The sequence below is a fragment of the Papio anubis genome, chromosome 10 (genome assembly GCF_008728515.1).
Source record: "Papio anubis isolate 15944 chromosome 10, Panubis1.0, whole genome shotgun sequence".
NCBI lineage: Eukaryota > Metazoa > Chordata > Mammalia > Primates > Cercopithecidae > Papio > Papio anubis.
Window position 1 is genome coordinate 116,280,068 of NC_044985.1, and position 61,600 is coordinate 116,341,667.

General features: G+C 57.6%; 3 protein-coding genes and 1 long non-coding RNA gene across 4 annotated transcripts; 3 read left to right on the forward strand and 1 right to left on the reverse strand.

The window, feature by feature from the left end:
- Nucleotides 1-2,432: 2,432 nt before the first annotated feature.
- LOC116269202 (endothelin-converting enzyme-like 1) lies at nucleotides 2,433-9,870 on the reverse strand. Its single transcript, XM_031651607.1, has 17 exons — nucleotides 8,361-9,870; nucleotides 7,684-7,752; nucleotides 7,466-7,576; nucleotides 7,286-7,378; nucleotides 6,956-7,080; nucleotides 6,485-6,707; nucleotides 6,015-6,113; nucleotides 5,709-5,783; nucleotides 5,455-5,558; nucleotides 5,154-5,212; nucleotides 5,022-5,073; nucleotides 4,385-4,452; nucleotides 4,108-4,232; nucleotides 3,694-3,759; nucleotides 3,321-3,416; nucleotides 3,002-3,078; nucleotides 2,433-2,858 (listed from the first exon to the last, which is right to left on the reverse strand). The coding sequence occupies exons 1-17, from the start codon at nucleotides 9,144-9,146 to the stop codon at nucleotides 2,759-2,761; spliced, it is 2,328 nt and encodes a 775-aa protein (XP_031507467.1). The 5' UTR covers nucleotides 9,147-9,870; the 3' UTR covers nucleotides 2,433-2,758.
- Nucleotides 9,871-29,022: 19,152 nt separating this feature from the next.
- On the forward strand, nucleotides 29,023-31,758 carry LOC103876601. The gene is made up of 2 exons (XR_002516467.2): nucleotides 29,023-29,594; nucleotides 29,832-31,758. It is a non-coding gene; the product is annotated as an uncharacterized LOC103876601 (long non-coding RNA).
- An 11,382-nt stretch (nucleotides 31,759-43,140) lies between these two features.
- On the forward strand, nucleotides 43,141-48,466 carry PRSS56 (serine protease 56). Its single transcript, XM_031651608.1, has 13 exons — nucleotides 43,141-43,473; nucleotides 44,095-44,202; nucleotides 44,578-44,628; nucleotides 44,733-44,922; nucleotides 45,276-45,375; nucleotides 45,463-45,622; nucleotides 45,821-45,963; nucleotides 46,177-46,339; nucleotides 46,530-46,706; nucleotides 46,800-46,964; nucleotides 47,074-47,136; nucleotides 47,502-47,608; nucleotides 47,972-48,466. Exons 1-13 carry the CDS (start codon nucleotides 43,377-43,379, stop codon nucleotides 48,260-48,262), a joined length of 1,815 nt encoding a protein of 604 aa, XP_031507468.1. The 5' UTR covers nucleotides 43,141-43,376; the 3' UTR covers nucleotides 48,263-48,466.
- Nucleotides 48,467-48,984: 518 nt separating this feature from the next.
- CHRND (cholinergic receptor nicotinic delta subunit) lies at nucleotides 48,985-59,407 on the forward strand. Its single transcript, XM_031651609.1, has 12 exons — nucleotides 48,985-49,036; nucleotides 49,300-49,445; nucleotides 50,164-50,208; nucleotides 51,030-51,139; nucleotides 51,269-51,424; nucleotides 51,630-51,739; nucleotides 52,684-52,884; nucleotides 54,073-54,184; nucleotides 54,263-54,377; nucleotides 56,660-56,864; nucleotides 56,949-57,067; nucleotides 57,855-59,407. Exons 1-12 carry the CDS (start codon nucleotides 48,985-48,987, stop codon nucleotides 58,035-58,037), a joined length of 1,554 nt encoding a protein of 517 aa, XP_031507469.1. The 3' UTR covers nucleotides 58,038-59,407.
- Nucleotides 59,408-61,600: the final 2,193 nt, after the last annotated feature.

Consider the following 61,600-nt stretch of genomic DNA (forward strand, 5'->3'; position numbering starts at 1 on the left):
GGATCAAGTGATCCTCCCACCTCAGCCTCCCAAGTAGGTGGGACTTCAGGGGCATGCCACCATGCCCAGCTAATTTTTGTATTTTTTGCAGAGATGCGGTTTTGCCCATATTGCCCAGGCTGGTATCTAACTCCTGGACTCAAGCGATCCACCTGCCTCAGCCTCCCAAACTCCTGAGATTACAGGCCTGAGCCACCTCGCTTGGCTAGACGCCTGGAAGTTTAAGCACAGCTGTAAACCATCCCAGCTCCTTTATTTCCCTGCTCTTAAGTGCTTGGCCGAAGGCTGCTTTCTGTCATCCCAGTGAGCTGTGCCCGCTGTGTGGGAGAACCCGCCCTTGGGGATGGATGGAGCCAGCCCAGCAACAACCCGCCCCTCAGCCACTTCTAGAATCACCCAGGAAGGGCCTTCACAGCCGGGCTGATGTCCCCTCACTGAACACAGGGGAAACGGAGGCCAGGCAGGTAGCTATGCTGAGCTCATTCTCATTCCTCGACCCCAGTAGAATCACAGTCTTCGACAGCCCAATGCGGATCCTAGGATGGGGCCTGGTAGACAAATAAATGGCTGGGACTAGGCCACGTGCCTGGTCTCCCAGCGGAACACGTGATGCACCCATGCTGACACCTGCTGACATCCGAGCTCCACAAGACCCTGACATGAGCAGTGTGGCCTTGGGGAACATGTGGCCCATCTGTTAAAGGGGCTCCCTGCCGCTCTGTCCATCTCATTGGGGTGCAGTGGGGATGCTCCTAGGGCCTGTCTGAAAAAGCAGTTTGGGAACTAGCAGGTGATGCACAGTGCTGCCGGGCATCAGGCCACTTGCTCTGGACCAGCCTGGAAGCCAGGAACTTCATGTCTTTTCCCAGGCACTTCGCTGCACCCATCCTCACTGCATCCTCAGCAGGGCACAGAGGGAAGGGGCCTGGCCCCAGGAGTGTCCCAGCCTCATTGCATTTCCTGAGCTGGGCAGAAGGGACCCCTGTCTGCTGGTTTTGCTGGCTGCTCACCCTACAGGCTCCCCTGATGCTGAGGCCTCCCCTAAGCTGGTGTGGACACAGGAGGGATTGATCATGGGTAAAGTTGGGAAACTGGAGGAGTCTGGGGTGAGGGCAAGAGGGCTGGGCCTGCAGATTCCAGTTCCAACCAGGATCCCAGGTCAGAGGGACGGGGTGGGTCTCGGGGTATAGAGGGTCCCAGACACCAGGCCCCACCCAGGAGGGTGGCAGGAAGAGGACTGTTTTTCTGCTCCAGCTGCCCAAGGGACACGTGTGTGCCCAGCTCAAGAGGAAAGGTCTGGAAACAGCACCTGCATGGGGCCTGGGGTCCTCCAAGGAGCACACGGTGAAGGAGCCCTTGACAGGCAGCTCTGAGCCCGGCTTGGTGCCCAGGACTGAGCCTCTGCAGTCTTCCCTGACACATCGGAACCCAGTGTCAGCCTCCTGCAGACTGGGAGGAAGGGCCCTGCCCCATCCCGGATTGGCCACTCCTGTGGGTATCCTTCTCAGTTCCAGCCTCCTCCACAGGACCACGCATGGCTGTCCTGCCCAAGGCTCAGATGACAAGGACTTCTTAAAGGTGTCTGAAGGCTGGGGACAGGGTGCAGGCAGGCGTTGTCTGAGCAGAACGACAAGAGCTGGGCTGGCAAGAAATTCACCACTTCCATTCAAGAGATGGGGATGGCCACACTGGGTGGTGCCCAGGGACGGGTTAACCCCGCTAGGCCACCCCCGAAGGAAGAAAAGCAGACCTGGGAGGAAGGGCAGGCGCCTGCTGGTCCCCCTCAGTGCAGACTCGGGATCCCTGAGTGGGGCCGCCCGATAGGAGAATTCCCCCTCCCCCTGCCACCCCTCCACGATCGGGCAGGGCCAGTCGGCAGCCTCCAGCCTGGGCAGCACTCCCTGCCTCTGTCCACCCTCCTCATGCCAGGAGCCTATCATTCCTACCAGTCCTCTGCTTTCTGCACCCCAGGAGCCTGCCTCCACACTGGAGGAGAGGCTGAGCTGTCCTGTGGGCCGGCCCCACCTCCATGTAAGTGTGGGTCACTATCCCCTTTCTAGAGAGGCTGAGGCCAAGGGCCAGGCTGAGACAAGGCAGAAGCTTCTCCTACTTCAGACTTGCAGGGGACATAAGTCCCAGCATCACCCTGGAATGTGGGTCACCAGGCCATGAGACTGAATTAGGGGTGCCCCAGAACTGGGCAGGAAGTCCCAGGCAAGGCTTTGGGGGAGGGCGGCTGGGCCAGGGAAGTATTGCCGGTTGGTGGAAAAGATAGAAGAGTCCAGGAGGGCTAGACACAGGCGGCTGAGCCAGGGCAACCAGTAGACAAGAAGGTCCTCTCCAGGGTCCCGGTTGTGCTAAGCGCCCTAGCCTCCCTGCAGACGGCTGTCTCCAGCTCCGCCTGCCCTGGGGACTCGTGAAGAGGCCAAGGCAACCATACAGTGATTTATTGACCAGACTTTGCAGCAAGAACACAGCGAAGGTGGGTCCATACAATCCAGCCTGGCAGAGGGTCTGGCCCCCTTAGAGCAGAGTCTGGGGACCCCAGCATATTTCCCCCACAGCCCCCGGAAGTCCAGCCTCATCCCTGCTCCAGGCCCCTCCTGAAGTGAGGGGCAGCAGGGAGTCTGGGTCCTGGAGGGGCTGGAAGGCAGGTGGTGCCCAGAGCGGGGCTGGCACCGGGTGCATGCCTGCCCCGGTAGCCGGCAGGAGGTGATTCGTGCGGGAGCGGTGGGGGCGTGCAGGCGGGCAGCCAGGCTCACCACACGGAACACTTGTGGGCAGGGTTCATGGGCGTGTCCTTGGGACAGTGGAAAGCCCGGCCAAACTCCTCAAACTGGGACACGCTGCCCAGAACCCTGGGGTGGGGAGAGACCCACACAGTGAGGGGCCCTGCAACCACCCCAATCCCAGCAAACGAGTGAGTTTTATTCCTTCCCGTGCTCCCGATCCCACCCCAAACACAAGCAGCTGACGAGGCCAGGCGGGCAGCTGGGCATACCTGTAGTGCTCAGGGGCATGCTTGTCGGTCAGCACCTGAAGGTAGATGGACTGAGACCGCCGCTTGATGCACCAGTTCTGGGTCCAGGAGCCAGGTGGAGGGGGGGAGGGGGAGATGAAGCCAGGCATCCACCCCCTAGCCCCCCACCCAGGACGCAAGGCCATAGGCCCCCTCAGCACCACAGGGCCATCACCTCTGAGGGGACAGGTAATGAGAGACAGGCTGGCCATGCGAGGCCTGGGCAAGGCAGAGCTGGGACTGACCCCGGATGCTGTGTCCCCACCCCAAGGCTCCCAGTCCAATCCCCCACCCCGTCCACCTGGGCAAAGGCAATGAAGAAGAGCTGGTCGTGTGTGTACTTGAGCCGGGGCAGTGGGTGCTCTGGGCCGTGCTCCCGCACCCACTTCTGATAGGCCTGGGGACAGAGAGAGCATGGACCTGCTATGTCCACCCACCCTGGGCACTGCTTCCTCTCTGTCCTCCATCCAGGTAGCCCTCCCTGCTCTCCCTGTGAAGGCAGGCCTGTGAATCCTTCCTCTTCCAGTGGACCATGTCCCCAGCACATGCCCTGCCCCACCCCAGGCCAGAGCTCAGCAGGGTGGGCAGGGAGAGGCAGCTCTGTCCCTCATCTGGAGTCCTCATCAGCCCCCGCCCCTCCCGCAGCTGGGGTGGAGCGCAGGCAGGCGGCTCACGTGGTAGGCCAGCTTGAGGCCACCCATATCTGCGATGTTCTCCCCAAGCGTGTGTTTCCCGTTCACCTGCCGGGAAGGGAAGAGGACAGGGGGCTGCTTGGGGCCCAGCTGGCCTCCCTTGGGCATTGATACCTTGGGCCCCAGCCCCTAATTCCCACCACCCCTCTCCTTCCCTTGCCCAGAGAGTTTGAGGGGGGGCTCCAACTCTACTCCTTCCCCCTAAACCCCTTGTCCTCCGTAAGTCTACAGACACTCATTATGTGTCCACATGAGTGTGCGGGAACCAAGTGTGTGTGCAGGGACCTGGGCACAGGTTTTGTTTAGACATGTGCATGTGCACAAGGGTATGCGTGATGCTCCCAGCCCGTGCCCCACCAGGCCTGAGGGGCACAAGGGGCAGGTGGGGGGTCTCACCCGCTGGTTGTAGACAGTGAAATTGTCATAGAGACGGACGATGCACTCGGCCTTTCGCAGGAAGTGGGTGTAGGAGGCCTCAGTCCACCAGTGCAGCAGGTTCCCTGAGCGGTCATACTGGCCCCCTGTGGGCAGTGCAGCAGGATGAGACCCACTCTCACTCTGAGCGCCCTCCCCTTCCCACCCACCAGCCCCAGTTAGCCCATCCCCTACCCTGCCTCTCCACTGCCTGTCCTGCCCCCTCCCAGCCATCCCCTCGGGCCCCAGCAGGCCTCACCCCAGTCGTCGTAGCCGTGGGTCAGCTCATGTCCAATGATGGTACCGATGCCCCCGTAGTTGAGAGACCTGGGCCCACAGCAGCAGCATCAGGCCCTAGCCCTCAGCACCCTCTGAGAGCCCCATGCTGCTGCCCAGGCCCCGGATGTCCCCTGGCCAGGCCAGGAGGTAGCCCAGGGAGGCCACAGAGGCATCCGTGTGGTCCAGGGGCACTTGTGTCTCAGCTTCCTCATGGGCTGTGTGAATGCCAGTGGAACCTATCCAGCCGCTTTTAGGAAATCCCATCTAACAGAGCTGGCTGGGCGGTGAAACAGGGCTGGAGGAGACAGGAGGGAAACGGAGGCACCCACGAGGGGGTTTGGCCTCCGACCTCATCGTTAGTGTTGCGCCACCTTTGAAACATCGAAATGAGCCTCAAACAAGTAAGGAAGACCCCAGGAAGTTACAAATAACAAACCTACACATTTTTCTAAATAACCAAGGATGCAGTAGGGAGCCAGGGTCCACAGCTGTCCTGACTCCTGAACCCAGCTGGGTCTGGGGCGATTGGAGCCACAGTACACCGACACACACCTGGTAGACAAGGTCTGCATGCCAGCCCTGCCCTCAGCCACAAACAGGGCAAGCTATGTACTCACTGTGGGAAGTCAGGGTCATACAGGGTGGGCTGCAGGATGCCCGCGGGGAACACTACAAGAAGGGGGTGCTCAGTGGGAGACACACCCACTTTTAGACCCTGCCCCGCCCAGTGTAGGGACACATCCCCTTACCCATTTGGTTCTTGTTGGGTAGATAGTAGGCATTGAGCGCCTGTGGCGGGAGTAGCCACCTGTGGAGGGAGGCTGGGGTGAATGGGGGGCACACACTCCCTCCCCCACTACCCTCACATCACAGCTTCCTCATCAGCCATCTCCTGACGGTCTGGGGGTCACCCTGCCGGCCTCCACCCCATGCCCTGTGCTGGCCTGTGTGCCCCCCCATATCTGCATGGCTGTGAGATGATTTGCCCCACCAGCTCCTGCCCTTTCCCCACAACCTTCTCTGACCCCCAGCTCTGGACCAGGTACCCACGTGGACTTGTCCACCTCCTGCCGAATCTTCTTAACTGAGAGCTGGATGCTGAACCGGATGCTGTTCAAGATGTTCTTGAAGTAGGTCTTCTCGTGGACCTCAAACTGCAGGAGGCATGGGCGGCACTCAGCCACAGACAAGGGCAGGGCTACCTGCAGACTGGGCGACATCCTGGCCATGCAGGCCACCTGCCCTCCTGAGTGCCGTTAGTACAGGGGCTGTGGATGGGCAGGGCAGGCAGGGTCAGGGCCCACCTCATATTCCTTGTCCACAGCATCAGGTTTCAGCAGGAAGTCTGGGTAGCCGACCATCACCATCATGTACTGGAGCTGCAGGCCGAGGGCAGGTGAGGGTGGCACGGGGCTTCAGGAGACAGCCTCCACCCCATCCTACTCACCAAGGAAGGGAACACTAGGCCAGCCTGGGAGTGGGCTTCACAGTTGGGGAGGCAGGCCTAGTCAACTCTAGGAAGCCCTTTTTGCCCCTTTTGTTCTCTTTCACTGGCACACAGTAGGTGCTCAATGTATATAGGACCAACCAATGGCACAGGGTCCCCTCACCTTGGCCCGAGCGGCAGCCCTGGTCTCAGCATCCATCCAGTCCAGCTCCTCCAGCCGCTGGCCCAGGATGTACTTGATGTCTTCTACCAGCTGCTGCACCTGCAGGGTCAGAGGTCAGGGAGCAAGGGTCAACCCAGCAGCCTTTCACTCTGGTCCATCACTCCTGGCAGGAGGGGTACCCCTGTCTTTAAGCACCACTTTCTAAGCCCAAACCTCAGTTCTGAACACCAAGAGGATACTTTGGAGGTGGGGATCCAGGCCCTGCACCCCCGAGGGCTCACAAGACAGAAGAGGAAACTGCCCCCGCAATGACCACGGACATCCCTAAGGCCACGCCTCCCGAGCGTGCCTGAGAAGGAGGGCTGGGGCCTGGCCTAACATGTGGGGCTCCCCATGTTAGGACCATGGCCTCGGGAGGGCTTCACCCTCAGTTCAGCACCATCCTCCCCACCCAAACAAGGGCAGCCCACCTTGGCTTTGCTGGCAGCTGAGAAGTGCTCGTGTACAAAGAGGGCACCAAGCGCCATGCCAAAGTGGCGGTTGGCCTGGCCCAGGCAGACCCGGGCCAGCTCCTGTGGCTTGTCGCTGCCCTCCATCTCCCGTGCCAGCTCATGCAGCGCCTCACGGAATGGCGGGGACAGATGCTCACTCAGGACCACCACCACGCGCCACACCAGGTAGTTGTGCAGGACCCTGGGGGCCAGGTGAAGCCAGTGGGTGTCCAGACGGACATGCATGTGGGCCACCAAGGGCACCACCCCCACCTGTGCCCCCCAACCTGCGGCTGGACCCAGGACCCAGACAACCCCACAAAGAAGGGACAGGGGGTCATCCCAGATATGCAGAGCAGAAAATGTAAAGCCCACCCAGCAGATAGGTCCAGCATGCAGGGGAAGGATCTAGTGGCCGCTGGGCAGAAAATGCCAGATCTGCAGCCATACCGGCGGGGTGTGGAGCGGATGAGCTGGGACACCTGCTGCATGTAGTCTGTCGCCAGCAGCACCACCTCCTCTTCCTCTGAGAAGTCCTCCTGGAAGATCTGGCCTAGCAGCCACTTCCACCGCAACTGTGAGGCCAAGGACAAGGACAGTGAGGCTGGGGGTGGCAGGGGCCACAGAAGACAGGGAGAGGGGCAGAGAGAGGCAGCAAGGGGACATAAGAGTCCATGGCCAAGGAAGGGTTTGCCCATCTCTGGGGAGAGATGACCCTGTAGTCCCAGCAGCAGCATTGCCCCCAACCCTGCCTGCCCACGAGGACTGGGCCACACTCACATGGGGGGTGATCTTCTGCAGCTGCCCCAGCGTCACCTTGTTGTACATGGAGCTGACATCTCGCCGTAGGTCATCATACTCTGACACAGTGATCTGTTGGGAGAGATCACAGCTGACCCAGCCGTGCTCCATGATGCCTTCTCTCAAGTCCAGGGCAGCCGCCAGCCCCGGTCTGCTCACGTTGGCCAGTCGCTGCTCCACCTGCAGGATCTCCTGGGCCTTCTGTTCCACAGCATCTGCACCCAGGAGGCTGAGCACTCGCTCCATGAACACCCTGTATGCTGCCAGAATCTGCACCAGGGGAGGGGGCTCATCCAGGGACAGAGACAGGCCTAGCCTGGATCCACCCCTCCTGGGGCCCCAGGCCTTCCCTGCCTCCCCATCCCATGCCCCAGCACCTTCTCACTCTCCTCATCCTGAGCTAGGTACAGGGTCCTCTCTGGCAGGGTGAGCCCATCCTGGTCAATCTGGGGAGGGAGACAGGGTCCAGAGGTCAGAGGTCCACACCTCAGGTTCCCTAAACAAAGGGAATTCCCACTCCAATGCCCAGAGAGCAACCAGACATCCATGAGTACAGTCCCAGAAGCACGCAGACCCCAGCCCCTCTTTCCACCAGGACGAGATGGCCAAAGCCCCATCCCTGACTGTCCCAGCCTACGGGCGCCCAGTCTTACCCCTGTACGTCTGCACTTTCCTTATCTGTCAGGGGCATTCCTAGTTCCCCCACTGACAGTTGGGACCCCTAGTTTCGGGGCCAGCTCAAGCCCTTGCGGAGATGTCAACCCAGCCCACCGGCGCGCCCCTCCCTCCTGGCCCTCACAGCCTGCCAGAGGGCTGGGAAATTGCGGCTCCCGCGGCTCCTCTAAACACCGCAATTACTCCCAGGGAAATTACTTGCGCCCTCCTCCCGCGCTCTGCCGCGGTGCGCTCCCCTCCCCTCCCCTCTCCTGCTCGCCTCTCCCCTCCTCTCCTCTCACGCACCCGCCTCCCGCGCACAGGGACCCCTGGGCAAAGCCACTGCGCCCCGGATCCGCGGCCGCCGGCAGGGCGCTCGGGTGGTGGGGAGGGCACTCACGCGGATGACGTAGCGCGAGGAGTTCCTGTCGTCCAGGCTGACCGTGAGCGAGAAGAGCGCGGCGGCGCTGTACACGCCCTGCGCCTTGTACAGCAGCCGGTTGAGGTCCCATGGCGCAGCGACCCCCGGACGCTCCTCTGCGCCGCCCAAGTCCCAGCCCCCGCAGTCCTCGATTACCTCCAGCATGGGCCGCGGGCCCAGTCGCTCGATCTCGTGCATGTCTAGGCAGGAGCGGAAGAAGGCGCGCACCTTGCGCTGGGCCGCGCCGCCGGGCCCACCCCCGGGCCGCGCCAGCAGGCGCCGCAGGCGCTCCTCGTTCTGCTCGCCGATGGCCGCGATGGTGCCATAGGTGAGCTTGTCGTCGGGGATGGCATGGCGCCGCAGCCAGCCACCGCAGGCGAACGAGTAGAAGTCTTGGCATGGGTCGATGCTGGCGTCCAGGTTGGCGGCTAGGAAGCGAGCGGCACGCGCGAAGGCCTTGCGCTCAGGGCAGCCCTCGGGACAGGCGCCGCCGCCGGCAGCGACCGGGCCCAGGTACTTGAGAGCCAGCATAGCCGCCAGGATGGCACAGAGGCCGGCGGCGAACACCAGCCCCGACAGCAGGCACACCTCGCGCCGGTTCCAGCGCGGCAATCCGGACCGGGCCCCGGTGGCGCTGCGCGCAGCACCCAACGGGAAGCCCGGGGGCAGGGAGGCCCCGCGCGCGCCCCCCGCACCGCAGCGGCTCACGTACTTGACCTCTTGGAACTCATCGTAGTGCGCTGTCAGCGAATACGGGGGCTCCATGGCGCCGAGGCCGCTGGGGTGCAGCCCTGGGCCACCTGGGCTACGGGATGCGCGTGGCCGCCGGCCTCCTCGTGGGCCTCCGCATGGCCCCGGGGCCGCAGCTGCGGGAAGGGCAGAAGCTGGCTCTGGAGGCGCCGCAGCCGGATGGGGCTCAGGGGCACCGCGAGGAGGCACACAGGCCTGGGTGCAGAGGCCCCAGCCTTGGGCCTCATTCACTGCGGAAACCAGGGATTAGGGGGGCTCGGCGGGGCCACCACCCCCGCGTGCACAGTGTAGTCTTCTCCCCTGTCCCCTCCCTGCGCAGGCTTGAGAGCCGCAGGGTTGGGAGGGCTCTTATTGGAAGCAAGAGGCGCCAGGCAAGGGGCCTGGCACGTAGTGGGCCTTCATTGAAAGGTCGTCCCTCTTCCCTTCGCCTTTCTTTCCCACGACCTGCCCCAGCCAAGGCCGGGTGGGGTGGGGGAAGGAGCGGAGGCTGGAGTGAGGAGGTGCAGTCAGGGGCGCGTCTATGCGGCACTTTCAGCTCTCCGCTCTGGACCCAGACGCTCGGCAAAGCGGCCAAAGAACCAAACTTTGTCCTCGTGGAAGTCCGCGGGGTTGACCACGCCAATCCCGCTCGCTGGCTCCTTCTGCTCGGTGGCCCGACGGCCCACTCGCCCCTTCCCTGGAGGCGCGCGCCAACGCCCCAGGGTGGCGAACACACAACCCACCCCTGGACGGCCCTGATGGAGAAGCCGAGACGGGTGCCCTCCCCCGACTCCCACCATCTCTGTCCCCGCCCCGAGCCACTCCCGGCTTCAACAGGTTCTCCCCAGAACCCAAACTTGGGCGAAGTTTCACCCCCGGCGGGGAGCGAGCTGGCCGGCGAGCCCCGAGCCCTGGCGCTGTGCCGCGCAGTCCGCGGAGCCCGAGAGCCGAGCCCGGGAGCCGCAGCCGCAGCCGCAGCCGGAGCCGCAGCCGAGAGGACGCAGACAAAGCCGGGAGGCTCCGCGCAGTGGCGGCGGCGGCGACGGAGGTGGCCGCGATGGTGGCCTCAGCGACAGGGACTCGGGCGCCACTTACCCGGCAGGTGCGCGCCCGAGCCGGCGGTGACAGAGCGGGTCGGGCCCGAGCAGGGGCCTGAGCCGGAGCGGAGTGGAGCTGAGCCGGCGTCCGGTGTCTCCCAGCGCCCGCCGCCTCCTCTGCCGCCGCGCCGAGCCCGCCGCGCCGCCCGCCTGCCGGCCCGAGGGAGGGGGCGCGCGGGCGGCTCCACCCTCCTCCGCCCGCCCCGCGCGCCCCTCCTTCCTCCTGCGTCTCTCGGGCCACCTGGCAGCGGGGCCGCAGCGCGGACGTGGGTCGGCGGCCCGCGGAGACGGGTTCCCGGGGGTCGTGCGCGGGCTGCGGTCTGGGACTCCGGGTCCAGCCGCATTCCAAGACGAGTGAGGGCAGCGAGTACTGCCGTGAGGGGTTCCCTCCGATCTAGTGTCCCCACTCCCAGCCGCCCACTAGCCCCTGGTGAAGGGAGCTCAGTGGGGACCCCTGCAAGAAGAGGGCTTGCAGCCCCCTGGCACCACGGCTCAGGAAGTCCCTGGCCCAGGTAGGAAGAAAAGGAGCTGGAGCTGGAGATGACGGGCCAAGTACTCCTCTGAAGGGCTGGGGACGGTGTCAGTAGTGCCTGTGTCTGCCGGCACAGTCCCTGGCGCAGAGCGCACCTTCACTACCGGCTTCTTTGTCTTCCCTGGAACCCCTGTCCTGGATCGGCTCTCCACCAGGGCTTCTGGTTGGCCTCGCTCCCTTCGCCTAGCCCCTGGTGAAGGGAGCTCAGTGGGGACTCCTGCAAGAAGAGGGCTTGCAGCCCCCTTCCCCATCCTCCCCAGCCGTGGCTGGCCCTGGCACCACGGCTCAGGAAGTCCCTGGCCCAGGTAGGAAGAAAAGGCCAAGAGAAGAATGAGCGAAGTCTCCCTGCTGGAGCCAGGGAGGGCTGGAGCCTGCCTCCTCTGGCCAGCAGCCTCCGGCCTCAGACAAGCCCTGAGCCTCAAGACCCTGGTATGTGGACTGATGGGAGGGCAGGCTGGGTGCCGGGACTCTGAATTTACCCACCCCCTGCCTTCTTCCAGGTGAACTGGCTTTTTCAATGTGGGATCTCCCCGCTGCCTGGAGGCAGAGCCCTCTTCTACCTGCCTCCCTGCCTTGGTCAGACAGCCTGGCCCTCATGGGACACAGAGAACTTGGGGCTCCTTGGAAGACTGATACTGTTTCTGGAATCTCTGCTTTCTCTACCCTACCGACCTCTGGTGTCTCTAGCAGGGGACCCCACAAAGCATCAGCCCTCCCAGGTCTGCCGACTCCAGCCTGTAGGATTGGCCTAAACAATGTGTGAGAGCCATGGAGAGCCATCTGATAAAAATCACGACAAGGTAGGGACTCTGATAAACTATCCATCATCCTGTTCCCCTCCTTGGGGGCTGTGCATCTGCCCAGCTCCTGAGCCCTGGCCCTGAGTGCCGGCCTCTGTCCCTGTCTTGCCTCTCCCCTGCCTGTTCATCTCTCCATCTCTAAGCCCCCACTCTGGATACCCTGCCTCCGTCTCTGGCCACCCCAGGGTCATCCTCTTCCCCAGGCATCCTTCTTGGGTCCTATTAATTCTAAGGAGGAAACATGGAATTACTTATAATGTGGTGGTTCCATGAAGGGGGGAGGGGAGGGCAGGGAGGTGGCAAAGTGGCTCTTTGTGCTTTTAATCTGCATTTTTCCCTCAATGTTCCCGTCTCCAGGAGGATAATTTTCCAGCCTTTTCAGGCCCTGATTGGTATCATTTCTCCAGCAATGACAGCTTTTATTTTCCCCGAAATGAATGCCGTGAAATTTCCAAGAAATATAAAAATGGATATTGTCTCAGAGAGCCGACTCTTCCGACAGAAAGGCACAGAGGCAAACATGCTTCCCTAGGGACTCTTCTGCTCCAGTCACGGTGGTGGGGTGGGGGCAGTCCCAGGCCCTCAGTCTCTCCTCCCTCCTTTTTCCCTCCGTTGTCCCTTCCTCCTCCCTCCCAGGTCAGTCAGCTCTGGGACCCCCCTTCCAGCCACCCTCTCCCAGACTCAGCTGCTATTGATCTGTTCATGGGCCTCCCGACTCCCAGGGGACCTGCCTGGCTCCACCTCACCTTTTCTGTTCTCATCTCATCCCCCAGCCCCGGGCTGAGAGCGGCAACCAGGACCTACAGGAGTTGACTTGGAATTGGGCCCTCTGACCCCTCAGTCCTGGCCACCCCGCACAGACTGCCAATAAAGAGAGGTCGGAGGCCCACCTCCTTGACTTTCCGGCGCCTTCTCTGTAAGGGAATCTGGTGCTCTAGGGGAGTAGGGCACCAGTGATCTGACCTGTAGCTTGCTCACTCTCTTGGGAGATCTCTTCCTATCCCTATATTACCAAGGTGACCCCATGACTCATGAGCAAGAGAATGACAGGTCACAGCAGTGCCCAGCTAAACCCAGCCAAGCCATGAGTGAGGCATCTGGGTGCCCAGCTTCAGGGAGCAGTGGAATGCCGCCAGAGCTGCCTTGAAGAGAAAAGGCCTGAGGGGATGCAAGGGGCAGAGATGAGGGGTTCAGAACCTGACTGTGTCTCCTCCCTGACCAAGGGTAGATCTCAGCCACGCTGCCGAACAGGGCATCACTTGGTTTAGGTTCTGGGCATGGAGCTCTCCCTGGGGACAGCGTGCTGTCACCAACAGCTTGCATCTGTTGCACATTCACCAAGTGGGCTGGTAAGTGCCTTAATCTGAGGTAGGGCTGCCCACCTAAACGCCAGGCCTGGCCCTGCCTGGAGCGCACTTGTGGTCAGACCCGCTTCTCTCCTGCGGCCTGCATGTGGGTGGGGATGAACCCCTTTCCCTGCCTCAGTGTGCTGCAGCGGGGTGTCAGCTCCAGAACGTGCCCTGCCAGCCTCCACCCTGTGCAACCAGGCCCCACTCCTCCCCTGCAGACCTGTGGTATCTTCTGAGCCCTAAAAACACGCCCCCAACCAGTTTCCTGTCCTCCACCCGGCCCCTCGGGGCTCATTCCATCTATTATTCACAACACGAAATGGATTTTTAATTTGAGAAATGAAATGACTCTCCCAAGTGACCGGGGTGGGAGGGAGGGGGCGAAGGAAGGCCGGAGCCGCCGCGGCCGCCACAGTGCTGACTCAGGTTCGTCTTGGAAATCTCGGGGCCCACAGCCTAACTGAGAGACCCCCAAAAGCCCAGTACCCCACCACTCTGCCCTGGGCCTCCACTTCTCCCCACTGCTGTGACCAGGGGGGGTGACTGGCTGCCCGTTGGTTCTACCTGAGCCTCCAGTGAGGCCTGCCTCTGGCAGGGCGGTGCAGGGGACAGCTGAACTCTGTTCTCCACTGGCTTTCCTGTGCCTCAAAGGCAGCCCTTGGGCTCCCTGGCCTGGCCTATCACCTCCCCACACTCCCCGGCCCTCCTGGCCTGGCTTCCTCCCTGCTGTCCAGACCTCTGGCTGAGCTCCTTTGCTAGGTCCTGACCCCACACTAGGCCCACTCCAGCCTGGACTGCTGCCCTGGCCTCCACGCTGGCCTCCACGCTGGAACCCCTCCTCACCCCTCACGGTGGAGCTCAGGCACCTAGTGTGGCAGGGCCTCTTCCTGGCTCTTCTCTGTCTTTGTCCCTCTCTGCCTCCCTGCCCCCATACCTCCCCCTATACCTCCCTTTTTCACTCTGTTTCCATTTCCCAGAACATGGCTGGCTCTCTCATCCCTCAGGCCTTAGCACTTGCTGTTCCAGCTGCCTGGAACACCCTTCCTCCATCCGCTCTTACAGTGGCCAATTGCCAACCATCCTTCAGGGCCACCTGGGAGTGGCCTCTCCCATCTGGTCAGGTGCTGCCTCCACAGGCCCCTACTCCACTGAATGCAAAGTCTGTCCTATGGCAGCCCCTGTGCTTCACCTCCAGGTAGCCCAAGGTGCCTTCGGGAGCCCAGGACAGGGGATGCATAGGATAAACTCAGGTGACGACTGTGATCAGCTCATGGAGATACCCTGCGTGAAGTATCTCTCAGCGCCAGGCCATACACCAGGCACAGCACCCAGGCAAACCTGCCCAGACTCTCGGATCCCGAACACCTTTCCTTTGCTCGGAACCCACCAGATGACAAGAGGGGGCCATTTTTCCACCCTCCTGCACGCCTCACCTCCACTCTGAACCCCGTGGTGGGCTTTGTCCCCGCCAGGCACAGACTCCTCTCGGGGTCACCTCCCAACCTCTAGAGCAATGTTGTTTTTATACAAGAAACATGTAAATATTCTCTCGTTTTAAAATATTGAAGCCACACAAGACTGTAGAGGACAAACATGAGAGCCCTCCTTCACGCAGCCCCAGCCCTCCCAAGGTAAGGCCAGGTAGGCTCTGCGACCAGTGCAGGGTGAACATCGAGGCCCACCTGGGTATCTCTTTGTTTTACTGTGTTTTTGTTGTTTTAGAGATGAGGTCTCGTTGTGTTGCCCAGTGAGAGTGCAATGGTACAATCATACCTCACTGCGGCCTGGATCTCCTAGGCTTAAGTGATCCTCCCACGTTGACCTCCAAAGTAACTGGGACTACAGGTGTTCCCACCATGCCCAGCTAATTTTTTTTATTGTGTAGAGACTGGAGTCTCGCTATGTTGCCCAGACTGGTCTTGAACTCCCGGTGATCCACCTGCCTCCGCCTCTCAAAGTGCTGGGATTACAGGTGTGGGCCACTGTGCCCAGCCCTTATTGATTTATTTTTAATAAATAGGACACAATAGGATGGATGGTTGAGTGCCTCTTCTCCCCCTGTGGTCTGTGCTAGTGTTTCCCAGCCAGAGGTCCTTGGGGTCATCCTCCCTGACTGAGGGACACTTAGATTGTCTCACTCACCCCGTCTGGTCTCCAAATCCTAAGGCCTTGGCACAGAGTTTTTCCTCCCACTTTCCCTCTCTGCCCGCCCTGTCCCACCTTCCCTGCCTCCTGCCCTTCCTCCACCCCCCGATGCTGTGTCCAGGTGTTTGGCTCTGGTCCCAGGTCCTACCCACACCTGCTGGCACTGGAAACTCACTGCATTTCAAACCCAGCCTTGGAAAGACTTCTCACCTCCTCCTCTCATTCCCATCCCTTTCCTGTCTCCAGCTCTGGCCCCTCCTTCTCCCTTTCTTAGTGGAGAAGGGGGTCTCTCTCTCCTTGCCCACCCCAGTGCTGCTGCAGTTCTGCCCGTTCCCGGCCACAGCCTCTGTGTAGCCATGGCCACTGTGGCTTCTGAGGCCGCCTGGGTGTGGTCCCCTCACACTCCCCTGAGTGTCCCTCCTCTACCAGCATGGCATACTCACAGCGCAGCCTTTGTTCGAGCTGTCCCCTCTGCCTGAGTGCTGTGTCCCCAGACTTGTGTCCCTCCTTTAGGTCCATCTCAGGCTTCCAGGATCCCCCTGACAGGCCCCCACCTGAGGAAGCTGCCCAAGGGCCCCTGGCAGGGAGAGATGCACGCCCCCCAGTGCCCAGCCTGGAGCCTGACACGTGACCTCAGAGCAGGGGTGCCCAGAGCCTGGGCTAGGCTGAATGGAGAAGGCCCCAGCTCCAACCTGGAAAGGCTGTCGCAACTGTGGGCGGGACACCCACTGTCACATGCGGAGCGGCTCCTAAGCGCCATGCTCTGTGCCAAGCCCTCTATCTCCTCCACACTGAGCCTCACGCTGAGTTATCCCACGAGGGAGCCCTGTCGTTGGCCCCTGTTTATGGAGGAAGAAACGGATGCATAGAAGGAAAGGAAGATGCCCAGGTTCTCACGGAGACTCAGTACTGAAACGGAGACTTGACCCTGTGTCTGCTGCATTCAGTCTCGGGGCCATGCACACTGCGAGCTGGGAGATGGAAGAACAGCTCTGCAGGGGGCAGTAGGGCACTCAGGAACCCAAGCGATGGCAGCCAGGAGCCAGGGGCCCAGCCTGAGACCTCAGGCCCAGAAACTGTGTCAGAGATGCCAAGTGTGGCTTTGCTCAGCGACCTCAGGAGGCATCTCAGGGCCTGCAGCCGGGACTTTGACCTCCTTTCCAGATGTCACCACCTCCACGGGACCTTCCTGGATTTCCCTAGTTGAAGAGGCCAAGCCGTTTTCTGTCTGTGGCACTGGGTGCATCCCATACTACATTTGTCACTACCTGACGTTATCTTGTGACTCGGTATTTTCACGACAGCCTCTCTTCCTCAGCTCTGCTGGAACCCTAGATTTTCCTATTGCCTTGTCCTTCCTACCCAACCTTTAAGTGGCAAGGCCTTGGCCACAGGCAGGGGGTCAGGAGTGGAGGTCAGATTTGCAGAGCCAGAGCCTGTGGCTATGGGGGACAAGAAGGAGGGGGCAGTGGAGAGTCTCCGGCCAGTGGCCTCTAGCGCTGACAAGCAGGTCCCTTGGGCTCCCCATCTGATGGGCAGGCCACGACAGGAGCTCAGCTCCTGCTGCAAGAGGGATGCAAACGAGGCTGTGGGGGCTGGGGACACCCCTTCCTGGCAGGATCTCCTTGGCACATTGCCTGGGACTGCAAGGAAGGGCGAGCCTGGGACAGGCAGAGAAGCCTGAATGGCCTGAAGGGCCTCTTCCTTGGCTCCCAGGGTCCCTGGGCCTGCAGTCCCCTCCCCCAGCACTCCATCATCATTTCAAGTGATTGGAGCTGAAGGGGATCGTTAGCTAATTAAAGCTGAGGCCACTAATTGTCCCTTTTGGAGAGACAGCAGGGCTGTGCAGGGAAGGAGATAGAGGGTCTGGGGAGGGGGATATTGGCAGGTGGGGGGCTGGGCACAGGGCCCTGGCCCCTAGTGGGGCCTCCTTCCAGACCGTATGTTTGGGGGTTCAGACATTGTCAGAGGCTCCTTAAAGTGGGTAAAGGACTAGAGAAGCAGATTTGGTGCTCCTGTGATTCACCCTGCATCACTGTGACTATCAGTGCCCACCTCTGCCCACTGCCACCCACCCCGGGGCTGTGGGCTGGACAGCACATGGCAGGGCCTCCCACAGGCCTCCTCCTCTGTTGTGATGATAGATCAGATTAGAGGATGGGCAACCGGGTACAAGGTTCCCCCAACTCCAGGACAGCCAGAGCAGGAAGCTGGGTATCAAGTTTCTGCCTTCCCTTCCACCTGTGACAGCCTCTTGGGCAGGTGCTCAGGCCTGCCAGGAGTAGCCAGCAGCAAGGTGCCTATCCACATATCACTGGAGAGTGCCAGCTATGCCTGGGGCTGCCCTCAGCCTGGCACCAAGATCCCCTCTTGGCAAGAGGTCCCAGAGCCTGTGACAGAACTACCAAAGAGGGTTATTAGTTTTCTATTGCTGCAAAACAAAGTAGCACAAACATAGCTACTTACAACAGCACACTTTTATGACCTCACAGTTTCTGTAGTCAGCGGCCCAGGCACGGCATGCGATTCTCTGCCCGTGGCCTCACTGGGCCAAATCGAGATGTTGGCTGGGGATGTGGCGCTCATCTGGGGTTCAGGGGCCTTCGCTAAGCTCAGGGTTTGTGGCAGAATTCAGTTCCTTGAAGTGCCAGAATCAAGGTGTCCACTTTGGGGTTCTGCTGTCAGCTCCCAGAGGCCCCCTCCACTTCCAGAGCCAGCAATGGAGAATCCCTCCCACCAGTGAAATCTTCCACGTGCTTCAAGTTTCTGGTTTCCTTACATTGACCAGCCCAGGAAACGCTCTGCTTTTATTTACTTATTTTTTAAGAGATGGGGTCTCGCTGTATTGTTCAGGCTGGTCTCCAACTCCTGGGCTTAAGCAATCCTCCCACCTTGGCCTCCCAAAGTGCTAGGATTACAGGCGTAAGCCACTGCACTTGGCAAAATTCTCTGATTTTGAAGGGCTCATGTGCTTATGTCGGGCCCACCCCAATAATCTCATGTTAAGGTCAAGTCATTTGGGACCTTAATCACATCTGCAAAATCCCTTCAGACCGGTCCCCGGATTTGTGTTCAGTTGAACAGTGGTGGGATGTGCGTGTGCACACCAGGGGCCAGGAATCTTGGGGGCATCTTAGGATTCTGTCTACCACAAGGATGTGGGTCAGAGAACAAAGACAGTGCTGAGAACAGAAGCAGCTGACTTCCAGGCCAGGCCCTGGGCATTAGTGCTGATTTATTTCATTCACTCCTCAGGACAATCCTAGGAGTGACTGCTACTATTATCCCATTTTACAGAGGAAGCAGCTGAGGCCCTGAGAGATTAAGTGACTTTCACAGTCACACAGCTGGTAAGTGACCATGCTGAGAGATTAGGGGTATGTGGGGTCTGATCCAGCCCTGGCTGTGTGTTCTTAGGGAAGTCATCTACCCACTCTGGGCCTCTGGGAAATGGATGCTGAGGTCTGTTCCCCATGGACAAGTGGGTGAGACTTGGGGCCATGTTACAGGGACTCACCAGACTAATCTGTGCCCCCACCACAGGTAGTTGGCATCTGTGACACCCAATGGGCTGGGGTCCCTGCTGTCAGCTGTTCATTCACTGCCAGTCTGACTTTTTTTTTTTTTTTTTTTTTTTTTGAGACAGAGTCTCACTCTTGTTGCCCAGGCTGGAGTGCAGTGGTGTGATCTAGGCTCACTGCAACCTCTGCCTCCCGGTTTCAAGAGATTCTTCTGCATTGGCCTCCCGAGTAGCTGGGATTACAGGCACCCACCACCATGCCCGGCTAATTTTTGTGCTTTCAGTAGAGATGGGGTTTCACCATGTTAGCCAGGCTAGTCTCAAACTCCTGACCTCAGGTGATCCACCCTCTTCGGCCTCCCAAAGTGCTGGGATTTCAGGGGTGAGCCACCTCACCTGGCCCAGTGTGACTTCTACAACCCAGCGATGATATTCCCTGACATTGAGGCTGGGAGGCTTCACAGTACAGGAACCTCAAGATGAATGGCCAGGAAACTGCTGCTCCTCCATGGGGGCTGGGCCCCTAGACAACTGAAGTGGAGGCTTGCAGACCTTTGCCCAGGGCTGGTCATGTGTGTCTGTGGGACAGCTCCCTCCTACCCCTGGGGCCTGGCTCTCCCTGCTCCTCTGTCTGCAGCTCTGGAAGGTAGGAGACTGCAGAGGTGTCAGTGGCTGCCCACTCCCCCTCCCATGAGAAAGGCTGTCAGCCCCCCGTAGGCATCCTCCCCCCCAGCCCCACCTCCATGCTCCAGCAGCCTCCCTCAGTAATGGGGCTTTATCATAGCATGCATTAGCTAAGGCCTGCTGCCTGCAATTATCCCTTCAGTCAGCCACCCGCCACCCGCCGCCCCCAGCCTCAGGCCACCCATGGGGACACCTCACCCGCCCTCCCTGCCCCATCCCCAAGTACAGCACAGGTGCCCAAGTCTCTGCAGATGGACAGAGCAGTGACCCCTGGCAGCAGGGGCCTGGGGCAGGGGCAGCCAGTAGACAGAGAGCTACTGCTCAGGGTCACAGGCAATTATTTTAAAAGCCTGTTGCAGGAGAATGCGCTGCCTGTCCAGCGCAGCCTGCTCATCCTGAGGGTTGCACCACCCCAGGTTGCTGCCAGGCTCACATGAACACACGGGTGTTCACACGTGCCAGCCATGCACACAGGGACAGGCACTGCCAGGGCACACGTGGTGTGGAGGCAGAGCCCGGTGGTCTGCACACAGACCCCAGAGAGATGGGGTTGTGGCCATCCTCGAGGTGTGCGCAGAAGGAGGCCCCACTTGCCTAAGCAGCCCTCGTCATTTGGGGGCTTTCCCTACGGCCCCTGGCACCCTCCCACCCCCATCCCCAGCACAGACCACCTCCTGACCTTTGGCTCGCCCACCCCACGCCTGGGGTACAGGGACGGGGCCCTGAGCTAAATGGGAGGACTTCCTGTCACATCCAGCCTCACGCTGGGGTTGCGGGGAGAAAAGGCGAGGAGGCGGACCTGGCTGGGGGAGTGGAGGAGGGGACCGCTGTTGTGCTGTGATTCTCTCTAATTGCTGTTTTGCTGAGAGGTAATTAAAATCTCTTTTTATTTCACACGTCAGAGCCTTCGCCAGCCTGTGGAGAGGGCGCAGGGGGAGGCTGGGGGGTGGGGGCAGTGGAGAGCTGGCGCATGGAGGGGTCAGGGAGGTGAAGCATCTGAGCCCAGCCTGCCTGCCAGGAGCCCCCAGCCCGGCCTGGGCCTGGCCCATGACTGTCCCGGGTGCAGCCCAGGCCAGGGTCTATGCAGCCCATCAGAGCCAATGAAGGTCATGATAACGAAGTCAGCAATGTCTCTGGGGTTCCTCCCAGGTGCAGGTGTTCTGCTGACCACCCAACCTGTGAAAAATGCAATCATGACCCCATGTGTCGGGACAGAGATAAAGCTGAGACTCGGGGAGATTACAAAACAGCCAGGGTTTCTTAATCTCTGGCTTGTCAGTGGTGGAACTGGATGTGAACAGGTCTGACTCCAAACTCGGAAGCACTGCAGCCGCCTGCCCATCTAACCCACATAACTGCCTCCTCCTGTGGACCCCACCTGAGGTCCACAGCCCTACCCCGACCCTCCTCAGAGCCCATGGGACGGGCCACAGCCTTGGGACTCCTGCTCAAGACCCACGCACCAGTCCATGCCTGCCACTCTGGACCCCATGACCACCTGCTGACAGGTCCTTTGGGTCCGGAGAACCGGGACTCACACTGGCCACCAGGACTCGTGGATGCTTCCCAAAGACCTAGGTGGGGCCAGGGGCCCATGGTGAGACCAGAGCCCGGACTAATGCGCAGCCAGGTTCAGGCAGGAAAGAAGAGAGACCTCTGCCTTCTCCTGGGCTGGCTGGAGGCAAGGGGGTTAACAGCAGGTGGAGTAGGCACAGGATCCACAGAGAAGCACCCTTCAGCTTCATATCCCTGCATCACCAAGCTTCCTATCTGTCTTGCTGTCTTTCTTCACTGGGCCTGACTTGCAGCACCCCATCCTTGTCATCCTCCCCTTTTCTACCACCATCAGCACCATCACCTTATCTAGATCATCCTTTTCACTGAATTCCCCATCATCATCACCACCACCATCATCCCTTTCAACAAAATCATCACCACCATCATTGCCATCAGGACTCACATTGTACCAGCACTGTTGCATCTCACTGAATCCTTGCAACACCTCCCAAGGGGCAGGTACCATTATTATTCTCCCACTTTGCAGGATGAGGAGACCACAGCTTACAATGAAGGGGCTTTTCCAAAGTTATGACCAGGAAGTGTCAGAGGTAGGACTTCAACCTAAACTGCTTGACATCAGAGCCCAAAGTCATAACCACTGTACTTTACCACAGTCCATTAAGGGGTTCTAAGGAATCAAGCTGGGGGATGGGGGCAAGGAGGAAGAAAAGTGGGAGAGAGCAACTTGCCACTTGCCACCTGGACTACTCAGGAGCAGCAGCATCAGAGGCAGGCCCTGCCCGCAGCCAGCCTGTGCTCCATCGCTGCCGGTGCGTGGCAGTTGTGCCCGAGCCTCCCTGGCTGAGTTTTCCACCCTGCAGAGTTGCAGAGAGGCGATGTTAAAAGGGACTATGTTGACTTGAGAAGCTGAATCCTAGTTTTGTCTCCAGCCAGATGGAGGCCAGCTTGCCCCATCTCCCTCAACATCCCCTCACTTTCAGCCATGGCTGGCTCTGGGGGCGCTCATTCACCTCTCGTGGGTGGCAGCCAGGCTGAGGATGGACGGTGCATTCATTCGGGCTGCTATAGCAACATGATGGGCTGGGTGGCTTCGAGAGGGCGTGTGTGTCCTCACAGTCCTGGCGGCTGGGCAGGGTGAGACCAGGGTGCCAGCATGGCCGGCTTCTGCCTGGGCCCTACTGGTTTGCAGGTGCTGTCCCCTGGTTGTTTCCTCCCACGGCAGAGAGAAGAGGGAGGAAGCAAGTTCTCTCCCATCTCTTCTCAGAAGGGCACACATCCCATCATGAAGGATCCACCCTCAAGGTCTAATGACCTCCCAGAGGTTCCACCTCCAGATGCCATCCCACTGGGAATTAGGGCTTCAACATGGGAATTTGGGGGACACTAATATGCAGTCCATGATAGACAGTGAGGCCGGGGCCACGCGGTAGCCCAGCCAGACCCTTGGTGGTGTCTCAGGACAGGTTATGGCCAAAAGAAGACTTTCCCCAGCCTGCCAGCCTCCCTCTCTTCAGCCTTCCCTGTCCCCAACCACAGCCCAGAGCATTGGCCTTGAAGTACTGTTCCATTAGGGTGGCTGGAGTGGGCAGCTACATCCCCAGACATGAGCCATGTCCCTACTACCCATCTGATGGGGGTGCTGGGGTGGGAAACGGGGGGCCCGGGGGACTGCAGAGTAAGAATTGGGGGTCCTGAGGCCCACTAACAGGTGCTCACCTCTTACAGGCAGGGATGGGGACCCGTGTGTGCAGGCAGCTGGGTGGACTGACTCAGAATTAAGCAGATCCGGGAAGCAAGGGACAGAGGGAGAGGGGAAGAGGCGAGGATTGCCGAGCTGCCCCGAGAGGAGACGCAGGGGATTCCTAGGGCTGCAGGAGTCAGGTAGGGGCTGTCTCAGCTGTGTGCAGCAGCCTGGGCCTGGGGATAGCGAAGGAGCTGGTGCATCTCTGTGTCCCCAGTGCACAGTGCTGGCAGTAGGAGGTACTTCATATGTATGGAAGGAAAGAATGAATAAACACATTCTCAGGATTCAAACAGTCCTGATAGGACACGACACCCACGGAGGTGCTCCCCATCACTGAAGTGAAAGGATTGAAACCCCAGGCTCTGGAGTCAGAGTCATCTGGATTCAATCCCAGCGCCACCCTCCACTAGCTGTGGACATGTTACTTTGCCTCTTTAGGCCTCAATTTCTTTGCCCCAAAACAGGGACAGTAATATCTACCTGGGCTAGACTTAAGTGAGATGACTTCCAAAGAGGGCAGAGAAGAGCCTTGTCCCCGTGATGGGCAGCCAGGGAGTCGTGGGCAGCCCTTGTCCAAGCCCATCCCTCCCTCCAGGAAGGAAGTCTGGGATAGCCAGAAGGCCTGAGCTTCCCTCCCCATCCTCCTCCAGGCACTGATCACTTCCCACACCCATCATGTCTCCCCACAAGGAGAAACTGGGCATGGCTGACCCCAACGAGATGAAGTTCCCCAGCCAGCTGCTCCAGGGCAGTGAGAAGCCCCCAGGGCAGGGCCAGGAGGCAGACAGTGTACACGCATGTACATGAGGGCAGAGACTGCAGGATCAAGGATCATGGGGTGTTTGGGGCCCCTGGGACATCTGGGAAGGGGCCCCACAGAGGCCAGTGGAGTCCCAGAGCAGAGGGTGAAGTCTCTCCCTGACACCTGCTGAGTGACCCTGCTTGAGCCCTTCTGGTCTCTGAGCCTCCATTTCCTCATCTGTAATATGGGAGTAATAACAGGACCAACCTCTCAGGGCTGTCATGGGGTTTATGAGATGATGCCGTGAACGTCCCGAGTGGTAGCATGTCTAGCACACAGCAGGGCCTCAGCCACACAAACACACACACACACATGCATGCATACACACATGTGCATACACATATATGCACAGAAACACACACAGGGCTGGCTCTGGAGCCCCTTCCCCCTGCCCCTGGCACATCTGTGGTGGTGATGCTCTCCGCTCTCCCCTCCTGTCAATGTTCCCTGCCAGCTAATGGACCAATTTTTTAGCATTACGGAGATTTGGCCAATTTTGCGGCCTTGACAGAAAGGCGCATGGAGTGAACTGATGCCTGGGGGCGGGGCGGGTGTGGAAGCCAGGGTGGAAGAGGAGGAGGAAGATGGGAAGGAGAGGGGCTGTGGGCTCCACCACCTTCGGCCTGCTGCCAGCCCAGCCCCTCCTAGTCCAGGCAAGGCGGGGTGGAGCCACTGCGGAGATTACAAAGATAATTAGCCCTACTTATGGGCCCCTCCTGTGCACTGGGCCCTGTGCTAAGCACTTTGCATATATTTTCTCTTTTAATCCTCCAATAACCCTATGAAGCTGGTTCTATTATTTGCTCTATCCTTCCTGGTGTGGAAACTTAGACACAGGAGGCTCGGAGCTTGCCCAAGGTCACAGAGCCAGGAAGTGAGGGAGCTGGAATAGAAGCTGAGGCTTGAAGCCAGGCCTCTTAACCATTACTGAGCTCAGTTTTTAACTAAAGGCTGAAAATTAGGGCAGGACACCCTCCACCTATCCACTCAACCCCCGCCCCCCACCCACCTATCCATTCCTCCGCCCCAACACACGCAGTCTCCAGGAGCCTCGGCTGTGTCACCAGCCTCTCAGAGCTCCAAGGGCAGGGGATCACAATCAATGACACATGGGCCTCATTTCCTTCTTGGGCTGAGGATGCTGTCACACCTCAAAGACCCCCAGAGCCAGCTCTTTCTCTGCAGGGGGAGAGCCCTGGGCACCACAATTGCTGGGCATGGGCAGGGTTCCCATCTCCTTGCTGGACTGTCCCCTCCTGCGAAGGCTGTGGACTGGGGTGTCCTGGCCAGCTGTGGCTTTCAGGACCCCTCCTGGGGTCAGTGCCAGGGTGGACGTGGGCATCAGCTGTGCCCTCCATTAAACATTCAGGGCCCTTCTGGGAGCAAGGAGGCAGATCGGCCAGGGAAAGGGGGAGGGGGCGAGAGGAGGGGGAGGGGAGGGTCTCTCACGGGCAGGGGGAGGGGCTGCGGAGCTCTGTGCATTAAGCGATCAGAGAGCACAATATTTCATTGCCGGCAATCGCAGCCAAGACATCAACTACTTGGGGAGAGCAGCCTTAAAAGCCTTTTGATTTTATTTCTTCCACTTTTTTTTTTTTTTCCTTTCCCTTGCTGGTGTCCTTGACAAGGCTACCCTTCCCCCATCCTGCCCCTTCTCCAACCCCAGCTGTAATGCTCCTCAAGGGCCCAGAAACCTGGCTGGGGAGGGGCTGAGGCTATGGGCTCGGCTTCTCTAAGGCTGAGAGGGCCCCCCGGGGCCTGCATCACCCCCAGCCAGACCCAGGGCTGTGTGTGCGCACGCGTGTGTGCAGGTGTTGCTTGGAGACTCCTGTGCCCTTGCGTGCATGCATGTGTCCCTGGGCACCACGGTGTCCATGTCTGAAGTATGCTCCGGCTGACACACACCTGTGTGCGCACAGGCCCCCGTGTGTATACGCGTGTGCATGCTTGGGTGACAATGTACACGCATGTATGCGTGCGTCCTCACTGTGCAAGCGCCCACAGAAAGTACCACTGAAGTAAGAGACGGAAGAGACGGGAGGTGGTGGGGAGTGGAGGGCGGTGGTGTTGGGGGCGGAGAGGGAGCGGGGAGGCAAGCTCAGACCACAAAGGGAAGGCAGAGGCGGGGGCGGGAGGGAGGTTTATCCGTAGGAGTCAGCCCAGTTGGGTCAAACTAAGGACCCAGTGCAGACCCCGAGGCCCAGAGACACAGGTGTGCGCACAAACACGCACTCTGCGGAAGGACCGGGCGGGCCGGGCCGCTGCGGGACTCCTGGCCCGGCGCCCTTGACGTCAGCGGCTGGGCCGTGACGTCACCTCACCGCCCCCACCGCGCTCCCGCCCCCGCCCGCGGGCACTCAGTCTCCGCTAATGGCAGGCGACGGGGAATGGCACATCTGTCTTGCCGGGAATTAGTTCATTGAATCAGGCGGCCCGAGCTGCGGCAGCGACCTCGGCCCTGGCCCCAGGGAGGGGTCTGGGCGGGCGGCTGGGGGAGGTTCAGGCTGGAGGGCTGCGTGCGGGGACGGGAGGAGGGGACTCACCTGGACTCGGGAGGGGGACTGAGCGCTCTCCAAATATAGATCAATGTCCCGCTCAGCCTCCCTCCCCAGCACCGTGAGGACCGAGGCCTGGGGCCTGGCGCCCGCCTGGTGGACCTTGGGGACTGGCTGCGGACCGGGCCCCTGCGGACGCAGCGCGGCAGGACACTTCCTGCGCCCTTCTTTCTGCACCTGCCCCTCGGGGTGGGTCCCCCTCTTCTACCCTCGCTTCCCTCCGCGGGTGTCGAGAAAGGCGGCTAATTCCCGAGCCCGGGGAGGGAGGGGGCGACTGTTCACGTCAACACTTCCCCGCGCTCTTCCCCGACCCTCCCAGAGCGTTCCCCCTGCTCAGGGCGAGGAGCCCCGCGGGCAGTTTGTCCTAGCGGTTTATGAGACAGGGAGGTTTCCTCTAGCCTGGAGCTCTGGATGGGGCTGTCGGGCCCCAACACCTTCCCGCTGAGACCGCGGGATCTGTCCCTGGGTCTCTCTGCCTCCCTTTCCCCCACCTCCATTCTGGTTACCCCTTCTCCCGCACTCTTTCCTTCCTAACTTGAGAGCACTGGAAAGATGCTAGGAAGTTGGGCTCCCAGAGCCCCAGCCCCACCTCTTGTTCCTGCGAGACTGTGGGCAGGTAATTTAGCTTCTCAGCCCCTTTCATCTGACACTGGGAAGTAATGAGGAGACCCCACTTCTCTGGGAAGTTCAATGATATGTGCGAGGGGCTTAAAATTCGCAGATTCTGGTAGCCAGTACATTGAGGTTTTACACGGGGGAGGCAGAGCTGCCGCAGGAGTGTGGCTTCTCTAGAAAGATCCCTGGACACTTAAGTGATGGAAGTACCACAGTGAGGACTGTGGTGATGCAAAGGGCGAAAGAGTCTGTGGGGCTGCCAGGTGGGCCAGGCTGGGGTCCCTGGAGATAGGGTCCCTTGAAATGGGGAGGCCCACCCACACCAGGGATCCCACCCCAAACCCAGGCTTTGCCTCCCTCTGCTCCTACCAGGTCGCGACAGTGACCCACTGGGCCTTTCACATAACTCCCACACCTTTGCCTGGCCCTTCCCACTTTCACCTGTTGGCAACTTAATTTTGAATGTTTAATCCATGAACAGTAGCACCCCCATTTCACAGACAGGAGAAGGTTTAAAAAGGCCGAGTTTCAGAGAGGTTAAGTGACCTGCCAAAGACCTCACAGCTACGACATGGCATAGCTGGGATTTGAACCCAGGGCTCTGGCCTCAAATGTCAACTACTCTTTAATACTCTGCCTCGCCTCTGAGAACCACTTAGTTGCTAGGAGACAGCAAACTGGCAGTTACTATGGGAACTAGGCTGATGTGGAAAGTGGAGAGTTGGTGTCCAGGCAGCAATAAGGCTCCAGGTAGGTTTCGCACCCCTCCCCTGCCCCTTCTGTGGAAGCAGCCCTTGGTGTTCAGCTCTGGGTTCCAGATGGCACATGTCCTGATGGGACCTGAGGGAGGTTCTATGATGGTGAGTTATGCTGGACACTGCCCTGACAAGCCAAGAGCCCTGGTGGAGGATGTGGTCCCAAAGACAGGTCAGAGGGGCGAGACAGGCCAGAGAGCCTCACCATCCTACTTGCTGGACATTTGCTGCAGTCACACCTGCCCTGCAGACAGCAGTGCAGAGCAGATCCTCTCCTTGCAAAACAAGAAAAAGGGAAGACAGGACCATGGTGGGGCACAGACTCATGCCAGAGAGTTCTGGACCCAGGAGAACACCTTGGTTCTCTCACCTATAAAATGAGGATGATCCAGCCCCTCTCTCATACCGTGCTGAGAAAATTGACAAAGATACAAAAAGCACTATGCCTGACACATAGACTTCACTGGCTCTATGGCCTTGGACAAGTCACTTAGCCTCTCTGAGCCTCTGTGAAACAGGGATATTTATAGGACCTGCTTTATAGGGTTGCTCTAGGGATTCAATACGTGAATACAGGTAAAGGTCCTCCCAGGCTTTAAGGACTATCTACAGTGTTTGCTGTTCTGTTTTTTGTTTTGTTTTGTTTTGTTTTGTTTTGTTGTTGTTGTTGTTGTTTTTTGTTTGTTTTTTTTTTTTTGAGACAGAGTCTTGCTCTGTCACCCAGGCTGGAGTGCAGTGGCACAATCTCAGCTCACTGCTGCAACCTCCGCCTTACAGGTTCAAGTGATTCTCCTGCCTCAGCCACCTGCGTAGCTGAAATTACAGGATCACACCATCATACCCAGCTAATTTTTGTATTTTCAGTAGAGACGGGGTTTCACCACATTGGCCAGGCTGGTCTCAAACTCAGCCTCAGGTGATCCACAAGCCTTGGCCACCCAAAGTGCTGAGATTACAGGCATGAGCCGCCGTGCCCGGCTGGCTGTTCTGTTTTTAGAGTAGATCTCCCCAGCCCCAGGAGTCCAGGTCACTCTGAACCCCCATCCTTTTTTCTCTCCGTCTCAGGAGAAAAGCCTCCTGCTGCCTCTAACCTTTTGCCAGGTGCATAAGGAGGAGCTGAAGTGAGAAACAGGACCCTCTGAGGCCCCAGGCCGCCCCTGCTCCAAGGTCTGAGGTCTCTGCCAGGCCCCACTTCAGGGACCTGGAGACTGGGAGGCTGGGGCAGCAGGGAGTGAGGAATGGAGGCGGCGCTGGCAGCTCCATTTGCTCCTGGCCAGCCTGTCAGTCCCTTAATCTGATCCCCGAGGAGCAGTGCAGAGGCTTCACTCTGGATGACAAACGAGGAGGGGAGAGTCCTGCTCTGCCTGGACTCCGGGTGAATAATGGCCTTGCATTAAGATATTAGGTCTGGGCGACAAGAAATATGCCCTCCCCAACATGGCCGGGAAGAGCCCAGAGAGGAAGGGAGGCTTCCTGAGGACTGAGCCCCTGGGAAGGGCTGGGGCAGCTGAGGGATTTCTAGAGAGGGCTTGGGAAGGGGGAGGGTGGGGTGAGGGACACGGAGGGAGACAGGCCACAGAGATGCCCAGAAACAGAGACACTGCAGGGAGAGAAGCAGCAGACAGGGAGGGTGATGGGGATAGACAGGCTTCCCGAGATACAGAAAGAGGAGCAGGGGTGTCAGAGGGAGACAGAGGCAGAGGCCCAGATGAAGGTGGTGGGGAGGGAAAGGGAAGGAGAGAGGAAAGAAGGACAAAGAGACAACTTGGAGGGAGGGGGGCAGGTGGACGGGGGAGGCCCTGTGTGAACACAGGGCAAAGATGTCTCCCTTGGGGGCTTCAGATTCCCACTGGGGGCTGTGTCCCTAACCCTCCAGGGAGGGCCAGGTTGGAGACAGAACTTCAAGGCTGGCCCCCGGACGTCCCTCTACTTGATCCTGAGCCTCCGGGATGGGGAGACACTGGCTGGGAATGACTATTCTCTCATAAGTGGCTCAGGCGAATGTGCTGGGCTTCCAACACAGGGCAGCACCCTTCCATGGGCAGCCTGCTTCTGGAGGAGAGGGGTCCTGGCCCCCAGGGAGGGGGGACACAGGGACCAGCACAGAGGGTGAGCCCCAGTTCTGCACTCCTGCACTGCTCTGCAAGCCCCAGATCCCCACAGCCTGAGTTCTGAAATGCAGGGCTGCCTGGGTCAGGGACCTCTGGAGAAGATGAACCAGGCCCAGAGCAAGGCGTGGAGAGAGCGAAGCCTGGAGAGAAGAGGCTGGGAGAGCAACACAGGCAGAGGGGATTCCTGACAGGCTCTGGGGGCAGCCTGCCTCTCTGTCACCACAGTTCAGCCTCCCTGGCCCCCACAGGCCCAGGTACAAATCCTAGCTCCATCCCTTTTTGTTCTGTGACCCAGTGCGCGTTGTGTGACATACTGTGCCTCACTCAACGGCCCCGCGTGTGAAGGGGTGTGATTAGGATTAGAGCCCTTCCTGCATGCAGCTTCTGTGGGGGTCACTGAGCCTGTACCTGGAGGATTCCTGGAGCCAGGTGCCATGAGCTAATGGTTCAGCGAACCCCACAAGCCATCATTTATCTTATTATTTCTCTAGGCCCAGCCGTGTCTGTGTAAACAAGATGACACTGAGAACAAGTCCCTGCACCTCCTTTTTCTTCCTCCTTTTTCTTCCTTTCTCCCCACCGGCCCTTGCCCAGACCTGAGAATCCTGACTCACCTTGCCAAGCCATCCACCTATCCACATCTCAATTTCCGCATCTGCAAAATGGGCACACTGTGAGACTCCATGGAAGTGGTGTGGGTAAGCACTGAGGGAAGCCCACAGAAGCCTGGTTCAGGTGCCCTCTGCTCTTAGGACCCCTCTCCTCCAGGAGCAGGCTGCCCAGGGAAGGGTGCTGCCCCTGTGGTTGGAGGCCCAGCACGTTGGCCTGAGCCACTGTGACAGGACAGCCATCCCCAGCCAGTGTCTCCCCACATGTCCACACAAATGGGGGAAGGACTGGGAGCCTCCCAGAGTGGAGATACTCAGGCACAGCTGTCAGGTGAGGGAGACCCCCAAAACCAGGCCTAGGGCCCCATATGCTTGGGAGTAGAGGACCCCCTTCCCCTGCAGCCCTAGCCCCTCCTCATCAGGACCCCCTTCCCCTGCAGCCCTAGCCCCTGCCCTGCTCAGCTCTCGGAGCTGCCCGCTGCAGATGGCCCCCGCCTGGTGTCCCGCTGTGCTGTTGCCCCCGTGAATTGCTTAGTAACTGTTGACTGAGGAGGCTGCAGCTCACTTGGGATTGCACATGTGGGCAAAGCTGCCTGGCGGGCAGCTTGAACAGGGAGGGGGTGATATGGAAACAGGAAAGGCAACTTTGGAAAAGGAGGGGGGCAGAGTGGAAAGATCATGGGGAGTCGGGAAAAGCAGAAGGCTCACCTCCCTGAGCCCCAGAATACTCCGAGGCAGAGAGGCTGTGTCCTGCCGGGTAAGCTGAGGGAGGAAGGTTGGGCTTGTCATGGGGAGATGGGTACTGCGGCATCCACAGCCACTGAGATCTTCCTTCACCTGCCCCAAGGTCTCCCCCTAAATCTCCCGGCTTCGACCCCTTGGTGTTGTTTAGCTCCCAGCCCTTGTGAGGTCCTGGAATTTGGCCCAGGGCTGCCCAGGACTTCCTAGTCTTTCAAGGCCTGTGACTCTCACTGAGCGCCACCAGGAGGCACCGCCACACCTGCTTACCCAGGTGGGCCCTGGGACCCTCCAGCCTGGCAGGTGGGGAGGAGGGACTTCCTCAGGGTAGAGGTGGGGAAGGTCTTTGGGCCTCAGGCCTCGCGGCTCAGAATCAGCGATCACAAGGTGACCGTTTATCTCTCCTGACCTCCCAGCGCTTCTTGCCCTGACCACAGACCCCTGCCCCCCCCCACCAGCTCACACACACCCCCACAGCCACACTAGGTGAGTGACAGGTGTCCCACCAGAGACTCACGCCCCAGTGCCACTGCAACTCCATCCACGGTCAGCTTTTCTGGTCACTCCCTCAGTCCCCACCCTCTGAGTCCTCGGCCTTAGTGTGGGCAGAGGGCCAAGTCTGGGGCCCAGAAGGGCCACACCTGCTGCACATCCTCTTCTCTCTGAGCCTCCATCGCTTCCTGAAGGTTCCCAGACATGGTTTGTTTGGACTCATCTGGCACTTTGATACTTTGATATTCCTTCGGCACTGCCAGGCCACCCCAGGTTGAGGTAAGGCCTGGAGTCACTGTGTTTATCCCTGAACCAGCTCCCTGCCCCCGCCCCTCCAGTCATGTGCCCTTTGCCCTCCAGAAATAAACAAAGCCCCTGAAATATCTTTACAATTTTTTTTCTGTAGATAATACACCCATATGATTGAAAAATCGAAGCAATTCAAAGTGCCACTCTCATTCCCATGCACCTGGTTTCCTCTTCTACCCCATAACCCCAGGGGGCTACTTTAATTCTGTGTGTAGTCTAAAACAAATTAAAATGTGTGCTTTTCTTTTTGTCCTTTCTCACACAAAAAGTAGAATGCCGTGTACACTGTTCCTCATTTTGTTTTCACTTAATCTATCTTGACATTCTTTCCACAGCAATACATTCCTTATTCCTTTTTCACAGCTATATAATATTTCATCTTTCTCTATCACCCAGACTAAAGTGCAGTGGTACAATCATAACTCATTGCAACTTCAAATTCCTGGGTTCAAGTGATACTCCCACTTCAGCCTCATGAGTACATAGGACTACAGCTACATGCCACGATGCCCAGCCAATTTATTTATTTATTTTTATTTTTATTTTTGAGACAGAGTCTTCCTCTTTCACCCAGGCTGGAGTGCAGTGGCACCATCTTGGCTTACTGCAACCTCCGCCTCCTGGGTTCAAGCAATTCTGGTGCCACTGCCTCCTGAGTAGCTGAGATTACAGGCATGCACCACCACACCTGGCTAATTTTTGTATTTTTAGTAGACATGGGGTTTCACCATGTTGGCCAGGCTAGTCTCAAATTCCTGACCTCAAGTGATCCACCTGCCTCAGCCTCCCAAATTTCTGGGATTACAGGCATGAGCCACCGCAGCCAGCCAATGCCTAGCTAATTAAAAAAAAAAAAAAAAAAAAAAAAAATTTTTTTTTTTTTTTTTTTTTTTTTTTTTTTTCAGATACGGGGATCTTGCCATGTTGCCCAGGCTGGTCTCAAAACTCCTGGCCTCAAGCAGTTCCCACTTCAGCCTCCCAAAATGCTGGGATGACAGGCATGAGTCACCATTCCCAGTCTTGTACATAGTTTATTCAACTCAGTCCTTCCTCCATCACTACCTGAGTTGTTGCTACTTTTCTTTTTTGCGCTTTCTAACAATGTTGCAGTGAACATCTTTGTACATCTGTCATTTTATAACTGTGTTTCTGCACATATCTGTAGGATAAAATGCTCTGAAGTGGGAGTACTAAAGATTAAGAATGCGTGAGACCAGGCACGATGGCTTGACACTTTGGGAGGCCAAGCCATGGGGATTGTTGAACTCAGGAGTTCAAGACCAGCCTGAGCGACACAGCTAGACCTCTTCTCTATAAAAAACTTAAAAAATTAGCTGGGTATGGCAGCAAACGCCTGTGGTCCCAGATACTGAGGAGGCTGAGGCAGGAGGATCACTTGAGCCCAGGAGTCCAGGTTACAGTGAGCCGTGGCCACACTATTGCACTCCAGCCTAGGTGGCAGAATGAGACCCTGTCTCATTTAAGAGAAAGTAAAAATTCAAAGAAGAATAAGAGTGTGTGTACTGTGGGTAGGTATTTGTGTAGGCATTGTCAATTCTCATTATGACTCTCCCAAAAGCAGTGAATGAGACTGTTTCTCAACAGACTCACCAAAATCAAACTGTTGGATTTTTGCCATAAATTCACTTGTGTTCAGTGCCCTCTCCTCCAGGAAGCCTGCCTTGACCTCCAGAGTGTAAGCAAGCCTCTTCCCCCCATCCCCAGCACTCAAGGCTTCTCCAGTACAGCGCCATGTGCATTTGAGATGACTTACATAGTCCTCGCTAATTTTTTTTTCGGGTGGTTTTTTTGTTTTGCTTTTTTTTTTTTTTTTTGAGACGGAGTCTCACTCTGTCTCCCCGGCTGGAGTGCAGTGGCGTGAACTCGGTTCACTGCAAGCTCCGCCTCCCAGGTTCACACCATTCTCCTGCCTCAGCTTCCTGCCATTCTCCTGCCTCAGCTTCCTGAGTAGCTGGGGCTACAGGCGCCCACCACCACACCCGGCTAATTTTTTTGTGTTTTTAGTAGAGAAGGGGTTTCACCATGTTAGCCAGGATGGTCTTTATCTCCTGACCTCATGATCCGCCCGCCTTGGCCTCCCAAAGTGCTGGGATTACAGGTGCGAGCCAGTTCTTACTATTATTACTTCTTTACCATTTGCCTACCACCAGGCTATAAGCTCCATGAGGGCGGAGACTGTGCCCCAGTCCTCAGCGCAGCATGGGCATGTCATAGATGCTAAGCACACCTTTGTCATCTGGGACAGCCCCCTGTGTGCCCAGCACCCTAGCAGATGCTTTGACTGGGTGGCCTAAGCTGAGCCCCTCAACAACCTTCTGAGGAAGGCCCTGGTATTAGCTCCACTGAGCAGATGAGGAGACAGGAGGTAATTTGCTCAAGAACTCACAGCTGGCCAGCTGGGAAGTCCTTACCCCTCGCCCCCACCCCTCCTCCCAACATCCTGGCTTGATTTCTTCCCTGCTCTGGTCCGTGGGGTCTCCAATCCCCAGGAGGCATGGTCTGGCCCAGGTCACAGTAGCAAGCCCAGGATCGGCCCCTCCACACCACCTGCAGTGACGCAGAGTCAAGCTGGGAGCTGGCCTGAGTCCCTAGGGGCCTTGTCAGCCAGCATGGTCAGGTTCCCTGTGCAGTGGCAGTGGCAGGGACCACAGTGACCCTGGTAGCCATACAGTTGCTACAGCCATTTCCCGGAGGCCCCGTGGCTGTGCTGGCTTTGTGCCCAACTGTCACTCTGTCCCCAGTGGCTCCTCATGCTGGCTGCCTGCCTCCCTGCCTCCCATTAATCATGTGTGCAGGATTTATTTTCTCCAGCAATTTATTTCAGCAAATGCAATCTGGGTGTGCCCGCAGGTGGGCAGGATGCTCCGTTGCTGCCAGAGTCACAGAGCCCAGCTTTATTGTCAGGCTGACAGGCATGATTCACCAGCGAGCACCCCCACCGCAGATGCCAGGTCTAGCCAAGCCCTGGGGCAGGATGCTAAGGACCCCTGGGACTGTTCCCACCCCGACATCACTGAAAACCTCAAAGTCCCATAGGCCTGGGAGTCCAGCTTGCCCCACTCTCTTTACTTGGGTTTTGCTGCCCCTACCAATGCTAGCTGGCTAAAGGGGTGTAGGGGGAGATTAGCCCTCTCTGTCCTTGGCCTAAAACGGGCAGCCAGAAGTCTTTTCTGAAGATCCAGGTGGTGGCTCTTTTCAGTTTCCTGACCTGGGGAAGGAGGAGGTCCTCCCTCCAGAGCCCCCTCCTCCCCAGCACTGCCAGGCAGCCCAGCCCTAATTCCCATGACAGTCACGGAGGGAAACAATCAGCTAATGCAAACCCTGCCATCCCCATCACCACACCCACAACACGCATTCTCCTTTCTGGGGCTCCCTTTCATTCCTTAATCACCCCATGCCCCTCTCCCTAGGCTACCAAGTGTGGCTCCCTGGGGCTAGGGAAAAGGACATGGCTTTCAGGCCAGGACAGGAGCCAGTGGCTGCTCAGCTGTGATTTCAGGTCCTGAGTCACTGCTGCTCCCAGTTATCTGCCCACTTACAGGCCTTGGAAGTAGAAAGGGAAAGAGCTGTGGGCAGGGGTGGGCAGGGACTCACCACTTGTCCTGGCCCTCACCAAGCCCTTTGCAGCCGGCACCCACTCCCCCCAGCCCTGCAGTGTTTCCAGGGGCCCAGACCCTAGCCTGCGGGTCTGGAAGCACCTGCTTCCTCCCTTAGTATTCCCCGGGTCCATCCTGAGGCCCTGCCCCCAGCTTGCCCTGCCTGGCCAGGCTGCCTCTAATGCTGCAGATAATTTCTGCTGTCGCAAAGCCATTACCCTGCAAATGGGCTGGCTCCAGCATGTGTGTGTGTGTATGTGTGTGTGTGTGTTCCTGTGTGTGTGCATGCGCACGTGTGTACAGGGGAGGGGTGGCTGCGGCAGGCAAAGCGCCTTGTTTATGCCTTGCTCACCGCTGTAATTGCCTCGGGGGATTTATTGGCTTTGTAAGCTGTCCCTGCACCCTACATGGCCTCCACCTGGCCCTGAGTGATGAGGCTTGGAGCTCTGGGCAGGGGGCCGGACATGGCCAGCAGGAGGGTAAGTGAGGCCTTACAGAGGGCCCCCTGACCTAGGCACCCACCCCTTCCTGCCCCCTGCCTGCTGGCTGGACACAGGAGAGAGTAGCTGGAGCACCCCCATGAGGCCTCCCCAACCTCAGGGGCTCTGAGGAGGTTGCCAGATAGATGCAGAAGGGACACTGGAGGAACTTTGGTGGCACCCGTGTCTCTGGTTTCTCCTCCTCCTCTCCCCTTTAGGTCCCTGGTCTCCCATCATCTGCAGGCCCCAACCCCACTCCTAGGTGTCTTCTCAGCTGTTCTGCCTCACCCACTCCTGCCTCACACAGCTGACTCCCCCGCAAGAGGAGACAAGGCCTCGGCCCCAACCCTTTCATCCATTTCAAGAACCTTCAACCTTTATGTGGATACCTCAGCAAACACCTGCAGGGTTAGCAGTCAGAAGGCACCTGTGGACTCCCGAGGCAGGGCTGGGCAGAGGTTGAGGGTGTGGCCTCTGGCAGTAGGCAGAACAGCCTACTCCAGTTCTCTTCTCCAGTTCCTACCAGTGTGGTCTCAGCTACGTCAATCAACTTCTCTGAGCCTCAGTGGCCTCATCTGTAAAATGGGTCTGACAACGCCTGCCTCAAACAGTTATTGTGAAGGTTTGATACATTGTAATACATCGAACTACATGAAATTCCCTTTACTCAACCAGCTTTTGACATTAATGAATATTTACTCGGTGAAATATTATATCAATAAACTCTGTCTCATTGATAAGATTTCTACTTGATGCCTGTCCTTTTTTTTTTTTACTCTTGATGTTTCGTATTTGTATAAATGCTACCTGCTGATTTTAAAGAATTCAAATAACACAGGAAAGCACACAGAAGAAAGTAAAAAGCAAAACACAATAAAATAAATCTCCATTTCAGAAATTAAGCCATCATTAATAAATAACCACCATTTCCCAAAATTTATTTTTGCATTGATGCAGATAAAAGCTTGGAGAGATAGATTGCTAGAAATTTGCTGTAAAGAGGGATCCTATTGAAAATTTTAATATGACTTATTAAATCTAATTTGAGTTTATGTTGGCAGCAGTAAATGACTGGAAGTAACCATGAAGAGAACCCCATGACTCCAAGAAACGTCTTTGCATCAGAGAGATGGTGTTTTCTAAAAAGATCATCTAAGGCTGGGCGCAGTGGCTCATGCCTGTAATCCCAGCACTTTGGGTGGCTGAGGCAGGCGGATCACTTGAGGTCAGGAATTTGAGACCAGTCTGGCCAACATGGTGAAACCCCGTCTCTACTAAAAATACAAAATTAGCCAGGCATGGTGGCGCACACCCATGCTACACAGGAGTCCCAGCTACTCGGGAGGCTGAGGCACGAGAATCCCTTGAAACTGGGAGGCAGAGTTTGCAGTGAGCTCAGATCATACCACTGCACTCCAGCCTGGGTGACAAGGGTGAAACTCCATCTCAAAAAAAAATCATCTAAGTTAACAAAAAGATTTGAAAGCAACAGCAATGGGAAATATTGATCAGGGAGACTCTACTATGTAGGAGGAGGGGAGAATGTTAATAGTAGCATAGAAATTGAAGGTGTTAAATTAGCAGATTTCAAAGAAACACAGCCATCAGCCAGATTGAAAGAAAGGAAAGAAAACTTAAGGAGATCACAGGAAAAAAGACAAAAAAAAAAAAAAAAAAAAAAAAAAAAGAACGAGAGAGGAAACAAATAAAATTGTGAAATGGTTTGCATTCTTTCATCACAGGATTGAACAGTGGTCTTCAGTGGCATCGGTGGTGGTCTGGATGTGTCCATGCCCTGGATACAGATTCCAGGATCACTCCATTGTCAGAGACCCACAGAGCCTGCAGGCGTCCCAGCTTCAGCAGAGCTCCCTCCTGGGCTAGACAGCACCTCTGCCTCTTCAGAGTCCTCTTAAAGTCAAATACAGGCCAAGCATGGTGGCTCGTGCCTGTAATTCCAACACTTTGGGAGGCTGAAGCAGGAGGATTGCTTGAACCTAGGAGTTCAAGACCAGCATGGGCAATATAGCAACAACTCGTCTCAAAAAAAAAAAAAAAAAAGTCAAGTTCAGCCCATGAGGGATAGGGAAGGTCAGAACAGAAAGCAAAGCTGAAAAGCTGAAAGAGACAGGCAATCCATGAGGAAGGCCCCATGGGGAGAAGTGAGCCCCTACTCAGACAAGCTGGGGCCCAGGCCACACACAACCTGGGGAGCCCCTGCCCCTTCTGCAGTTTCGCATCATTCTCTGGGCTCCCACAGCTCCCTTGCTGTCTCCCAAGCTCAGGCCCTCCCTGCCCTCTCTCTATTCATGCAAGGAAACAGCATTTATCTATTCCATCACATTTACAAAGAGCTGATCTAGAGCAATGACCACAATCCCTGGCAGCTCTTTGCAGGAGGCCTGTGTCAGCTCCTTTAATCCCCGCCAACAAGATGGGGGTTACTAGCCCATTTCCCAGATGAGGACATGAGGTTGAGAGAGGAGAAGTATATTAGTTTCCGAGGGCTGCTGTTACAAGTTACCACAAACCAGGTGGCTTCAGACGACAGAAATTTATTCTTTCACAGTTTTGGAGGCTAGAAGTCTAAACAAGGGGTCAGTGGGGCCCTGCTCTCTTGAAGGCTCTCCAGGAGAACCTGTTCCATGCCCTTGTCATAGCTCCAGTTATTGCTAGCTGTCCTTGGCATTCCCCAGCTTGAATTGCATCTCTCCAGCCTCCGCCTCTCTTGTCACATGACATTCACTTGTGTGTTTCTGTCTCTGTGTCTTCTTGTAAGGACACCAGTCATATTGGATGAAGGGCCCACCCAACTCCAGTGTGACCTCATTATTAACTAACTACTACAGCAGCAACCCTATTTCTGATAAGGTCGGCCGGGCGCGGTGGCTCAAGCCTGTAATCCCAGCACTTTGGGAGGCCGAGACGGGCGAATCACGAGGTCAGGAGATCGAGACCATCCTGGCTAACCTGGTGAAACCCCGTCTCTACTAAAAAAAATACAAAAAACTAGCCAGGCGAGGTGGCGGGCGCCTGTAGTCCCAGCTACTCAGGAGGCTGAGGCAGGAGAATGGCGTAAACCCGGGAGGCGGAGCTTGCAGTGAGCTGAGATCCGGCCACTGCACTCCAGCCTGGGCGACAGAGCGAGACTCCGTCTCAAAAAAAAAAAGAATAAGGTCATAGTCTGAAGTACTGGTTGAACTTCCACATACCTTTTTAGGGACACGATTCCGCCCATAACAGGAAGAGATTCACCCAAAGTCACATGGAGGTGCAATTGAATCTCCATGCCAAGCTCTGAATTGTGGTCTCATGCCAAGAAGACCCTAACTCAACCTCCCCTCACACCTTCATAGGGCAGCCGCACTGTGGTCAGCAGAACTGGCCTAGCTGCAGGTCCCACCCTCCCATCTAGGGATAGAGCCCCAAAGGCAGCCTGCTCAGCTGCTGCTCCCACTCTGCTTTATTTATTTATTTATTTTTTTCTTGAGACAATGTCTTGCTCTGTCTCCCATGTTGCAGTGCAGTGGCACATTCTTGGCTCACTGCAACCTCTACCTCCCAGGCTCAAGTGATCCTCCCACCTCAGCCTCCCAAGTAGCTGGGACCACAGGTGCACGTGAACATGCCCAGCTAATGTTTGTATTTTTTTTTCTTTCTTTCTTTCTTTCTTTTTTGTAGAGATGGGGTTTCACCATGTGGCCCAGGCTCCTACTATGCTTTTGTCTACTTCATTGGAGAGGACTAGGAGGTCAGGGGAGTTTGGGAAGGAGGGAAGGACAAGCACCTCCATGACATGGGGGGTCTTCAGGGGCTTGGAAGAGGAAGGCCCTTCCCGAAAGGACAACTGCAGAGATGCTGCATCACAGGCAGGTGCCCTTCCAGGTGCCAGCTCTCTCCTTTCCATTTCCAGAGGCCCAGCCCTTCCCACCTTCATTCCTCCTCTGAGGAGGCTGCGGGACTGACTTGTATCACCTGAGTCCACTGGAACCTCCTGACAGGAGCCTGCTGGGGTTTTCCAGAGATAACAGCGACAAGGTCCAAAGTTCTTTCCCTGTCTCTTCTTGAAATGGGAAGGTTGAGACCAAGGCTTGCCTCTGCCTGTGGGAAGGATGGAGATGGAGCAGCTGTGACCTCGGAGGACACCCAGGGGTAGAGAGAGGGCCTGCAAGTGACAGACAGGACCTCTCTCCTCCCAGGGAAGAGATATGGAAGCCTGGAGTGGAGGCAGTGAGGGAGGAAGAGGAGAACTAGGGGCTTTCCTGGTCACCTTTGCATCCTTCCTGCAACCTGGACAGTCACCAGGCTCCGCCCAAAAGGAGAAGAAAGAGGGAGAGCCTGGGACAGCAGGGGTGGGGGCGAGCTCTGCACCTCTCTGAGCCACATTCTCTCCCTGTATCTGGAAATAGCTGCCTTAAGTTCCCCTCAGAAAATGTTGCTTCTCTTTGCCTGACCCAAACTTGAAGGAAGAGGAACTGCTGGGCCTACCAGAGGAGGGCAACCGGGACTGGACAGGCCAGGTGCGGCTGTGAGAGCAAGGGCAGCAGAGCATGGACAGGGAGCTGGCAGGGGAGGGGAGATCCCAGCACTGCTTTGGGCAGGTTGAGATAGAAGTGCCAGGAGGCAAGAGACGCAGCCCCGGAGCGGGGGAGGGGCCAACGCTGATTTTTTTTTTTTTTTTTTTTTGATATGGAGTCTTCCCCTGTTGCCCAGGCTGGAGTGCAGTGGTGCAATCTTGGCTCACTGCAACCTCTGCCTCCTGGGTTCAAGCAATTCTCATGCCTCAGCCTCCCAAGTAGCTGGGGTTATAGGCGCCTACCACCACATCAGTTAATTTTTGTATTTTTAGTAGAGATGGGGTTTCACCATGTTGGCCGGGCTGGTCTCAAACTCCTGATGTCAAGTGATCCGCCTGCTTCGGCCTCCCAGAGTGCTGGGATTACAAGCATGAGCCACCACATCTGGTCTTCAGGGCTGATCTTTCATTCATTTAGCACATGCATGAGATGCTGGGCCAGCACGGAGCCCGACAGACAAGCCCTGCCCTCCAACTGGGAACTGAAATGCGAGCCTCTCCCTCTTACCAGCTTCCTTGATTCCTGATCAAGGAATTCAAATTCCATGATTCCTCCTGAGACCTCACCTGTCCTTTCCAGCTTGGCTGGGGAAGCGAGGGAGGCTGCTGTGCTCCACCAAGGCCCCTCGCCCCTGTCCTGTTTTCCTATTCACTCGGGGAAGGAGCCATAGAGGATGGCATACATTTCGGCAGGTCCCTGGCATCGAGCTGCTCACTGGCAGGAGGTCTGGGGCCAACTGCTGGTACCCTCTTAACTAGACTATGGGAGACTGAGCCCCTTATAACAGCCAAGAACCCCCTTCAACATCCTGCAACACAGGAATAAATACTCTAAAGAAAATACGAAGTCCGGGGCCAGGTGCAGTGGCTCATGCCTGTAATCCCAGCACCGTGGGAGGCTGAGGTGGGCAGATCACTTGAGCCCCGGAGTTCCAGACCAGCCCGGGGAATACAGGGAGACGCTGCCTCTACAAAAAATTTAAAAACTAGCCGGCGTAGTGGTGTATGCCTATGGTCCCAGCTACTCAGGCGGCTGAGGCAGGAGGATCACTTGAACCCAGGAAGTCGAGGCTGCAGTGAGCCGTGATTTGTGCCACTGCACTCCAGCGTGGGTGACAGAGTGAGACCTTGCCTCAAATGTAAAGACAAAAAAATAAAGAAAATAGAAGAGGGTTGTGTTACAGAGAACAAGACTGCGGGATAGAGGCCTGGAAGTCTCGCCATCACATTCCAATGGAGGAAGCAGACAGGGAGTGAGTGCACACTTAATAATAAACAAAGTAATTTTATGAGGTGGGATTTTGATGTGCTTTCTAGGAGGTGACCTGTGGGAGTGGACAAAATTGAGCCAGACTTGGGGGTGGATCCATACAGAAGAGAGGAGAGGGCTCGGGACCCAGCTGTGGGCACAGGAACCAGAGAACAGCAGAACGGGGTTGAGCAGTACGGTCCACGCCGAAATGTCCCTCCGTTTTCTTTGGCAGTAGCTGGATTCTCACCCTGCCTCCCACCTGAAGACCAGAGGCAGGAGGGAGGCCCAGGGACTCTGTGTGGGCTTGCTGTGTCCTGGCCTGCATGACTCGGCAAGAGTGGGCAGGACATACCTTCCTGGAGGGATTCCCCAGGGCAAGTGTCCATAGAGCTGCCTGCAGGGCTGGCTCCATCTGCTTATCCCCTCAACTTGGATGCGGTAACCTGCAGGGCAGAAGCTCTGTCGAAGCTGTGGCCTCTCCATCCAGAGGCCTATGAGGATTTCCCAACCACCTTCTCTGTTCCTGGGTCCCCTGCCTTGATGGCTCTTACTGGGAACCACAGGCGATCTTCCTTTGGACTCTTTCTCTGTGTATGCTAAAATTCAAGCTGTGTTGAGCTGATGCCCTGTCTGCCAATATTTTGGAGGTCATTGATAAAAAGATGCCCTGCAAGATGGAGAGATACTCTGGTGAAGAGAGTCCTTTCCAACGTCACCAAATTCACTCACCAGAGTCATCCGCAGACAGTATTTTCAGGGCATTCCCGAAGCAGAGGTATTGTCACGGTGAGGTGCGGTGGTAACTGGGGAAAGGGGTCCTTAGCATGGTGTGCTGGTGACTGTGGAACAGCTGGCTCTCCAGGCGGAAAGAGCCCTGGGTCATAGCATTTGCTGATAAATATTCTCACCAGTTCACCTCACATGAATTGGGGAGCCTGGGTAGCACAGACGGGCACTACCCTAACCCAGGTGGTAACTTGATCCCAGGAGAGCTGCGTGACTCTGCCCATGAGACTCCAGAGGACTCCAGAAGAATCCCCACTGCCAGATCAGGGTCACAGAACAATGTCGGACAGGCGGAGCGGGCACCGTGCAGGACCAGGAGGTCTGGGAGAGCGTCAGAAGCTGCTAGGGCCTGTCCTCCCGGAACTGGGCCACTGTGGGCCTTTCATCTCCCGCCTCCCTTTCTGCACCACTCCTGCGGCTGCCTGCCTCTGCCCCTTCCCACCCCACCACCCCCAGTGCGGCAATTACGGCGCTAATTAGGCTGCTTTGATCATCTTTAGAAATGGCCACATTGGGGAGGGACTCTGCCAAGCAATTAGGGGCAGAGGGGTGGGGAGCTCCAGGGCTTCCTCAGGGGGTGGGGCTGCTGAGAAACCCCAGACACCCCCTGCCCTCCTCCCTCCAGGAGTATCTGCCCCCGTCATAGCTGTAAGCTCCTCAGGGGGTAGAGGCAGATGGGGATCCCCCCCCATCCCAGCCCTGAAGCCAGGGCCCGCCCCCACCCAGCAGCCCCCCTCTGCCTGGCCTGCAGCCCAACCGTCAGCTCTTCTTCCCTGTCTTGGCCCCTTTGATGGAGCCGCAGAAACAAGGGCTCCTTTGACAGAAGGGGGGCTCAGAGCTGGGATGATGAGACTTGAAAGGTGAAGGTCAAGCCCACTACTCCACTCCTCCCCCAGCCTTGGCCACCCTCCCATGCACCCCTCCCCCAGGCTGTCCTCTATAAAGACCCCGCAGCCCCGTTCCCCTGTGGGCTCCTAGGAGTTAAGGGCCAGGTGAGGGCTGACCAGGGAGGCGGGTAATTTTGATGTAAGAGAACGGGGTCAGATGATTTGAGGGACAACAATTCAGTGCCTGGGGGCCGAAAGGCAGCAGAAGGCGGGCACCAAAGGATAGGCGCCCGGAAGGTGGACTCCGAGGAGGAGAGAGGACGGGGGTCTCTCACCCCAGATCCTGGTCACCATGCTGCTGGCTGTGCTGCTACTGCTACCTCTCCCAAGTTCATGGTTTGCTCATGGGCACCCACTGTACATGCGCCTGCCCCCCAGCACCCTGCAAGGTAAGCCCAGGCTGGTCTGAGAGCCGCGGAGTCGGGAATAACGTAGAGGAAGTGGGACCCTGGGCGGACGGGATCAAAAGAGCTTGTCACCCCTATTCATAAGGACCTTTGGCCCCTTCTGCCCACCCTGCTGTGAGAAGGGGCCAAGAACGGAGATATAGGTGGGAGAGGAGGGGTGTGGCGGGAGAGGGAAGGGGAGCTGTCAAGCATGCCGAAAGGAATGGAGAGAAGGCCCCGTGGAGCAGAGAGAAACAGCCCGGGGCAGTACCACACCCTTGGCTGTCCTGGCCGAAGGTAGGCCACTCAAACACAGCTACTTTCAGTCAATAAGACTGAGTTCTGTGATGTATCTTTGGGGTGGTGTCTTTAAAAAAAATTGTTAAGGAAAAGCACCTTTCAAAGATTCCAGTCCAGCTCAGTTGAATTAGGGAGATATCTTGGGCTGAGAACCTGGGACCATGGGCTCTGAGTGCTGGACCCAGCTTCCCAGGGCCTCACTCACCTCCTCATTTTGTCCCAGGCTTGTGGGTCTCCTGAGGCAGGGCTCAGGGCTGGGACCAGGAGGATAAGGCTGAGGCTCTTCCCCAACCACGCATGATTGTGTGCCCCCTGTCCCAGCAGTTCTGTCGGCCCAGGGGACTCAGGCGTTGCAGGCAGCCCAGAGGAGTGCCCAGTGGGCAATAAACCGAGTGGCGATGGAGATCCAGCACAGATCGCACGAGTGCCGAGGTGCCCACCCTGCCCCCCATGCCCCACTGAGCTTGCTGCCTACCCTGGGCCCATTCTGCTGCCCCTGTCCCTTCCCTTCAGCCTTAACTCCCCTCTTGGGGGCAGAGACTGAGTTGGGCCGCAACCAAGACGATATTTGTGAAGGTCCGTCTCTCCAAGTGAAGGGACTTGCTAGGCTTGGGGCATGGCCTGTGCAAAGGCAGGGAGGCAGAAACACTCTGTGCTCCTGTGGTGACCAGGAGAAGTTCATGGTTGTTGAAATAGAACCTGTGTGGGCTGGAGGGCTGAGAGACGGGGAGAAAGAGGCTCGGCCCAGCCTGGGGTGAGGACGGGCGAGAGGGCGGCAGTAAGACTCAAAGCCCTGTTTCTCCGCAGGATCTGGGCGCCCCAGGCTTCAAGCTCCCCTCCAGGACCCACCTGAGCCAGGTGAGGCTGGAAAGGCTGGAGAGGGCAGGCCTGAGAGCCCGGTGGGCCTCGAAGGCGAGGATGGCCAGAACATGTCCCTCGTGACACCCCTTGCCCCTTTCTAGGGCGGTGCGGCGAGAGGCGCCCGAGCACTGCCAACGTGACGCGGGCCCACGGCCGCATCGTCGGGGGCAGCGCGGCGCCGCCCGGGGCCTGGCCCTGGCTGGTGAGGCTGCAGCTCGGCGGGCAGCCTCTGTGCGGCGGCGTCCTGGTAGCGGCGTCCTGGGTGCTCACGGCAGCGCACTGCTTTGTGGGGTAAGTAGGGCCCCCAGGCCCTGCCCAGCCGGGGTCCCCAGCGCTGGGCCCCGCACCTGCCGGGTTGTCCGGCGGGCGACGCGCGGGAAAGGTGGTCTCTGCTGCCCCCTGGCGGCTGCCGGCCCCAGGCTGCCCTGTCTCAAGGGGCAGAGCCCGCCCCGCCAGGATGCCAGCCCGGAGGGGGTGGCACTGCCGGGCGCGTTCGCCCCTCTGGGACGGGACCCCTCCCCGGCCCGCCCTCCCTGCCCCCAAGTAGAGAAAGCCCTGCGTGCGGGCGGAGGGGTAGGGTCTCCGAGGGGCCTGCTGCGTGTGCCCCTGTCCTTCCTGCGTCTCAGCCACCGCTCGTCCCGCAGCGCCCCGAATGAGCTTCTGTGGACTGTGACGCTGGCCGAGGGGCCCCGGGGGGAGCAAGGGGAGGAGGTGCCAGTGAACCGCATCCTGCCCCACCCCAAGGTAAGAAGGCAGTCTCCAGGCCCCCAAGGCTGGGAACCGCACCCCCACTCGCGCCTCCTTGACCCTATGCCGCCTCCCCCTCCTCAGTTTGACCCGCAGACCTTCCACAACGACCTGGCCCTGGTGCAGCTGTGGACGCCGGTGAGCCCGGGGGGGCCGGCGCGCCCCGTGTGCCTGCCCCAGGAGCCCCAGGAGCCCCCTGCCGGCACCGCCTGCGCCATCGCGGGCTGGGGGGCCCTCTTCGAAGGTACTGGGCCTGGGTGAGCCGGCGCGTGGTGGGAAGAATTGGAGGTCCGAGGTAATAGAGTGTGGGGAGGCCGGGTTGCCTTGGAAAAATGCTGCCTGCTCTTTCAAAGGGGGAGGAATCAAGGGGGGTGGTGGGAAGGAGACACTCAAGGCAGAGCTCTTGCCCTCCAAACCTGAGCCTTCCACCCCTTCCCTGCAGACGGGCCTGAGGCTGAGGCAGTGAGAGAGGCCCGTGTTCCCCTGCTCAGCGCCGACACCTGCCGAAGGGCCCTGGGGCCCGGGCTGCGCCCCAGCACCATGCTCTGCGCCGGGTACCTGGCGGGGGGCGTTGACTCGTGCCAGGTATGAACCTAGTCTGATGAGAAAAGGCCGTCTGAGCCTCCCTAGGGCCACGACGGCCTCCTTTCCTTCCACATCTGGCTGTCACTCGACTTCTCTGAGCCTCTCTGTCCTCATCGCTAAAATGGATACAAGTGGCAAGCTCACGCCTGCCAGGCGTAAGGCGGGCGTCACAGGGGGCAAGTGAATGCAGCGTCCTCTCTCTTGGCCCCACAGGGTGACTCGGGAGGCCCCCTGACCTGTTCTGAGCCTGGCCCCCGCCCTAGAGAAGTCCTGTTCGGAGTCACCTCCTGGGGGGACGGCTGCGGGGAGCCAGGGAAGCCCGGAGTCTACACCCGCGTGGCCGTGTTCAAGGACTGGCTCCAGGAGCAGATGAGCTGTGAGCGCTCTCTTTCCAATGCCCCGTCCCCAGTGTCCCAACGGACAACCGTGGGACAAGCCCGTTTCCACCCCGCCCGTGCCCATTCCCAGCTCCCTTCTGCCTCTGCAAAGCCTGTCTCCCTCCGGGGAAGGAGTGTGGGAGCTAGGGCCCCAAACAGAGGGTGAGCCGACCCCTGTCCCGCCCGCAGCAGCCTCCTCCAGCCGCGAGCCCAGCTGCAGGGAGCTTCTGGCCTGGGAACCCCCCCAGGAACTGCAGGCAGACACCGCCCGGCTCTGCGCCTTCTATGCCCGCCTGTGCCCGGGGTCCCAGGGCGCCTGTGCGCGCTTGGCGCACCAGCAGTGCCTGCAGCGCCGGCGGCGATGCGGTCAGTTCTGTTCACCGGGACCGGGACGGGGGGCGGAGGGAAAGGGGCCTGGCCAGCCTCTGACCGCCGCTCCGACTCCTGTACGGTCTGCAGAGCTGCGCTCGCTGGCGCACACGCTGCTGGGCCTGCTGCGGAACGCCCAGGAGCTGCTCGGCCCGCGCCCGGGGCTGCGGCGCCTGGCCCCCGCCCTGGCTCGCCCCGCTCCAGCGCTCCAGGAGTCTCCCCGGCACCCTGCCCGCGAGCTGCGGCTGCACTCAGGTACCCCGCGCCCTCCAGCCCAGCCCAGCCCATCCCTGGCCCGGCCCCACCCGCGCGGCGGAGCCACTTTCTCCGGCCGAGGAGGTCCCCTAACCCTGTGACTCCCCAGGATCGCGGGCTGCAGGCACTCGATTCCCGAAGTGGAGGCCGGAGCCGCGCGGAGAAGCCAATGGTAATGACGCCCTCTGCCGACCTTCGGGAGGGGATAGGTCCAGGGCCTGGATGAGGTCGGAAGCGCTTTTAGGCAGCTCCGGGAAGCACTTACCCAGTGGGGCAACAGAGTGAACTCACTCTCCCCTCTCCGCCACAGAGCGTAAGACTCTTTTGGAGGACTTGTGGTTTTAGCTCTCATCAGTGTCAAACAGAGATGCTTTGCCTGGTGTTACTGCTTAACTTCCCCGAGCCTCAGTTTCCCCATCTATATCATAAGAGGCTGTGTGTCCCCTGGGAGGCCGTCCTGAAGTGCTGGTGGGAGTGCCACCTCCAGTTCCATACCGCATCCGTTCATTATTCCAGGGGCCTCTCCTCTTCCTCCAGGCTGCCCTGGGCTGGATCCCCTGCGACAGAAGTTGGCTGCCCTGCAGGGGGCCCATGCCTGGATCCTGCAGGTCCCCTCGGAGCACCTGGCCATGAACTTTCATGAGGTAGGCCCCCAGGCTTCCAAACTCCTTCACGGTGGCCTGGGAAGGCTGAGACCTAGCCCAGGGAAGGTGCAGAGAGCTCAGCCCCGATGCCCTCCCAGCAGCCTGGGGTCGCCTCTGCCCCTGCTCTGGGGGTAGGTAGAGGGAGTAGGGCCCACGGAGTGTAAGCCAGGCCACTGGGGATGGTGGTGGGGAGAGTGAGTAGAGGGGTGGGTGGGGGTGTCCACAGCAGCGGGAAATGAGCAGGGTTTCGGGGAGAAAGGAAGGAGCATGGGTCTAGGTGAGAGTTTCTGGGGCCCAGGGGCAGAGGGGGTGACCTCTGGGATTCCAACTCAGGGCCCCTGATCCCCACTCCTCCCTCTGTAGGTCCTGGCAGATCTGGGCTCCAAGACACTGACCGGGCTCTTCAGAGCCTGGGTGCGAGCAGGCTTGGGGGGTCGGCATGTGGCCTTCAGTGGCCTGGTGGGCCTGGAGCCGGCCACACTGGCTCGCAGCCTCCCCCGACTGCTGGTGCAGGCCCTGCAGGCCTTCCGCGTGGCTGCCCTGGCAGAAGGGGAGCCCGAGGGACACTGGATGGATGTAGGGCAGGGGCCTGGACTGGAGAGGAAGGGGCACCACCCACTCAACCCTCAGGTACCCCCCGCCAGGCAACCCTGAGCCATGTCTGGGCCCCCAGCCCCTGGGGAGGACCTACTGCTCCCAGGAGCTGAGAGGGGCTCGGGAGCATAATCACAAACTGTTGCTGCCACAGTGGCTGGGTGTGTGCGGGTGGGATGGGGTGGGGGTCCTGGGCCCTCCGTGTCTTCCCAGGTTTACAAGCAGAGAATCACAGCGGCTTTAATAAATGTTATTTATAATACATGGAAACAACTCTGGAGCTTTCTTGGGACGGGACCTGGTGGGTGGATATTCAGTCTCAGGGGTGGGATCCAGGCAGGGCTGCCTCTGGAAGCAGTTGGCAAGGGTCACAGAGGCTGGAGAGAGGCTGTGAGGTCCCCATCTGAGACCATCTCCTGCTTCCTGAGAAGTGGCAGCAGCTGGCCTGCCTGTCGCCCCACCCCCTTGCATGGCTGCCCAGCGCTGGCCCCAGTGCCCAGCGTCTCCGCTCAGCGCCCTGCCCCTCCCCCCCACCGTCCTCCCCACTCTGCCCCCTGCTGCCGAGCTGCGGGGAGTCCCAGCCTGGGATCTTTGCCTCACGTCCTTGGGCTCCTGCCCTGGCTGGCCCGTCCCCCACCGCCATGAGGTGTCAGATTGTGTTTCCGGCTGCCTCTTCCCTTTGACTCCCTCCTCCCCCAACACCTGTCCCCTCTCCCGCCCACCCTCATTCCACAGCCCTGTAGATGGGAGGGGCAGATGCAGGTCCCAGTCAGAGGGATGGGATGGAGGGGCCAGTGCTGACACTGGGGCTGCTGGCCACCCTGGCGGTGTGTGGTAAGGGTAGACATCTTCCCCACCCTGGGGTCCCCCGTGATGCCCACCCAGGCCCCACACGGTATGGCCTCCTCTCACTCCCCACTCCCACTCTGCCATCTCTCTCTGCTGGGGGGCCGCCTTCTGGGGTCCCCACTCCCAGGGAGTGGTTGGATTCCTCCCTGCTCATCCCAACCTCATGGTCCAGCAGGACCTCAGGGCAGCTTCCCTCCTGAGTCCCCTGCCCAGGGCCCCATTCAGTCCTTGTCCCTGACCCTCCCCAGGCATCTGGGGGCTGAACGAGGAGGAGCGGCTGATCCGGCACCTGTTTCAAGAGAAGGGCTACAACAAGGAGCTCCGGCCCGTGGCACACAAAGAGGAGAGTGTGGACGTCGCCCTGGCCCTCACGCTCTCCAACCTCATCTCCCTGGTGAGAGGCCCTCCGCTGCTGGGTTGGGAGGTAGAGCAGGGACAGCTTCCCAGGACCAGGATAGCCATGGAGGAATACAGAAGCCCCCGCCTGGCCTATGGCGGCTCCCTTTCTGGGAAATGTGCTGGAGCTGCTCTGTGCCCTGACAGGCTGCTGTCCTGCCCCTCCAGTGTAAGCTTTGGGGTGTCCTCCATCCACACCCATAGCACGACCCATCTGTGACACACTTCAGAGGCCACCGGTCCTCTCTGCTCCCTAGCTGCCCGCCCACTCCTGACTGCGAGTGATCAGGGCCCAGATGCCATGGTGTCCCTGGGTGCCAGTTGAGAGTGGGTGAATGTAGGCCGGGCGTGGTGGATTACGCCTGTAATCTCAGCACTTTGGGAGGCCAAGGTGGGCGGATTACCTGAGGTCAGGAGTTCGAGACCAGCCTGGCCAACATAGTGAAACCCTGTCTCTACTAAAAATATAAAAATTAGCTGGGTGTGATGGCATGTGCCTGTAATCCCAGCTACTAGGGAGGCTGAGGCAGGAGAATTCCTTGAACCAAAGAGGCAGAGGTTGCAGGTTGCAGTGAGCCAAGATCGTGCCACTGCACTCCAGCCTGGGCAATTGAACAAGATTCAAAAAAAAAAAAAAAATACAGAGACAGTGGGTGAATGTGTGTGGATAAAAGAATGATATGGCCCTGAAGGATGGCCCTACCGTCTAATTACAGAAAGAAGTTGAGGAGACCCTCACTACCAATGTGTGGATAGAGCACGTAAGAATGCCCCTCCCAGCTGGGCGCGGGGGCTCATGCCTGTAATCCCAGCACTTTGGGAGGTCGAGGCGGGCAGATCACGAGGTCAGGAGATCAAGACCATCCTGGCTAACACGGTGAAACCCCGTCTCTACTAAAAATACAAAAAATTAGCCGGACGTGGTGGTGGGCGCTGGTAGTTCCAGCTACTCGGGAGGCTGAGGCAGGAGAATGGAGAATGATGTGAACCCAGGAGGCGGAGCTTGCAGTGAGTCAAGATTGTGCCACTGCACTCCAGCCTGGGTGACAGAGCAAGACTCCATCTCAAAAAAAAAAAAATGCCCCTCCCAGAGCCAGTGGGGTAGCGGGAATGCAGGGTTCCAGGCTGCTTCCACTTGGAGATCCCATCTGCCTTGGACACTGTTCCCCAGGAGGGGTTGGTGCCTCCCTACAGAGAAGCCCCAGGCCCAACTGTCCTTCCCCCACCTAGTGCCCTCACCAGCCCCTAGTGCCACCTTCAAGTGGATTAGGATTCACATATTGGAAAACTGCCACTTTATCTTGGTTTTTATTAGAAAACATTCTCCTCCTGTCTGTCAAAAGTCCACAATACAAACACAAATCTCCTATGCTCACAGTGGAAATAATGCTCCCTTAGTTGTGCAGTGAGCATCCTGCACAGCTGTCCATGACAGACCTGAATCCACACTCTGTACCTGCCTTCCCCAAACCTCTTTTGTCACAGCTCTCAGACCCTGTTCAGTCTTCTCTCAGGGAAGTAGGGGGAGCCAGGAGCCTGGACAGCTGCAGAGTGCACTGCTGACATGCCTTTGGGATTCCAGGGCTGGACAGACAACCGGCTGAAGTGGAATGCTGAAGAATTTGGAAACATCAGTGTCCTGCGCCTCCCCTCGGACATGGTGTGGCTCCCAGAGATTGTGCTGGAGAACAAGTTGAGCCAAGCCCTCCCTGACCTCCTCTCTGTCACCCTGCCTCCTTTCCTTAAGCCTCCTCTGCATCCCCCAACTCTGCCAGTCCTGAGTCGCCAGAGCTCACTGTGGTTCTTGTCCCTATTCCCCAGCAATGATGGCTCCTTCCAGATCTCCTACTCCTGCAACGTGCTTGTCTACGACTACGGCTTTGTGTACTGGCTGCCACCTGCCATCTTCCGCTCCTCCTGCCCCATCTCTGTTACCTATTTCCCCTTCGACTGGCAGAACTGCTCCCTCAAGTTCAGGTGCTCCCATTTATCCAGCCATCCCTCACCCCAAAGCACCCTACCAGGGGCTGAAGGAGGTGACTGAAGCACCTCCAGACAGAGGCCCCTGCCCTGTCCCGATTAGTGCTGCCCTCCCCACAATGGTCCTCCCTTACTAACCTTTCCCTGCTCTGTGGCCCCAGCCAGTGACTGAGTGTCACTCTCTGCCCATTGCCCTCCCCAGTTCCCTCAAGTACACGGCCAAAGAGATCACCCTGAGCCTGAAGCAGGATGCCGAAGAGAACCGCACCTACCCCGTGGAGTGGATCATCATTGACCCTGAAGGCTTCACAGGTGCTGGGAGCAGCCACCAGTGGGTGGGCAGGTCCCTCAGACACACACACACAGACACACTGGCACTGCCCACCCAAGAGATACACACGTGCACACACACATACCTAGAACACCGATACACAGCTACTCACACACGCAGCTAGACACAGAAGGGCAGACACATGCCCGCCCACAGAGAAGCACACAGACACTCACACTTCCTGAATGCAAAGCTGTCCCAAAGGCAGAGAGAGACGGTGCCAGTGCCCTCCCCCGCCCCTGCCCAGGCCCGGAAGTCATGCTTCTCACACATGAGATGCCTGTGGCTGACATGGGTTTAGTGTTTCCTGTGCCTGGTGAACCCAGGGCTGTGGTTGGCATGAGGGCTGTGTCATCCTGATGGGGGGTGTCTGCCACCCCTCCTGACATCCTCATCCCTGATCTGTACCCAGGCTCGGATTCTCCATGGGGCCTACCGCTCACCCCGTCCATCAGAAGGGACCCTGTCTCACTGTCTCAGGCTGGCACATCATGGCAGGGATAGTTTTACTGTCACTGGCTCGTTATCCCCCAGGCCCAGGCCGAGGAGGAGTGGCTCAATTAATGTCCAGGAGGGTTTTTTTTTTGTTACTCAGGAAGACAGGCTCAATATCTGAGAGCATATGTTTGACTTGGTCTCTTTAATCTGCAATACCTATTTTTGGCTCGTGTATCTTTTCAGCCAAAAGATACTCCTTATTTGAGCCCTGTATGGCCTCAGCTTCTACTTTTTCCGAAAAGATAAAAAAGAAATCAGTCACAGAGGAAGACCGAAACTTCCAACCCGACGCCCCAGGGAACGACACCCAGACAGCCGGCCGCGTCTCTGGACTGGCTTGCCCCGCCCAGCCCCTCATTCTGTCCCCAGGCCCTGCCTAGCCCCTTTGGCCTGGCCTGACCCTAAGGTGTCCATGTACCGCCCTCAGAGAACGGGGAGTGGGAGATAGTGCACCGGCCGGCCAGGGTCAACGTGGACCCCAGAGCCCCTCTGGACAGCCCCAGCCGCCAGGACGTCACCTTCTACCTCATCATCCGCCGCAAGCCCCTCTTCTACATCATCAACATCTTGGTGCCCTGTGTGCTCATCTCCTTCATGGTCAACCTGGTCTTCTACCTACCGGCCGACAGTGAGCCTCCAGGCCTTGTTCCCTGCTCCCCCTCCCCATGCCCACCTGAACAGGGCCAGCCCCAGCCCTGCCCCCTCACTTCCTCCTGGGAGCCACCTGAGATTTCCATTCCTGGAGCTCCCTGCCTGGGCCAGGTGTGAGGGCCAGGTGGACACCCGAGGGAGGGCTGTATGATTCTGGGCGACATCCCCAAATGGACAGGGCAGGGCATCTCCAAGATGCTACTTCCCACGGACTCGCAGAAGAACTGGTAAACTGTCCCTCTGTCAGAGCAGAGACTAAGTCCCTCACGGTCACCAGTATGTGGCCTTGAGCCTGGCACACAGGAGGCCCTCAACTACTAAACCAGTGGGTGAATAACAGGGTCTCTGGGACAGTAGGGTGTGAGGCAGAAAACCTGTCTATGCTCACCTGACTCTAGGAGGCAGTGGTTTACAAGTTCAGAATATTTACTATGAGCAGGGCATAGTGAGTCCCAGGGTCAAAGGCCACTCAGCCCCTGCCCCTGGCGGGACTTCAGGAGGGAGAAGGGGGGCACCTTCCATCTGCAGTGGGGTTGGGAGAGCTCCTAGAGGAGGTGGAGAGGAGGTGGAGTTGGAATGGACTTGAGCAGGATTGGGTGAGGCTACCCTCGGCAGGAGGAGCAATGCTAATGAGGAGGGGGGCCAGGCAGGGGCTGAGGGGGCCTCAGCAGGGGAGCCCCCCTCCTGCCCTTGCAGGAGCTCAGGTGGGAAGAGCAAGACAGCACTGGGCTGGGGTGTCTGAGTGAGGGGCTGGGAGTTGGGTTGTTATCCTGGTGCTATGAGGACACCCTGGTGCTTTCTGAGCAGGGAGTAATGCACACAGATCTGCGCTCCAGGAGGGTTCAGTGGCGTGGGTGGGTTGTGACAGCTGATTTTCATGAGCACTTACCCAGTGCCAGGCAGAGTGATGTGTGTTAAACACACTCTCACCATATTCAACAGTTGAGAAAACTGATGCACAGAGAGGTTGGGCTACTTGCCCAAGGTCACCCAGCTAGTAAGTGGCAGAGCTGAGATTTGCACCCAGGGCCTGTAGCTCCATAACCCATGATTTTTATCAGGGCACCATGGTACTACAGAGGTGCCAGGGGCCACAGCAGGACCCTCTAGGACTAGGGCCCCAAGGTCCTAGTTTCCCCAAAGAAGCTAAGTCTGGCTTCCCCAGGTGGTGAGAAGACATCAGTGGCCATTTCTGTGCTCCTGGCTCAGTCCGTCTTCCTGCTGCTCATCTCCAAGCGGCTGCCCGCCACATCCATGGCCATCCCCCTTATCGGCAAGTGAGTGATGCCCAAGCCCGGCCCCACCCTGCTTGCCCAGCCCAGCCCTGGGGCTCCAAGCTGAGTGTGTGCCCACAGGTTCCTGCTCTTCGGCATGGTGCTGGTCACCATGGTTGTGGTGATCTGTGTCATCGTGCTCAACATCCACTTCCGAACACCCAGCACCCATGTGCTGTCTGAGGGGGTCAAGAAGGTGAGTACTCGGCCCGGCGCCATGGCTCACCACTGTAATCCCAGTATTTTGGGAGACTGAGGCGGGAGAATCTCTTGAGCCCAGGAGTTGGAGACTAGCCTGGGCAACATAGTGACACTCCCATCTCTACAAAAAAATCAAACAAAAAATTAGCCAGGTGTGGTGGCGCATGCTTGTAGTCCCAGCTACTCAAGAGGCTGAGGTGGATCACTTGAGTCTGGGAGGTCAAAGTTGCAGTGAGCTGTGATCGCCCCAGGGCACTCCAGCCTGGGCAACAGAGTGAGACCTTGTCTCAAAAAAAAAAAAAAAAAAAGGGAAATGAGCACTCTCAATAGCCAAAAGCTGGAGATTGAGCCAGGTACAGTAGTTCACACCTGGAGTCTCAGCTACTCAGGAGGCTGAGGTGGGAGGATCCCTGGAACCCAGGAGTTGGAGGTTGCAATGTGCTATGATCACATCACTGCACCCCAGTCTGGGCAACAGATTGAGACCCCATCTCTCAAAAAAAAAAAAAAAAAAAAAAAAAAGGCAGGGGCCGGCCGTGGTAGCTCACGCCTGTAATCCCAGCACTTTGGGAGGCTGAGGCGGGTGGATCACCCGAGGTCAGGAGTTTGAGACCACCCTGGCCAACATGGTGAAACCCCATCTCTACTAAAAATACAAAAATTAGCCAGGCATGATAGCATGTGTTTGTAATCCCAGCTATTCGGGGGGCTGAGGTATGAGAATTGCTTGAACCTGGGAGGTGGAGGTTGCAGTGAGCCAAGATCCCACCACTGCACTCCAGCCTGGGCGACAAGAGCGAAACTCCGTCTCCAAAAAAAAAAAAATCTGGAAGTTGTCCAAAGGCCATCTGTAGAATGGATAGAGACACTGGACACATACTCCCACAGGAGTGCTGCTCAGCAGTGCAGAAGCACCGCGGCTACTGCACCCCTGCATGCGTGAACCTCCTGGCAGACTGATCCGTGAAAGAAACCAGACGCAGCGGCACATGCTGCAGGCCTCACTTTGTAAGAAGTTCAAGAATAGGCCAAATCAATGTTTGGTGATAGAAGTCAGAATGGTGGCTATCTCTGGGGCTGGGAGGGAACTGAGCGGGGGCAGGTATGAGGTAGATTTTTGGGGATCATGCTCACTATCTCATCACTGGGGATTTACCCAGTGGAATGCATCTGTAAAAATTCATCTAGCTATATACTTAATGTGTTCATTCCACTGTATGCTGCAACTCAGAAGGAAGAAGGGGAGGACTGAGTGGGCAGGGTGCTGGGAGAGGGATGCCCTTGCCTCTTGGCTACTGCAGGGCTGGCTGGCTGTTCTGGGACAGCTGAAGTCAGTTTAGCAACTCTTTTTTTTTTTTTTTTTTTTTTGAGATGGAGTCTCCCTCTGTCGCCCAGGCTGGAGTACCATGGTTCAATCTCAGCTCACTGCAACCTCTGCCTCCCAGGTTCAAATGATTCTCATGCCTCACCCTCCTGAGTAGCTGGGATTACAGGCACCTGCCACCATGCCCAGCTAATTTTTGCATTTTTAGTAGAGATGGGGTTTTGCCATGTTGGCCAGGCTGGTCTCGAACTCCTGACCTCAAGTGATCCACCTGCCTTGGCTTTCCAAACGGTTGGGAGTATAGGCGTGAGCCACCATGACCGGCCTTAGCAACTCTTTTCTTTTCAGCATTTGATGGGGGAGACTGTAGCATTTGGAGGATTTACCTTAGTTTTTGGCCTTTAATTAATCATTTTTAGTGAATGGGTTCTCCCCCGCACCATGGGTGATGTGGTCTCGAGAGCTGGAAGCAACCTACATATGCATCAGTAGGGATCAGGGAATCAATGACAGAGTCAGATAGGCGAGCACTTTGTGGCAGCCAGGAATGAAGTCACGTATGTTAGGACGTATAAAGGTCACCTCATGCTTGTAAAATGGCCTTTCTTGGCTGGGCGCAGTGCCTCACGCCTGTAATTCCAGCACTTTGGGAGGCCGAGTTGGGCGGATCACGAGGTCGAGAGAGCAAGACCATCCTGGCCAACATGGTGAAACCCCATCTCTGCTAAAAATACAAAAATAAGCTAGGCATGGTGGCATGTGCCTGTAGTCCCAACTACTTGGGAGGCTGAGACAGGGGAATCACTTGAACCCAGGAGGTGGAAGTTGCAGTGAGCCGAGATCGCGCCACTGCACTCCAGCCTGGCGACAGAGTGAGACTCCATCTCAAAACAAAACAAAACAAAACAACAACAACAAAACGCCTTTCTTGTGGCCCCTTGACCCGGCCCCAGCTCTTCCTGGAGACCCTGCCAGAGCTCCTGCACATGTCCCGCCCAGCAGAGGATGGACCCAGCCCTGGGGCCCTGGTGCGGAGGAGCAGCTCCCTGGGATACATCTCCAAGGCTGAGGAGTACTTCTTGCTCAAGTCCCGCAGCGACCTCATGTTTGAGAAGCAGTCAGAGCGGCACGGGCTGGCCAGGCGCCCCACCACTGCACGTGGGTTCCCGCTGGTCTTGGTTTTCAGCCCATCTGTGGGAGGTGGGGGCAGGCCTCACACCCACGCTGGGCCCTTGTCCATAGGCCGGCCCCCAGCAAGCTCTGAGCAGGCCCAGCAGGAACTCTTCAATGAGCTGAAGCCAGCTGTGGATGGGGCAAACTTCATTGTTAACCACATAAGGGACCAGAACAATTACAATGAGGTAAGGGACCACAGGATTGCCATGTACAGGTGTTCAAGTAGGGCACTGATTAAGTGTATTCTATCTTAAGAGGACAGGGTTCCCCTTAGAGACACACACCAACTTAGATGAGGAAGTTAAGGTGATACAGATTCCAGGCCCCTCCCAGGGAGAGGGAACTCCTGCCTGGCACCCTATAGCAGCACTGGGGCTAGGCACACACACAGAGGCATACAGCTCCACCCTGTCCAGGCCACACTCTGAGCACCCCTTAGGGTCCCTTCTTTCTCCCAGCTGCCAATCATTTTCTGTCCCTACTCAGTTTCAAGCCTGATACTCCAGACAGAACCAGACGTTTTAAAGGTAGCCATATACGGTTATTCAACACTGTACAACTTCTAAAAATTCTCTCTTGAGAAAAGGCATCTTTTCCCAGTTCACATATGGGCTGGCAGCAGCCCTGACTTGCTGGATTGGGGAGAAAGAGGAGAGGGGTCTATCCACCTTCCTTAGCCGCTAGGAGAGACCCCTGGGCCTCAGTTCCTCTCTAGCCCCAGAACCCTGTGCTACAGCAGAGAGGGAGGCTATGGTCTGTTCTCTGCCTCCTCAACAGAGTGATCAGCCCTGCCTGTGACCAGAGGCGCCTGGGACCTTGCTGGGGACAAGCTGGCAGTATCCTGCAAGCCAGAGGCAGCCTCTGCAGGCACACTGAGCCGGGCCTCTGCCTCCATGGCTGGGCCTCAGCTTGGGGGTGGGGCTCTGTGGCCTGAGGCCCTTCTCACCCCACTCTCTCTGCCCCTACCCACAGGAGAAAGACAGCTGGAACCGAGTGGCCCGCACAGTGGACCGCCTCTGCCTGTTTGTGGTGACGCCTGTTATGGTGGTGGGCACAGCCTGGATCTTCCTGCAGGGCGTTTACAACCAGCCACCGCCCCAGCCTTTTCCCGGGGACCCCTACTCCTATGACGTGCAGGACAAGCGCTTCATCTAGGGTGGGCCTGTGGGGGAGCCAGGAGACAGCAGGGTCTGAGAGAGGAGCCATGGTCCCTAATGAGACCCACTCATAGCCCTGAGGCTCACGCCCCTCAGACTGGGGAAGAGTCCAGGGAAGGAAGGGAGCAGCCACTCCTCAATGCTCAATGGCTCCCCTGAAATCAAGACAGGGCCACCTGAGATGGTCTGAGGGTGGACACCGGCTACAGCAGGTGGGCAGGACGATCTGTGGGGAAGTAGGAGGCTGGCTCAGGGGCCAGGGAGGAGGCCGGCTCAGGGGCCAGGGAGGAGGTCACTCAGGGTGGCCTCACAGGGAGAACTCTGATAGGGGTGAGACAGATAGGGCCCCTTTTCTGCTCCTCCTCCCACAAGGTGTGGGGTAGAGCAGGCAGGAATCTGCGCCTTCACTCCCTGGCTCCTCCAGCCTCCCTCTTCCCACCTACCCTTCAACCTCAGGCTTCTGAGGCCTCACCTGGGACTGAGGTTGAGGATACCTCCCTCCCTCAAGACCCCAGAGTATCCTTTCCTAGCTCTTTCTGCCTTGACCACTCTGCCTAGGTCCCTTTGGGAAGTTGAGGACTGGAGTGGAAAGGTCAGGACTGACATCCACAAAGACTTGGGGTCAACCTGAGGTTGCACACACAATCCTAGAGGACCAGAATGCAGCACCTCTCCCCAAAGGGCCCCTGCCCCCCAGCATCCACTCCTCCCCAAAGTAGGGTTGTCATGCATTATTTGGGGCATATTCTAAAAAAATCATTCGTTGTTTCTCTGAAATTTGTCCTGTATTTTTATTTGCTAAATCTAGCAACCCTATCCCAAAGACAGCCTCCATTCAATCCTATCCTGAGGGCCAAAGGCCAATACTGCAGGAATTGGGAGACAAGGGTCTGTTTGTAAGGCAGCCCACCTCCAAGATGGCCCCGGTGATACCCAGTATTCACACTCTTGTGCAGTCCCCTCACTCTGTACCAGGGTGGGTCTGGGTAACCAACAGAATGAGGCAGAAGTGATGGTACCTCACTTCCCAGATTCAGTTAGGAAAGACACTAGGGCCTCTTTCTTGCTCATTCACCCTCATTCTCACAGCAGTTGGATCTCTCACTTTGGGGAAGCCAGCTGGCACGTTGAGGAGCCCTATGGAGAGGCCCACACGGCAAGGAAATAAGGCCTCCTGCCATCAGCCACGTAAGCGAAGGTGGAAGTGGATCCTCTGCCCCAGTAGGGCCTTTGGATGAGATCACAGCCCAGTAGACATCTTACGTGCAGCACCATGAAAGTCCCTAAGCCAGAACCACCAGCTAAGTGGCTCCTGGATTCCTGATCCCCCAGAAACTGTGTGAGATAATAAATGTGTGTTGTTTTAAGTAACAAAGTTTTGGTGTCATTTGTTATACCAGCAATGTGACCTTGAGTGAGCTGCTCTTCATCTCTTACCTTCCATTTTCTAATCTGCAAAATGTGTGTCTAGTGAGTCCTAGTCATGGGGTGTTGTGAAAATTGAATTTCTAGTAGTAGCATTTTCATGTGACCTGCACATTTAATGGGTGGTGATTTAACCCATTTCCCTCAGTGGGGAATTGGTGACCTCATTAACTCAGATATATAGAAGGTGAGATTTTTAATGTTTAGATGTAACCAAGGAAAAAGAAAAACCATTTAAAACCAAAACTGACCCCAGTAACTTCTGCCTTCCAGCATGAACTATATTCACAAAATTCAAGGTACAAATCTTTTCTTTTCCTGTCTAAATAGGAAAGCCAGTTTGTTCTCACACCCGTCAGGTGAGCAGGAAGTCTGAGACTTCGCCAGGAATAGTCCATCAACTCAGGGAGGGTCCGTCTTAAGTACAGGGATGAGAGTGAGTCTAGGGCTCTCAGCCACAGTCTTTGCTTCTCTCTGCCTCATGGTGGCGCTGCTGGCAACAGGTCTTGGTTCAACCACCAGCTGAGTCCTCAGTTCTATTAGGCCTTGCTCAAGTGGCTGTGGACTTCCAGAGAAGACAACCCCAAAATGTCACACAAAACTGGGGGGGTGCCTCTTGCACAGGCTCCCAGGGAAACCACGGTTTCCACCAGCAGCACCCGCTCCCCCAGCACCGTGGTGCTCTCAGGACTGGTCCACTCTGACTGACATGGAACTCCATATTCTGTCCCCAGGAAGTCATGCTCATGGGCACAGCTTTCCGGGAAGCCAGAGTGTGTTCCTTACTCTCTCCAGACCAACAGGGCTACCTGCTCTCTTTCAATGGACAGTGAATCAGTAATACACTGGGATGCAAGGAACAGAAAGCTCAAGGAATTGTAGTTTAAACACAAAAGGTTTCCTTTTTCTCACATAATAATAGGGAGGCGGAGGTGATCACACCGCCTCAGCTGTCTAACAAAGCTATCAGGGACCCAGGCACTTTGCCATCTGCCCAGTCCTGCCTCCATGGCAAGCTGGCTTCTGTCCTCAGACCTGTTGGCCCCAGGTTGTGAGCTGACAGCAACAGCTGCACAATTAGCACCTATGTTCAGGCAGAAAAGGGCCAGCCATTTCTGATCCCTTTCATCAAGAAGCAAAACTTTTCCAGAGGCCGGACATAGTGGCTCACGCCTGTAATCATAGCACTTTGGGAGGCCAAGGCGGCTGGATCACCTGAGGTAAAGAGTTCAAGACCAGGCTGGCCAACATGGTGAAATCCCCTCTCTACTAAAAACACAAAAATTAGATGGGCGTGGTGGTGCCCGCCTGTAATCCCAGCTACTCAGGAGGCTGAGGCAAGAGAATTGCTTGAACCCAGGAGGCAGAGGTTGCAGTGAGCCGAGATCAAGCCATCGTACTACAGCCTTGGCAACAAGAGTGAAACTCCATCTCAAAAAACAAACAAACAAACAAACAAAAAATAACTTTTACATAAAGTCCCTGCAGACATCCCACAGGTCAAAACATCACATGGCTAGCCTATCTGAAGGGAGACTAGGAAATGAGTATTTTGCTCTACCAGCCATTATAACAGAGGGTGGCAAAGGAGTAGTGTTAGACAATTCTACAGATGATTTTCTCTGAATGGGTCCTGTCCCTGCACACGTAACCCCTCCAAGAAACTGCCATTCCTCATTGATGATTTACCCTTTGGAGAACACCAAGAAGGCTTCTAGGCCGTCTCTCCCAGAGCAGGGAGAGGGAGAAAACAGGAGGGTCGGGGGCAGGGAATGCAGGGACAGGTGGTCCACTGTTTGGCAGTGCTTCCTGATCTTGGAGGCCATTGATGAATTTGGTAAAGTGTGGGCATAAAGGAGAGTAAAGAGGTGGAGAGAAAATGGTCTGCAAAAGAGGATAAGAAAACTGCATCTAGGGGGACCAGAGGGCAAAATGGAAAGGCAAGGGTCTCAGAAGTGAGAAGGACACAAGGGCTTTGTAAATTCCAGGAAAAGTGGGCCACACAGAGAGAAGCTCAGTGGCGGGGGAGGGGTAAGCTTCCCCCCCACTGAGGGGAAGCTCAGGGAGGGGGAAGCTCAGGGAGGAGGAAGCTCGGGGAAAGGGAAACCCAGTGAGGGGGAAGCTTAGGGAGGGGGA

Excerpts from the sequence above, each read along its gene's own strand:
- LOC116269202 (XM_031651607.1), bottom strand. The coding sequence starts at position 9,146 with ATGGAGCCCCCGTATTCGCTGACAGCGCACTACGATGAGTTCCAAGAG. Across the intron at positions 7,081-7,285 it reads TGCAGAAGATCACCCCCCAT|TTGCGGTGGAAGTGGCTGCT; the intron begins GTGAGTGTGGCC and ends TTGGCCTCACAG. Across the intron at positions 6,708-6,955 it reads ATCCGCTCCACACCCCGCCG|GGTCCTGCACAACTACCTGG; the intron begins GTATGGCTGCAG and ends CCTGGCCCCCAG.
- CHRND (XM_031651609.1), top strand. The coding sequence starts at position 48,985 with ATGGAGGGGCCAGTGCTGACACTGGGGCTGCTGGCCACCCTGGCGGTG. Across the intron at positions 49,037-49,299 it reads GGCCACCCTGGCGGTGTGTG|GCATCTGGGGGCTGAACGAG; the intron begins GTAAGGGTAGAC and ends GACCCTCCCCAG. Across the intron at positions 52,885-54,072 it reads CTTCTACCTACCGGCCGACA|GTGGTGAGAAGACATCAGTG; the intron begins GTGAGCCTCCAG and ends TGGCTTCCCCAG.
- PRSS56 (XM_031651608.1), top strand. The coding sequence starts at position 43,377 with ATGCTGCTGGCTGTGCTGCTACTGCTACCTCTCCCAAGTTCATGGTTT. Across the intron at positions 45,964-46,176 it reads GGGGCGTTGACTCGTGCCAG|GGTGACTCGGGAGGCCCCCT; the intron begins GTATGAACCTAG and ends TTGGCCCCACAG. Across the intron at positions 46,965-47,073 it reads CGAGCTGCGGCTGCACTCAG|GATCGCGGGCTGCAGGCACT; the intron begins GTACCCCGCGCC and ends GTGACTCCCCAG.